This window comes from Mytilus edulis, chromosome 12 (genome assembly GCF_963676685.1).
Source record: "Mytilus edulis chromosome 12, xbMytEdul2.2, whole genome shotgun sequence".
Classification (NCBI taxonomy): Eukaryota; Metazoa; Mollusca; class Bivalvia; order Mytilida; family Mytilidae; genus Mytilus; species Mytilus edulis.
This window is the reverse complement of record NC_092355.1, coordinates 27290595-27347870: the sequence shown is the minus strand read 5'-3', so window position 1 is coordinate 27347870 and position 57276 is coordinate 27290595. Positions and strand designations below refer to the sequence as shown.

At 33.1% G+C, this 57276-nt stretch overlaps 3 protein-coding genes and 1 long non-coding RNA gene across 4 annotated transcripts; 1 reads left to right on the top strand and 3 right to left on the bottom strand.

Moving 5' to 3' along the window:
• Positions 1-10564: 10564 nt before the first annotated feature.
• On the bottom strand, positions 10565-13603 carry LOC139498163 (uncharacterized). Its single transcript, XM_071286498.1, has 2 exons — positions 13501-13603; positions 10565-11911 (listed from the first exon to the last, which is right to left on the bottom strand). Exon 2 carries the CDS (start codon positions 11902-11904, stop codon positions 10597-10599), a length of 1308 nt encoding a protein of 435 aa, XP_071142599.1. The 5' UTR covers positions 11905-11911; positions 13501-13603; the 3' UTR covers positions 10565-10596.
• Positions 13604-31193: 17590 nt separating this feature from the next.
• On the bottom strand, positions 31194-38462 carry LOC139499443 (uncharacterized). Its single transcript, XR_011658191.1, has 5 exons — positions 38142-38462; positions 37097-37245; positions 35373-35469; positions 32754-32918; positions 31194-31514 (listed from the first exon to the last, which is right to left on the bottom strand). It is a non-coding gene; the product is annotated as an uncharacterized lncRNA (long non-coding RNA).
• Positions 38463-43552: 5090 nt separating this feature from the next.
• On the bottom strand, positions 43553-48778 carry LOC139499440 (uncharacterized). Its single transcript, XM_071288119.1, has 2 exons — positions 48714-48778; positions 43553-44881 (listed from the first exon to the last, which is right to left on the bottom strand). Exon 2 carries the CDS (start codon positions 44872-44874, stop codon positions 43585-43587), a length of 1290 nt encoding a protein of 429 aa, XP_071144220.1. The 5' UTR covers positions 44875-44881; positions 48714-48778; the 3' UTR covers positions 43553-43584.
• Positions 48779-49647: 869 nt separating this feature from the next.
• On the top strand, positions 49648-51417 carry LOC139497547 (uncharacterized protein DDB_G0283357-like). Its single transcript, XM_071285775.1, has one exon. It carries the CDS (start codon positions 49648-49650, stop codon positions 51415-51417), a length of 1770 nt encoding a protein of 589 aa, XP_071141876.1.
• The last annotated feature ends 5859 nt before the right edge of the window (positions 51418-57276 follow it).

Below are 57276 nucleotides of genomic sequence, written 5' to 3'. Positions count from 1 at the left end.
ACAATACTGACGGAATTAACTCTATTTAGGAAGAGAGAAACAAAATTAATTAAAAGAAGAAAAATAAAAAAATAAAACCTGTTAATGCTATTATAACTAACTCTACAACCTATGAAATGAAAAACACTGGTTAAAATCAAACATGAAAACACGGACGCAATGACAAATCACAGAAAATAAAACATTACACAGAATTTAAAAAATGAACAAGGAAAAAACAGCTTTGCTCAGTTGGTAGAGAAGTGCAAGCAGTTTATCTTTACCTCTTCTTGTGAAAACCGTCAACATAGAATCTCTATTTTTATTTTATGCTATTACATATGTTCTTATCAGAAAAAGGAAATGGCGTGTTCCGGTTAAACCATACTCACTTTTGAAGAACAATCTGATTACTATGCAAAGAATATTACTTTAATTATTTTATCATGTATGTGATATCTCAATATAAAGTTTCTAGATGAATTATGTTTCAAAGTCTAGTCGTTTGCGTTGCGTATAAAATATTCAGCTAATAATTTTTTACCTATAACTACGACATTTGGACTTTGTTTTGAATTGGATATAGAAAGGGGGATATTACTTCATCTCTATATCTTATATAACGAATTATATGTGTTTAATAAAAAATAATTCAATTTTCACTGAGTCATTTGAATTATTCTAGAGCCAGAAATAATTTCAATAAAATGAAAGCATGAGGATAACCCTTTATTAAACTTTATCAACTAAGTAAGTTATAACTTGGACATATGCTAGTATTTCTAATCTGATTGATTTCCCCTTATGCTATCTCAGCGGAAATGGATTTTTTTAGAACAACAGGTTATATGACTAGTTTTACAAAAATGTCATGTATTTGTTTATGAATCATTTATTTTCAATATCTAAACAAACCTTTGAAAGCTTTAATATTCCAAAACGGACATAAACACAAAGCTGATATGTATCTAGGTCAGCTTTGCCATGTTTGCTTATTTCTAACCTCAGTTTCTTTATAATTACTTAGTTCATTGTAGTTTATCAACAGGAAAGCATGGTGAATCGTTTACATTTAATCGATGGACTACGTTGTGCTTACATTTTATTGGTTAAACCGTATGTGTGTAATATTGTCAAATAAATTGCAGCACATGTAAAGATAATACACTGATCCTGAATGTAAATTGTAAATTGAATTATTATTAGGTATGTCAAAAGATCTGAAATTTAATTCTCGGATACTCGGTCATGATACTCGAGTACTCGCGACTACTCGGATGAATCTTTAATGTCTATTAGAAAGTTTAGATTTTAGGTTGAATGCAGTGTTTTTGTATTACTTTTCATTAACATAAGACAAATATACTACAAACATAGCTTGCTCTTCTGTGTTTGTGTGTCAATTAAAAAACAATGAATTACCAACCGCCGTTTCAACAAATAACCTATCATAATAGCAATTATTGTTTGTGTACGTGTTCATGAACCCAGAGACATATAATACAGTTATATGCCTGTGATGAACCAAATTTTAATAAAATCAAAACGTTTGCATATAAAGTCCGACAAAGAAGACTACATTTGTATCATTTGTCCCAGAGGAGTTGGTATTTTTTATAATACGACTTGTCCATTAATTTGTCAACTTCAAATTACTTGAGCTTTTTCGTGTTGCTCAGTCTTACTTTTTCTGTGTCTTGTTTTTCTTTTTGCAATATCATTTGTGTTATTTTCCCTTTTGTTTTAGCCATGACCTTGTCAGAGTATTATCGACTTTTGGGTTTGTCGCTCTCATACTTTCGCCTATCTTTAAACTGTAAATTAAAGTGTTATAGTGAAGTTTCAAACACAGAGTAATTAAATTAAATTAGATATGCATCTCATACCAATCACGTTTTTTGGATTCGAGCGTCACTGATGAGTCTTTTTTAGACGAAACGCGCGTCTGGCGTATATATAAAATTTAGTCCTGGTATCTAGTTTATTTACATAGAAGTCTTGATAAACGAACAAAGGTAAGTTTTACAGTTTGTGATGAGTTCACCGCAGGTCACTTTGTTCTTGTTAAGAAAACTTATCTGGTCAACAGTTTCAGACGAAAAACTGTTTGACTTTCTATTTTTTGCTTCAAGTAGTGCACAAAAAAAAAATCCCTCGGAAGGAAAGGGCGTTGCTTGTACTACTATAACATATAGTAATCTAAGGATAAATATATTCATTTTGTTAATTATGCTGTTAATTGATTTTATTTAGTTTTACGAAGGAGATATTTCAAAGGAACTGAATGAGTGGAAATGTGAAGAGAAAAATATCTCAAAATGTATAACAGCAAACGAGTATCCGAGTACTAAAACAGTACTCGATGCACGCCTCCGGTGCGGCATTTTTTGCTACATTGGCGACCCATTGGTGGCTTTCGGCTGTTATCTGCTCTTTGGTCAAGTTGTTGTCTCTCTGGCACATTCCATATTACCATTCTCAATTTTATTGAAGTATTCAAAGTTTTACATTAGCTTAGTTTAATTTTGTTGTTATAATTTCATCACTATTATAGCTTCCTTACACTAATAACTTATATAATAGGAAGTTTCGGGTCAAACTTTTTGGAATCATCATGAGGCGAAATTGTTTTTATAGTTATTAGTAGTTAGTAATTAGTAATCTATAAATCTTTATCAATGCTGCAGTCTGTCACCTTTACAATGTTGAACATTACTGTAACGTTACAAGAAATGTAAAGTAAAGCTTGCGAGGCTCCATTGGGCCTTTAACGTTGAGTCAGAGCCTTGGTATAAAATTCCTTGATTTTTGTTCTCGATAGATCTAATTATAATAATATCGTACTTACCTTCATTCTTGACAGAATGAAATAGTTTCTTCTGTCCTTGCTCCTCCAGAATGTCATTCATTTTCTGCAGTGTTATATTTCTGATGAAGTATTTTGTCAAGTTCTCTTTCAATGATGACTTTAAAACACATTGCATTTCTTCTTGCACAGCATTTCGGATTATACTCCTCATAAGCGTTTTGATGTAATCTTTTAATTTCCTGTTTATAGTTTTGGTATCTAGCATGGCAACCTGTGGAACTCCTTTGTCGCGTATCAACGGTATAGATAATGGATCTTCACTACCTATATATTTAGTTTCTGATAATAATACTGTTGCATATGTATCTCCATACCAGAACAAACAAAAGACAACTATAACCATTGAGTTCAATTTCTAATAGCACTGCATTGTGCCAAGTGAGTTTTGAAATATATTTCTCGCTTTGTGTTACTGTCAACGTGTAATGAAAAATCTGACGACTGCAATCCCTCAACTTGATATGTTTCATATTTAAATAATTACATTAGATGTATGTTTCATTTTAATACGTTAGTCATACAAAATGTACTTCGGTCAACGCTTTTACACCCCAATAAAGTTACAAAAATAAGCATTCAATTCTTAAATAAAACACAAGAAACTGTTGAAGTATCTACACACTGGTTAATATCGTTACATTATAAACAAATAAGACATATTTCTCTTCACAGTTTATTTCGTTACATAAGGATAAACAAAGCATGATGGTTTATAATGTAAATATTGAGAGTTGATTGAATGTTTTTGATCTTGTAGTATTTTTGTTTTGATAAAATGATCTGAGTGAAAGAAGTAAATTTATTCCTAATATCGTAGCCGGCGAAAGCAAATTAAGTTATGAAAATATCGTAAAGATTTATTTTCATTGTGTGAGCTGATAATGAGTCCAATGTCATGTATATTCAGTGTTAATTCAGATAACATCAAACATAAATTTTCTATTTTCATTTTGAATATAAGAGGCAACAATTATAAAAAGTCGGTAATAGCATTAAAAAAAGTGTTTGATTGTAAATGATATACTTCGCGAGTATTTCAATGGTATCTAAAGTTATTACGACATAATTTGTAATTGCATGATAAAATTTGTTTCAATACTTTCAATTGCATGTAATTAAAACTGCAAAAATTTCATATAACTTTTCATTTTGTGAAGAATACAGGTAATTACAGTAAAATGTTAGCATAAGACTGATCTGGTTGATTAAAATACACTTCTCAATTGGTTCGTTAATTATGGTATGACGCTATTTCAATTTTATTTTGTTTAAATTTATCTGTGACGTCACTTTTTCGGCGTCAATTCAGTCGTGTGACAGACAATGCGTGGTTCTGTTGTGTTGTTTTTTGTGCTGTCCTAGGTTATTTTAAGTGTTTGTTTTCATTATGTCGTTAGCATGTAGAAATGTACTATTGTATTGTTTATTTGTGTATTTCTCCATCCCGGACGGACGTTCTTGAATTTATTTGTACTGTATTACTGACATGTAATGTTGTAATTTTAGTGTTGTATATAACATGCCATTAATGAGTGCGGTTTGGATAGCCACAAAACCAGGTTCAATCCACCATTTTATTTCTTTCTTAAAATGACCTGTACCATGTAAGGAACATGGCAATTGTTATCTTGTTATTCATTTCTGTGTGTGCTTCATTGTCGTTTGGTTTGGGTTTGTTTTTTTTGTACTTCAGTGTTTCTGCTGTTTCGTTGTTTTCCTCTAATAGTCGATGTGTTTCTTTCAGTTTTAGTTTGTAGCCCGGATTTGTTTTCTTTTAATCGATTTTTGACTTTCGAACATCGATATACTACTGTTACCTTAATTAAGAAAATTTAAGGAATCCCTATAGTGAGACATCAATTGTTCATCGAATCATCAAAGGACTCTAAGATGCTTCTGATAGGATCCTTTTAGATTATTGTTACAAAAATATTGATTGATGATTTTACTTACTTTCAAGGTGTATCAAATGAAGAAAAAAAATGATAAAGCGTCAGGGATATTTTTCTAAACAAAAGTTCTGTGGAAGATACCCAGTCCTTGTTAATGAATATTTTGTATCAACTTCAAAAGAAATGCCTGGTTTTGGAGTTCAGATTCTAAGTACTGACTTGTTTTATTATGTTAATTACGTGTTATATTTGTCTTTAGATATAGGAAGATGTGGTATACGTGCCAATGAGACAACTCTCCATCCAAATAACAATTAATAAAAGTAAACCATTATAGGTTTGTGTTATATTTGACTTTGTATATCTATAACCTTTACTGTTTGGTCCATTATTTGGCAATATCATTTTGGCAAGGCTCGGTTTTTATACATCCCGCCATTGTGTTAGTGTGCTATGGTCATAGTTTTGGTATCTAGCATGGCAACCTGTGGAACTCCTTTGTCGCGTATCAACGGTATAGATAATGGATCTTCACTACCTATATATTTAGTTTCTGATAATAATACTGTTGCATATGTATCTCCATACCAGAGCAAACAAAAGACAACTATAACCATTGAGTTCAATTTCTAATAGCACTGCATTGTGCCAAGTGAGTTTTGAAATATATTTCTCGCTTTGTGTTACTGTCAACGTTTAATGGAAAATCTGACGACTGCAATCCCTCAACTTGATATGTTTCATATTTAAATATTTACATTAGATGTCTGTTTCATTTTAATACGTTAGTCATACAAAATGTACTTCGGTCAACGCTTTTACACCCCAATAAAGTTACAAAAATAAGCATTCAATTCTTAAATAAAACACAAGAAACTGTTGAAGTATCTACACACTGGTTAATATCGTTACATTATAAACAAATAAGACATATTTCTCTTCACAGTTTATTTCGTTACATAAGGATAAACAAAGCATGATGGTTTATAATGTAAATATTGAGAGTTGATTGAATGTTTTTGATCTTGTAGTATTATTGTTTTGATAAAATGATCTGAGTAAAAGAAGTAAATTTATTCCTAAGATCGTAGCCGGCGAAAGCAAATTAAGTTATGAAAATATCGTAAAGATTTATTTTCATTGTGTGAGCTGATAATGAGTCCAATGTCATGTATATTCAGTGTTAATTCAGATAACATTAAACATAAATTTTCTATTTTCATTTTGAATATAAGAGGCAACAATTATAAAAAGTCGGTAATTGCATTAAAAAAAAGTGTTTGATTGTAAATGATATACTTCGCGAGTATTTCAATGGTATCTAAAGTTATTGCGACATAATTTGTAATTGCATGATAAAATTGGTTTCAATACTTTCAATTGCATGTAATTAAAACTGCAAAAATTTCATATAACTTTTCATTTTGTGAAGAATACAGGTAATTACAGTAAAATGTTAGCATAAGACTGATCTGGTTGATTAAAATACATTTCTCAATTGGTTCGTTAATTATGGTATGACGCTATTTCAATTTTATTTTGTTTAAATTTATCTGTGACGTCACTTTTTCGGTGTCAATTCAGTCGTGTGACAGACAATGCGTGGTTCTGTTGTGTTGTTTTTTGTGCTGTCCTAGGTTATTTTAAGTGTTTGTTTTCATTATGTGGTTAGCATGTAGAAATGTACTATTGTATTGTTCATTTGTGTATTTCTCCATCCCGGACGGACGTTCTTGAATTTATTTGTACTGTATTACTGACATGTAATGTTGTAATTTTAGTGTTGTATATAACATGCCATTAATGAGCGCGGTTTGGATAGCCACAAAACCAGGTTCAATCCACCATTTTATTTCTTTCTTAAAATGACCTGTACCATGTAAGGAACATGACAATTGTTATCTTGTTATTCATTTCTGTGTGTGCTTCATTGTCGTTTGGTTTGGGTTTGTTTTTTTTGTACTTCAGTGTTTCTGCTGTTTCGTTGTTTTCCTCTAATAGTCGATGTGTTTCTTTCAGTTTTAGTTTGTAGCCCGGATTTGTTTTCTTTTAATCGATTTTTGACTTTCGAACATCGATATACTACTGTTACCTTAATTAAGAAAATTTAAGGAATCCCTATAGTGAGACATCAATTGTTCATCGAATCATCAAAGGACTCTAAGATGCTTCTGATAGGATCCTTTTAGATTATTGTTACAAAAATATTGATTGATGATTTTACTTACTTTCAAGGTGTATCAAATGAAGAAAAAAAATGAGAAAGCGTCAGGGATATTTTTCTAAACAAAAGTTCTGTGGAAGATACCCAGTCCTTGTTAATGAATATTTTGTATCAACTTCAAAAGAAATGCCTGGTTTTGGAGTTCAGATTCTAAGTACTGACTTGTTTTATTATGTTAATTACGTGTTATATTTGTTTTTAGATATAGGAAGATGTGGTATACGTGCCAATGAGACAACTCTCCATCCAAATAACAATTAATAAAAGTAAACCATTATAGGTTTGTGTTATATTTGACTTTGTATATCTATAACCTTTACTGTTTGGTCCATTATTTGGCAATATCATTTTGGCAAGGCTCGGTTTTTATACATCCCGCCATTGTGTTAGTGTGCTATGGTCATTCTTTGTATTCACGTCTCTCATTTTTGCTTATGTGCTTTTGTCTTTAGAATCTCTGTTTGTTTCTATAGTGATTAATATTATACCACAATGTTGACTGATGTACCATAACTTTTGATATTTTTACCTATGTCGGTTTGTTTTGCTTACACACTGTTGATTATAATGGAATTTTAAACGATTGTCATACAATTGAGAGGTTTATTTAACTATAAAACCAAGTTTAATCCACCCCGTTTCACAAAATATGAAGTTAATGGTCTATGTCTGAATGTTACAAAAGTGATACATAGAAATTTTTAATTCATTCATTCATTCAATGTTATGAAATTCCCTTACCAAATGGCAAAATCAAAATTTCAAACACATTATACGAACGAAAAACAATTGTCAAATTGCTTGCTAGCTGAACCGTGAAGTCATTATTAGGTAAGGTATACTACCCTCCTTTCGAAGTAGCCTAGTCCTACAGACAGATAGATTGGTTACCTGTCGGATAAGTCCACTCTTAAATGAGGATAGTTTACCTTACATGTACCTAATAATGGTTTTACGGATAAGCTAACAAGCAAGCAATCAAACATATTACCTTTAACCACACACTGAATGCAATTGGCTGTAAATATTATTATTTAAGAAGAAAATTCCCAAATGAACTTATGTTAGGAGGAAAATATTTATATTGATAATCTGCTCTGAATACTGGTGAATGATAGTTCTTTACTCTGCTGCTGCATGTAGAAAATTAGTGATTTACTTTGAATGCTGATTAAAATTCGTGATTTACTCGGAATTATGAAGAATGTTGGTGATTTACTCTAAAAAAAAAACGAGAAGATGATATTGAGTTACTCTTCATTCTGTTAAATCTTAGTGGTCTATTCTAAATGCTAGTGAATGTTGTTAAAACTGCTCTTAGTTCTTGAAAAAGGCAGTGATTTACTTTGGACGCTGGGGAAAAAATGTGATTTTCCCTGAATGCTGATGAGAATTAGTGAATGTTTATCATTTACGCTGAACATTGGTGAATATTAATGATTTACCACAAATGTTGGTGAATGAGGGTCGATGAAAACAAACCTTTACGACAAAGGAGATGATTTCAGCTTTCCAATTGCTGCTCACAAGGAATCTATTAAACCAAGAGTTTCAAATAGTGAAGTTGAAATCATTCCTTCGTAAATTATACGGACGCCATCACGAGTTGGTTGACCGTTATGGAATGACCGTTTTACAGATGATATCGGATATGTTCTTTACGTCGTAACTACAATCCCCTTCCTTTTCATAAATGTGACATACCGAATTATTTTATTAGCCGAATTTGTCATAACATGAGCAACAAGACGGGTGCCACAGGATCTGTTTACCCTTCCGGAGCACTTGAAATCACTCCCAGTTTTTGGTGGGGTTCTTGTGCTAATACTTTAGTTTTTTATGTTGTGCCATGTGTACTAATGTTTGTCTGTTTGTCTTTTTCATTTTTAGCCATGGCATTTTATTTTCGATTCATGTGTTTGACTGACCCTCTTGTATCTTTCGTCCCTCTTTTAATGATTTACCCTAAATGCAGCAGAATGTGCATGCCAGAGAAGTTAATGATTCTCTCTGAATGCTAGTAAATGATAGTAATTAATTCTGAATTCTTGTGAACAATAATGACTTACTCATAATTCTGGTCAATATCGGTGATCCACTCTGAATGCCGGAGAAAGTTATTTCATTTACTCGTCACGCTTGTGAAAATTAGTGATCTCTGAATTCTTGTGGATGTTAATCATGTAAATGATAAACTCAGTGTTCTGGTAAAGGTCAATGATTCACTCTGAATGTCGGAGAAAGTTGATTTATTTACACGTGATGCTTGTGAACATTAGTGATCTACACTGCTTTCTCGTGAATTACTCAGAATGCTAATATGTCATAGTTATTCACTCTAAATACAAGTGAAAATGGGTGATTTACTAGGATTGCTGATGAAAAATAGGTGATTTACCCAGAACGCTGGAGAATGTAACCCCAAATACGTGTGAATGTTCGTGTTTCCCTCTGAAAGCTTGTGAATGTCCCCAATTTACTCTTAAGGATGTTCGCTACTCTGTTAAAAAATAACAAGCTTTTTAAAAGACTTTTATAGATTGATAGTATACAAATAAAAAACTAAAAAAGTAGAAAAAATTGAGGGTCAGTGAGCTCGTTTTCGAGATATAAGCCATTGAAAATTTGGCGGGAAATTATTCTCTCTAGATTTTTCATATATTTAACATTGGCACCTAATTTGTTTCAAACACTATGAAAAATAACGAGAATTTTGTAAAATTTTGAAATATGGCTTTTTTAACTTTATGTAATACAATTATAAAAAGAAAAGTAGGGGTTAGAGGGCAAACATTTTTAATGACAATACATGGATAAAACCAGAGGATTCTGAAAATCTGGCACAAAGTCAAAAAGTGGAGGAGCAAACATCCTTAATATTGGTGTATATGAATAATAAAATATCAATAACAAACTCTTCCAGTGTATTTTAATCCTAAAATCGTTTCTGATTTTATTTAGACCGTGCATCACATTATATTGGGATTTATTGCGACTGTCATACAAAGTGAAAGGTTCAGCTAGCTTTAAAACCATGTTCAATCCACCATTTTCAACATAGGAAAATGCTTGTACCAAGTCATGAATTTGACAGTAACTGTTGCTGTTCACTCGTTTGATCTGTTTGAACATTTGATTTTGCCTTTTAATTAGGGATTTCCGTTTTGAATTTTCCTCGAAGTTCAGTGTTTTTTTTATTTATTATTCTTTACATATCTTGATTTTTTTTATACTTAAAAGATAAAATAAGTATTGGTCTAATTTCAAAAGTAAAGTTCCAGCCTGTAAAAATAATTCAAAAACCTTGGAAAAAATATAACAGTGAAATTGTTCATGTTATCATAGAATTTGACGTGATTTAAATAAACAAGCTACACGTATAAAACATAAAATGAATAGATTTGATCGTGGACTTTGTTAGAATGCGTTTCAAACAGACAAAAAGCCAATAAAAATCTCAAGATAACAAGTACTCTTTTGTATTTACGAAAAACAAACAGTACGAACGGAATACTTTTCCACTGTTGTTGTCTATGTAAATTTGTAAAGCTTTTAACTTTTTTTAATTTCAAAGAAAATGGCCCAGATTCTAACAATACGTCAATTGCATAACTTTATTGTAGAACACCCGTTCATCCAAAAACGTGAATGTGGTTATATTTATCATTCCTTAGAACGAGGCGGCTTGATGGTGCCTTATACGTTGGTGCCGCGCCATTGTCGATTACACCAATTGCCACATAGGGCGAGCAGTGATCTTTCGCCTCGGTAGGGAACGTTTCATAGGCTGAATGAGAATCTATTCTGTGGTAAATCGTTCCGCAGTGTGGTCGGCAGTGGCCTTTACTTGTGGTATGATCATGTACCGCATTAACAACAGCTTTAGCTTTAGTCATGTCTAAATGACGTGTCTTCTTATCAACACTCGCTACTACAAAGTTCCGGCCATGGTTCCTAAATTTAGAATAACCGCCACATGCTTTATTCCAATGGACATCACCTCCAGTAACGTCTTTGTAAGAGATGACCATCCAGTCCCTCCAATAGTATTTTTGGGTAAGGAAGTTATACATGTTATTAGCCCAGTCATGATTGTTCATTTTATTCCCTGGATGATCTAGTGCATATCTGTCAATATCAATGGTTGATTGATCGTGATATTTTGCAGCTATTGTTGCATCAGCATGACTCATTGCAGATCGAACATGGTCAAAACGAGATTTCCATTGCTTTGTGTGATAGTCTACGTTTGCACTTAGACCTTTTAGTTGCAAATATGCAACTTCAAGTTCAGCTGCCCTTAGTAACAATTTAAGTATCCCTGAACTGAATGCTCCACATCGTCTGCGATCATACTGGGTATATTTCATACAAGGAACTAACAATCCTTCTCCAAAGACGTTTCCTGCATTCATTACTCCGTCGTACAGTTTGATGCCACTATTCTGGAAATCACTATCATAATTGCTGATAAATAACTTTTTCTCTCCGTTAAGAGCATTGCTTGGTGCTTGGTACATTTCTTTATATATGCGGTAAACGGCGTTAATTTTTTGCTCAATATCAGAAAACTGTACCTTTACAGTACTCCAGTTTATCAGCCTTTTCACATCAGCAAATTTAGCGTCTACTTGATCGAACCTAGTATCAATATCTTTATGGAGTTTCCGAATAGCAAGTAATTCCGGCGACGGTCCTTTATGAATAAATCCAAAAATAAAGGATAAAAACGGAGCAATTACTCCTAGAAAAGGTACAACACTTGCTGCAACTGCTGTTAGTGCAGTAGGAAGTGCAGTCGAAACTGCAACGGCTGCAGCAATGCCCTTGCCAGCATTTAGACCGCTGGTTATATGATCGGTGGTAGTCGATTTTTTTTGTTTTGCATCTTCAGCTTGTAAACATGTTAAGCATATCATGAAAACCAACAGCAGCCTCATCTTTGAACTATAAAAGACAAAACAAATGCCCAGTTTTATAACATGCATTGTTTTAGATAATTAAAAAATAATTCATTGGGTTATTGTAACTCGGGGTTGGTCCTATATGCTTAATATTTCACCACAAGCAATATACAAGATCCATTGATAGTATAGTACTATGAAGTCTATATCATATCAATCAATGTACATGCCGGTTGCAAAATGAATACCATTGATCCTAGAGGAATGTTAGTTGTCTGTCGAAAACATATTTGATGTCCACAACAAGCACCATGTTAGTTACACTGTTCTGACATCTTGTTAATAGGTCAGTTTCTTCCATCATATGCTCCACATATGACATCCGTCGTTTCACTCATATCAAATATGTTACACGTTTTTAGTATATTGAGTGATTAGGGTCAAATTTGTCAGATTAAATAGGTAGTTTCATCAATCACTCTATTTGAATGAGGCATTGAAAGTAGTTGACCTACATGATCTTCATATAGACCGAGAAAATAATCGAAATTTGTATTTTACACTTCGTTTTATTTATGCTAATAGCAACCATGTGTGTTTTGTTGTTGCATTATCAGACGCAGCTTTAAAGATGACATCAAAACGATTATCTGCTTGTGCTTAAAAATGATCAGAGGGTATTATCAGACCGAAGAAGGTAAATATTGACTACGACGATTGCAATATTACTCGGACAAAAAGAGAGAGCTTTCAGAATATCTTCTCGGTCAGATCATAAATAGATTGTCTTTGCATGACTGAACATGCCTGAAATTTAAATCACTCAAAACAATGTTTTAAAAGCAAAGTAAACATTCACCGTCACAAAACATCTAAACACGGGACATGTGTAACAACGTTATATAAGCAGAGTTAACATTCGCTTTCAAAAACGTATTTTGATTAAGGTAGCAATACACAGTGAGGAGTGTGGTTACGCATTTTGGCCCCGGTTGAATTTTCAAATATGTAAGTTATTGCGAAATCAAATTTATTTGTAGACAGCTGATGACTATTTAAGTCTTCAAGGTGGGCTTATATGAACATCTGGGTTGTTTTTTACATATTTTATGTGCTATTTTCTGTTTCACAGTCCATATTTTCATATTCACACCAGAAATGATTGTAATGTTTACAAACACTTTTTTTTTTCAAACGAACTTTTTGACGTAATATTATAAAAAAAAACAAATGAGACGAAAGACATATGATTTTATTTGATAGCTACATGTAAACAGTTTTAGAAAAGGTAAACTCCAGGGAAATGAAATTTTACTTTTAGTCAATTATTTTGAAAATACGTTACATCTTCATACACTTTTTTGCAATACGATATAGCAAATAAATACAGAGTGTTGTCATGGATACAGCAACTAAAAATATATTTAACTATTACAACTACTAGAAATGAAGTTTATTGAAGATACTGAGTACATACATATGGACATAAATGACACAAACAGTAAGCTTAATATGTAACAAAGCAAGGACAAAGGAATGATATAATCAATGAGGATAACTTTTAATTTCTTTATCCTAACTGTATATTGCTACCTAATGTTCGAGCATTGAATGAATATTACAACAACTTACCTTCCACTTATTGGACGTACAACAATATAACTGTGATCTGTCAGGTAAATCTAATAATATAAAGGTATAGAAAATAGGCCATGGCCATTCATGTTAAAATTGAGTGGGATTTACAGATATAAAATAGGAAGATCTAGTATGATTGCCAATGAGACAAACTTTCAATAGAGTCCAGATTACAAAGATAAAATCAATTATAGGTCACTGTACTGCCATAATATAAACAATGATAAAACCAATACCGTCGAGACCCCGACGTACACAATGTTATCAATTTTATGTAAGCTAAAGTACAAAGAGCCAAACGTTTGGGTGAACCTTTGACTAAGTTAGAAGTAATTGGCAATATGTGATGCAAATCAGAACAATTACTGACAAATCAGGCTGTTTAAGCTGATCAAATATCCCGACTTCTAATTTGGTACTACTCGTGTGCGCTGTAAGACAGAACTACTTTCACATTTTTACTTTCTCTATTTCTGTAATATTTTTTATTTAAAAAAGAATACATTTTAAGTTTCTAAAATTATTATTTTCATATTTGTATCAAATATAATGTGATTCAGAAAAATGTGACTTGTTTTCCTTTGGACCTATTACCTTGTAAACTAGCAATTTAAAAACCGGATCATCTTCAAGAGAAGTCCGAGTCTGATGTCAGAAGATGTAAACAAAGAAAATAAACAAAATGACAATAATACATAAATAACAACAGACTACTAGCAGTTAACTGACATGCCAGCTCCAGACTTCAATTAAACTGACTGAAAGATTATGATTTCCTCATATGAACATCAGGCACAATCCTTCCCGTTAGGGGTTTAGTATCAAACCATCATAACATATATGAGAAGAACATAATACTATCTTTGTTTTGTTGGTTTTTTTTTACCTGGTCAAACCTAATTTTAACCATGTATTCACAATAATTTATATCGAAAGTTCTCGTAACAATGGTGTGCTCGGAACAAAATCAATAAAAGTACAATGTTGAGGAAAAGTTGAGACACTTTGCAGATAAGAGTATGGATGATCCTTCAGTTTTTATATATGCATGTACATCCTTGATTTTCATTCAAATTTTTGTCAACATGCAGCAAAGATGAACATTTTCAAAAATATCAGTTTAACAAGCTTTTAATGCATTTTTTTTCTCGTTTCGACCAAAAAAGGAAATAAAACATGATTAATTTCAATGTATTTAACAAATATCATAGTAACATATGTATTTTTGTATGATTATTTTGGTTTCGAAATTTCTTTACATTCAGTATGGTTACTAATAGTGCGGTGACTGAAGGCAGATTTTTTGGAGTTTAATCTCCCCACCGAACACACACCTACATAATATATCATTGGAAAGAGGAAATCGTGTACTATAATAATATGCCTGTCGTCAGGACTTGATATGGTCAAATTTTTTTAAAGTTGAGGTCAAAGGTCATATGTAAAAATTTGTGAAAATTTGGGTGGGTTTCAATTTTGACATTTTTTTCTATTTCTAAACTCTACCTAAATACAAATGATACTGTTTTGGCTTTAGTAATGTTTGTTATTATACATAAACCTTAATCATTGAGATTTTTTTATCAAAAAAAATCCTAAAACGACGTTATATAAACAAAACTTCAAAAATCAAGTTTTCAACCTATAAAATGTTAAAAGCACCCTAACCTTATGAAAAATATCAATTTCAGGTAAAAATCAAGTGTCATGCAGGACAATACTTTAAAATTATTTTTTAAACTATCATATTGGGTGAGGTATCAAACCAAAGCCATAGAACACTACAGTCAAATATGAACTCAAATTGAATTTGCGGATACTTCAGGTTTTTTATAGACTACTCGTTGCTTTTTGTTTTTTTTCACAATTATTACTGCTACCACAGTATTATCTTTTGTTGTGTATTTAACACTGGTTAATATCTATTACATTATAGGTTTTGTAACTATACCCCCCCCCTTTTTTTCCCTTGCAACGTACCACAGACTTCAAAAGTATTCCATATATAAAAAAAGAAGATGTGATATGATTGCAAATGAGACAACTCTCCAAATGAGACCAAATGAGACATAAAACAGTTATAGGTCCCGTACGGGTTTCAACAATGAGTAAAATTCATACTGCAAAGTCTTCAATACCCGAAACGAATAATGTAAAACAAACAAAAAATCTAACGGCCTGATTAATGTACAAAATAAATAATAAAGAAACAAATATAGTATATAGAAACAAACGACAAACACTTCATTATCGTCTCGTAACTTGAAACTGACACATACAGATAGTGGCGGGTTTAACTTTTTTAAGGGCACGCCAACACTCCCCTAACCTCGGGACTGGAACCGTGTGTACCAGTGCAACAAGCTTTATACCAAATCAACCCAATCTCCATCATGTTCATTTTTATCAACCGTCACAATATTAATAACGGTCACATTTTGTCTGCACCAGATGCGCATTTCGACAATGCATGTCTCTTCAGTGATGCTCGTGGCCAAAATATGTGAAATCCAAAGCTTATATGAAAGATGAAGAGCTATAGTGCAAAAGTTCCAAAAGTATAGCCAAATCCATGAATGGAATCAGAGCTTTGCATGAGGGAGATACATTCCTTAATTTATAATAATTTCTAACATTTTGTAACAGCAAATTTTAATGAAACAAAAAATCCGTATTTTCATGCCAGTACCGGAGGACTGGCTACTGGGCTGGTGATACCCTCGGGGACTAACAGTCCACCAGCAGAGGCATCGACCCAGTGGTAGTAATAACAATAACGGTACCTTTTTTTCTGCACAAGATGCGCATTTCAACAATACATGTCTCTTCAGTGATGCTCGTGACCAAAATATGTGAAATCCAAAGCTTATTTTAAAGATGAAGAGCTATAATCCAAAAGTTCCAAAAAGTATTGCCAAATCCGTGAAAGGAATCAGAGCTTTGCATGAGGGAGATACATTCCTTAATTTATAATAATTTCTAACATTTTGACATGTTTTAATATTTCTACACATTTCACTCATGGCCACAGGTCTGCACATGAAAGGTTCTGCTCAAAGCAAACACGTTATATTGAGTTTTTCTTTACAAGTACAGACAAGGTATTGTAGGAAGTCCGAAGATATTTGTTCCTAAAAAATACCAGCTTCAAACCATCCCTATCAGTTCATCCAAGATTTAACAGAGATCTATAAGGGGGTTTAGGAAGGTGTGATGACATCCATATGCTTGTATGCAAAGATGCTGGGGAAACATCATACGAGAAGTACACATTATCTTGAATTCGCTCAATTTCATGGTTAGCAACACATTAGATAGCGTCCCACTTTATTTTAAGAAGTATAAAATCAATTGGCATTCAATTTTTCAACAAGGTGTTTTGAACCAAACTCACGGTACATTTGTAAAGCCAATAAAATAAAAAGGAGTAAAACAAAAATGATTGCCTCAACAATCGCTTAGCATTTCCACAATTTCTCTGGTGCCATTTCCTGAGAATAGTCTTGGCTGTATGCAGTTTCATTGAGTAACCATAGAATGAATTGCAATAAATACGAAGGCATTGACTGAATTAAGAAGGAAGAAACAATTCATCCGAAGTTGGGTAGTCTTCTTTAGAGTTTCGATGCCTTTTCTAAGTAAACTTGCAGCGGAATTAAATATCTGTCCGTTATTTGTGTCTATTACAGTTGACATTGAGGTCAGTTTTCAATTGACTAGAAGCTTATATGGCATCTTAAATAGTTATTTTGCTACTAAATAATATGTTATATTTGCCTTGAACTTGTTGAAGTTGTTTGACAACTGAATTTCTATAGAAATAAATGAGTTTAGACTGCATTTTACATGTAGAATATTTTAAATTAGAATCAGCCTGAAGAAATGATCTATATTTATCAAGTAACGGTGTCATGAGGAATGACCATTAAATCGTTGTCAATAGCCAAAATAAAATTAGTAAAAGCAGTATCGTGTTCTGAAATATCTGCTTCCACGGGTTTGGATTTTTTTTTTTTCGTTTTTAGCAAATATTTTGTAATGCAACCAAAATGACAGAGTGCTTGAAGTTTAAAAGATGGACGGGAAACTATTTCAACTTTAACTTTATCTGACACGGATAAAACATTTTTAAAACGCTCATCTGATTCAAACTTGAGTATTTTTTTATCTTTCTAAAATGTTTTGTTGCAACAAAATAAACAAGTGCTCCAGATGAACGACTGCGTTCTAGAACGTGTACACTGGATACCCGAAACTGAGGGACAACAGTCAGATAATTGTATGCCGTCAAACTTCCTGCACGGAGTTCTTCAAATTAACAGCTATCGCATTAAACATCTTGATGTCCCCCTCATCCGATCTTTTATGCAATGCAGATACAAAAGTCGACTTCCCTAAACTGGTAAATTGACTCAAAATTTCAATCGAGGTTTTTTTTAGCATATTTTTTATTCACTGCATAAAATTTAACGACTTTTGTCTGTTCCTTGGACTTAATCGAGCAAGTTGCAAAGGACTTGACATATCACGGAATATTTACTGAAACTATCCGTCAATTATTTTAATTTTACAATAAGACTTTTCTGACAAAGTATATTTGATGTTTTATAACGAAAAAACATAGAATATAAACATATATAAACAAAGTATGTGGCATATATCAGTGCACTTTAATTGAAAATATGTGTATATAATAGCGAAAAAGGTAGTAATTTCATATATCATTTGAGAGCAAATTATTGACTAATACACAAAATGGGACGGAAGGCAAGTGATTGAGTTCCGTGTTGAAATTGAAGATTTTTACTCCGTTCTTTTCCCATTGATTTCTTAAGGTTTTTTTCATATTTTGGTTCCGAAATTTTTATCACTTATTAGTTTTATTAAATACTATATGCTAAAAATATTATGGGATAATTGTTATTACTACTATGAAGAAGAAACTAAAGTTTGAGTCTGAATTTGCAATTAAAATTACCTCAATTTTAAATAGTCTAAACTTCACAAATTTTATAGATTAGAAGAAAATAAAATACTGAATAGCATATTTTGACATGTCAAAATAGCTTCAGGAAAAACTATTTCAATTAAATGTAAGCAAACATACCCATTTTTTCATTTTGTAAAAGGGGGTTGAAACTCTCAAATATACTACCAGTCATTAAAACGACTTTTTAGAAAAAAGTGACCGTACGAAATACTGACGACAGGGCAAAAACTAAAGAAGACATATTTGTCTTTAAGTTAAGACTATTTTTAGCCGTGTGTTATTTGGGGAGATTAAACTCGCGATCTAGACGACTTTTTACACTTCTGTCACCGCACTATGACGTTATCAAACTATTGATCTTTTCTATTTTCATAAAAATTAAAAATAAACGACTGCTGTGAAGTCAGCATATTCATCTACCGAGTTTTGTTTCCTAGAATCAAAGCTTTTTTTATCCTTCACTTAAACTCATCTGAGCTCATGATTTCTTTTTAGCGAACTCATGTGTATCCATTATATCCCAAACACTTAGTATTCTATTGTTATCTCTTCCTCAGTTCATATGTACTTCACGGAAAAGATTTATAAACCAACAACTTGGTAAATGTATTCTAAAATGTCGGCCATGACTGAGATAAACGTTCAAAGCTAGATAATGGACTCAATTTCATGTTAATTTCACTTTGAGACTAATAAATTACTTTGTTATGTTTATTTATTTCCTTCCAATGTTAAATGGATAATGGATATTTGGGGCTAGAATAAATCAGCAATATATAAATCTAATTAGAAATTACGGCAAATGAGATGACCGGAATTAATTAAGGGCAGGAAAATTAGAATTTCATCGTAAAAACAAAGTATGTTTGTTACCCATTATAAAATGTTAGTTATCTGGTATGTTATGCAGTGATCTAATATAGGTAAAAGAGAGGCAAAAGATGGCAGAGGGACATTCAAACTCACAAATCGAAAATAAACTGACAACGCCATGGCTAAAAAAGATAAAGACAAACAGACAAACAATAGTACACAAAACACAACATAGAAAACTAAAGACTAAGCAACACGAACTCAACAAAAAAACTGGGGATGATCTCAGGTGCTCCGGAAAGGTAAGTGATCCTGCTCCACATGTGGCACCCGTCGTATTGCTCATGTTAGTACAAACCCGGTAAATAGTCTAATTCGGTAGGTCACATTCGTGAAAAGGGAACGGGGTTGTAGTTACGACATAAGGAACATATCCGCTATCGTCTGTGAAACGGATATTCCATAACGGTCAACCAACTCCTTATGGCGTCCGTATTTTACGAAAGGATGATTTCAACTTCACAATTTGAAACTCTTGGTTTGATAGCTCCCTTGTGAGCATTAACCCTCTAACAAAGAAATAATGATATGAAATACAAGCCCGGGAATATCGTATCAGTTGGGAGATATATTATCCGTATGTTGTCGCTGCTTGAATGTTGCTACATAGAAATGGAAAGTTCACAATTAGGAAGCTGAAATCAACTCTTTTGTCGTAAAGTGTTGAAATCAAACGACCCACATTGTCAATTTATAGATGCAAGTCAAGATATGAGGCAGACTTAACTTTATCCGTTGTATACCTTATCTCTATTTCGGTGGGATAGATATGTTCAACATAGTCACCAAATTTTGAATTATTTAGTGAGAGAACATCATCTAGTATTTAGCTGAAAGTAAAGTTAAAGGATACTGCTAACTTCTTTTCTTTCTTCCTAAGAAGTTCCGGTATAAAGTAAACCTCATAAGAATAAAAGAACAAGTCGGCAAGCAGTGGGGCACAGTTGGTTCCCATGGAAATGCCGATAGTTTGTTGACAAACACGTTCTCCAAACGTAACAAATATGTTATCAATAAAGAAAACAAGCATCTTGATAATGTCACTTTCAGAGAATTTTTTATTTGAATCAGACTGATTTTTTACAAAGTATGATTTATCCCTCCATAACACAAGATACTTGTATCTATGTTGGCCATTCTTTTTTATGAAACAAAGCAATACCAACTCTTTCAATTTGTCTTTTAGTTTTGAATGGGGAATACTTGTAAATAGTGTAGAAAAGTCAAATGTTTTAATACTATTGCAAGATGAAAAAGTCTTAGATTGTATGTACTCTTAAAGATCTTTGGAAATTTTTTGTATCCACATCTGTTTCACGCCACCTTTAGAATAGGCAGTTTCACAATAACTTTGAAGCCCGGCTTTGACTGCTGATAAAACTGATGTTTATCATTTAGAAAGAGGTTTCGTGGAGCACCTCGAAGACCCAGCGATGTACCGTTGTTTGTAAGGACACTTATTCAGTTTAGGTATCCAATACAGTGATGGAAGATCCAGTTCTTCATCTTTTTGGTTGAAATTTCAAAGGAACAAAGAATAGACCTATGATTATCCAGGATTTCCTCTTTACTAAGTGTCGTGGGGGTATATGTTGAGTTTCCAAGTGAACTGTCAATACCTAATTCATTTATCAAGCAGTTTATGTAATGTGATTTACACACAAAAACTATGTTGTTTTGGGCTTTATCTGCGGGGCCAACAACAGATTTGTCATGGAGGTAGCACAAGTGTCTTGCAACATTTGCGTCTTTAAAGATGGACGTAGAATGGGTATTGATAGACCCATTCAGTTTCTTAATTCTAATTTGTATCAAGAACCTCACAGCCTTAATCCATTTGGAAAGAGTATCTACGTCTTCTTTCTCGCGTTTAACCCATTGCCTAGCATAATCCTCGACTGAAGTTATGTTTCCAATTGATGGATTTAGGCTCAAGATATTTCGGACCTTTGCATAACATTTCGCAGGGGAGTGGTGTTGGTAATGTTGTGGTCACCGGTAATAACGGTGCCAGCCGGATAAAATATGAATGGGGATACAGCACAGGTGCAATCAGGAGGTTTAAACTTGAAGTCGTCAATATTGAGATCCTGCAACACGTGTTTGTAATTGTTAAATTAGTTGCAGTTGGTGTAGTATAGGTATAAGAAATGATTGGTACAAACTGATCTTTTAATTAGGAAGAATTTTCGATTGAACTAATATATGATGAAGAATATTACCCAAGTTGACGGCATCGAGAACTTTGTTGGAAAAGGAAAGTTTAAGATAGGATCTTTTCTCTTTTTCATCTTTTCCAATGCGAATTGGTTTGAAAAGTTTGTGACTTGCAATATCCGAAATGATAGTTGTAAGTTTGTATTGGTTTGAATGAGAGTTTGTAACAGTGGTTTCCAAACATAAATTGAACAGAGAATGAAGTTTTGAAAGGGGTAATAAATAAGGCTTCGTGCAAATGTGATGAATATTTAACGGCTTTTGTAGAAATGGCAGCAAGTCCTTAATAGTGACATCATGGAGAGTTTGTGATGTATAATGACGATGACCATGACTGCGTCTACGTCGAGGAGTTGAATTGAAAATATTCCTCACATTCACTGAGCTACAGGAAGGACTAGATAGAATACCTATACCATCAATTTTGTCATTGCAACCATATTGTGTCGCAGTTCCCAATTGTCGAATCCAGTAGTCTTCTTTTTTTCTACGGAAAGGAGTTGCAAGATAAAGATTGTTAGTCCTAAGGTCTAAGGCATTTTTGTATTCTCTATTATAACATTAAATGTGTGACCCCTTACTATTGGATCAAATTGGAAATTTAGATAGGAGTTTTTCTTTGACAATTTTACATCATCTTGTGTAACTGCATCACATATTTTTATTTTACCAGCCTTCTAGTTGGTTGACCAAAGGTATTGATCTGAAATGCGAACGAAATGCTGATAAATTAAAACTAATCCATACATTGTTAGTTCATTTCGTTTTGGACTTTTTGAAATTTGGATATCTTTTAAGTATGATGTCTATTAAATTCACCAATTGAGTTTTGTCATATGAAATAGCGGCAGAGAAATAAAAACAAAAAGAAGCATAAATTAAACAAAAACAGAATGCGATTTTATGCCGCCAAAAAAATGTATATAGAGAATTAAATGAGGAAAACGTACAACTGTACAATTTAAATAAGCTTTGCGTATTTTAAACAGTTTCCATAGGAACGTTTGCAAACTAGTTTTCATTTAGCTCCGTCATAAGACCATTAAGATAGAACTATACCACTTATTCAACTCGGAAAGGGGGTGGGGGGATTCAGCCTAACTATTTTGAATCTTCGGAAGGATGAATTTTCTGAAGAAATCATAATCAATGCAGCAGTCCTTCATTGAGGTAAGCTTGAACTTAATCAGTATGAATATATTACATGTTATCTATTGTCCGTTTTATGTGACAGCTTTATTTTTAAATATCTTCTGCTTTCTCTTCCTGATAAAGATAAATATAATAATACTATTGTTTCATTCATACCTAATAGAATTTAACAGTTTCACTTGTCCTTGCTCTTTCAGAATGTCATTTATTCCCTGCATGGTCATATTTCTGATAAAGTCTACGGTCGAGTTTTCGTCAAATGATGTTTTAAAAATATCCTGAATTTGTTTTTGCACAGAATTTTTTACCACTATTACAAGTGATTTTTGACGTATATTTTCTTTATATCCTACTCTTTAAGTTACAGCTAATGGTAGATATATAGATAAATAGTTTATTCTCATAAAACCATGCAAGTACAAAGGTTACAGAGAAGTAAAATAATAATATACATAAAAATAAAAATGCATTAAAAATGCATAAAACAATTGTAGTATGAAATAAGTAACAACGGAACTATCTCCCCTTTATAAATCTTACAACAACAACAAATCAGAAACAGTTGCACTGTCTGCACTGGATATATCTATAGTTTAAAATCAGAAACAGTTGCACTCTCTGCACTGGATATATCTATAGTTTAAAATCAGAAACAGTTGCACTGTCTGCACTGGATATATCTATAGTTTAAAATCAGAAACAGTTGCACTGTCTGCACTGAATATATCTATAGTTTAAAATCAGAAACAGTTGCACTGTCTGCACTGGATATATCTATAGTTTAAAATCAGAAACAGTTGCACTCTCTGCACTGGATATATCTATAGTTTAAAATCAGAAACAGTTGCACTGTCTGCACTGGATATATCTATAGTTTAAAATCAGAAACAGTTACAGTCTCTCTCTAATGAATATGTTGGACATATCTGTAGTTTAATCAAACCAGAAACAGTTGAAGACGCTATATCGAAATATTTCTTGAACTGATAAGCGAGAACACAAACATCTCTGAACTGTTTATCACTTTAAATGCCGATAAACAAATTAAAGCGATGTATAAAGTAAAATCACAAAAATACTGAACAATTGGGAAAGTCCATAATCACATGGCAAAATCAAATAACAAAACGCATCAAAAACAAATGGACAAAAACTGTCATATTCCTGACTTGGTATAGGCATTTTCAAATGTAGAAAATGGTGGATTAAACCTGGTTTTTCTTGTAGAAAAAAAAATCATTAGAATTTGTTAAACTTTGAGTATTTCTGTCTTTAAAAGTGATTCGCTAAGAAAGAAGGCCTTATCTCAAAGCCATGATAGCTGTACATAATTTAAATCTATAGATAACGTAATGTTTGATTGTAGTTTTCCTTTTCGTCAAATGGTAAAGATTCTCTGTATATGCAGGATATGCAAGATCAGAATAACTTAAACAATAAATACATGTTGTTTGTTTGAAAACTCGAATGATGAGTTGAACATTGTTCAGGTTTTACCGATGTTTTTTCATGTGTTTTACCACTACTGATTGTAGGCAATAAACCCCAAAACATGCAGTCCGACATGTACATGTAACCAATGTTTCTATATTGGAATGAGTTCAACGGGATAAATGACACAATTTATCGGGTTAGTGTATAAGACTAGTTGTTCTTTTTTAACGCATTGGTACTGATTATAAACTGAACTGTTCCGTTAATGTTGCTTTCTATTAAAGTTGTAACAATAAAGGGTTTTTTAATGGAGACGTCTCATATGCACTATGATCTTGCTTTTTGCAGCTAAAATAATGTTTATGCGCTTATTTTGTTGTGTGTGCAAAATAAAAATACAATGACTTTGGACTGATATATATATAACAAAAGGTAAAACTTATAATATTATATCGTGAAAAAGAACATAAACTTAGATACGTCAAAATAGCAACACAAAAAATCAAAAGAGGTTTCGAGGATTTGTACAGTATATAAACTTTTTAAAATTTCATCAAAATTGCGATTTATTTTTGTACGGGGACTTTAAACAATATTTTATAAAGGATAACAAAACCTTTCATACATTACTACAGAGAACGATTAATGACGTCCCTGACATGGGTTGAAATAATTTATAAAAAAAGCGGAGGGGTTAACTAGCTTTTTGGGATCTAAACACGTCAGCTTTCAAACATGAAATGGAATCACAAAATGAAGAAAAACAAATCGCATTACTTCAATATAGAAATAGATAAATATGCTTCCTTATATTCTATTGAGTATTTTGAGAATGAATCAATGTAACATTGTTTCGAGTAATTGACTTTTATTGTACAAATAACAAGTGTACAAATCAGTTTTTGCTTGACGTGTGTAGCATGCAACTATATATTAGGTATCGCCAACAGCAGCATCGGAACCTTTTTTAATCACCTTAACCTTATATGACCCCTGACAACTATGTAAACAAAACACCGCTATCGTTGACAAGTACGGCACATTTGGTACAATGCGAAACGTTCTAGCTATGGAACCAGCCTAATGATCCCATAAATCAAATCTGTTTTTATATTAGGATTATTTATATAGGGAAAAAAATGTTGAACAGATACAGTTTGTAGAAAAAATGAGAGGGTATCGGACTATCATTACTTGCTTCAAAAAAATGTCGTCTGCAATCATATTCGTCTTCTAAACGCAACGTGAAATCTGATTCTGACGATAAGAATTTCAAAATGCCTCAATTGATTTTGTCACCATTTGCTGTTTTGGCTGAAGGTGACCTCGTAAATGCAGACCTTCAGGACACACTGATCCAGATACATAGGCAAAACAAGATATGAAATAAACCAAAGCCCCACTGCAAATTCATTTGAGGTTCAAATTCATTCTAAAAATCCAGAGATTGCATACGTTAACTGACATTTAGACACCCAATATACATGTTAAGACATGAAAAAGAACATGTGATCGAACAGTTTATTGAAGGCTAACAACATAAAAGCACGTCAATAAAAACTGTACGAAATATAACTATTCTAGATAAATTTCTGAAAGTCAAAAGATTTACCGTCATCATGAATACTCAATCTCAAATATTTAAAAAATAAGTATTTACAAATACTTTAAAACGTAAGGATCAGGATGACCAAATGAAACCTAAAATATTCTTCAATTAACTTTCCCCACGGGAAATTTAGTTTCTTAGTCATTTTTTCATTTATGCTCGGGGAACTTTTCGAAAAATAAAGCATTGTTCATGTCAGTACCGAAACTCTGATTAATAATGTAACTTTCCGGGGTTTTCTTGGCAGGATATATACCCGTTGTTACTTTTGTGGGCCTCCGGTGAAGAAAGTAATAATAAAAATCATAATGGAAGTTCATAAATTGTATTATTTCTATTTAAACAATACATCAAACATTTTGTCAAATACAGTGGTTCATGAAACAAAATACGTTAATAATTATATACAATAAGCAATACGGCAAGATGCATTACTTGAACCAAGTTTAATAAAACATTTCTTTTCACGCTCGGTGCAAGAAAATCTACTTGGAACACGGCATTCTAATACTTTGCATACTTGGTGCAGGATAATCTACTTGGGACACTGCCTTATAAATTTCTGCATACTTGGTGCAGGAAAATCTTCTTGGCGCACTGCATTCAAATAATTAGCATACTCGGTGCATCGTTAGCGATTTACCCGAGCAAACAGTACGTCAGCATTTTTATATGATGATTTGGTTAATAATCAAGTCTATCAAATATTGTCACCAAGCAATTTTACTTGGTGCAGCAAATTATAGTTTAAGAGAAACTGTTAACTGCGTGGAGGTTTTTGGAGAGAATCGAAGCTCTCTATGGGAACATGCGTTCCGTATTTTATACATAATCGCCGTTACGTCGTTAAGTTATTCATAAACGAGAACAGGAACACGTAACGTTACATTTTGCGCGTTAATACTGAAACTAAGTATAAAAAAATACAAATGAACAATTATACACATAAATAAAGTAGATATGTAGATTTAAAGAAGTCAGTATATAATGTAAGGTTCATGTAAGCTATTTCTTCTGTAAAATACGAATCAGAACACAACAACGGACATCTGCGTGTATCAAGTGTGGAACGGAGAACACAGTAAAAATATCAGCTTTCAAATCACCGGGGCGTAACACTAACCAAACTGTGTAAAATAAATAAAAAGATAAAGAAATGTTTCCTCAATAGTTTAATGATTTTCTTACGTGTTAAAAAGTTAATCATGACGTGCATTGAGTTTTATCTCACACATTTCAAATGTCCAAAATACCACAAAACATTATATATTTTGTTTACAATCTAATATATCGATAATCGTATCGTATTTCAACAGCATGAAACATACATATTCAAACATGGATAATATGATTTTTGTTATCTTAAAAGTAACGTTTGAAAAGCTTGATTTTCATAAAGTGTATGGCATCAAACTGTATTAATTGCTTACGACTAATAATGAACTTAATGTCAAGGTTAACAATCAATTAATATCTTTAAAACTTTTAATACTCTTCTAACAAGACTGATCGTAGATGATTTTTGAGTTTTTATTCACTTTATTGCCACTGAATTAGTAATCCTTTCGATGTAAAGAAATAATACCAAAGCATTAACGTATGATCATATGAAACCTCGGTGATTCATCAATCAGTAGTGATTGCTATCGAATAAAAAAAAATTATATGAATTGTGTGTGTTTAAAACGCTTTTACATGATTTACTATTTAAGGAACGTAAAAATTAATTTTTAAAAAATGGTCTCAACGCTACCAGAGACTGCTTGCAGCAACTAGTATCTGATTGGAAAGTTAATATTTCTTTAGTATATTGATTTCCCATTTCGCCTTAAAACTTGAAATAAAAACAGTTTTACTGACCCCCTTTTCAATATAGATAATTGGGATTTATAATTCAACCGTTCTGTTCTAGATTTTATATGCTATGTCTTATAACAAGTGTTGTTTAAATTCAAAAGAGAAAAGTTCTATCATATGCTACAGATAATAATGCACATTACAGTTTGCAAAATTGGTTTTCAAATTTATCATGCACTTTTTCTGAATATTTGTTAACTCAAAGTTTGATAATAGAAATCATCTCTAGCGGAATGGTTTATCAGCATACAAGCACACATTGGTTAATGTTTCTATCATTGTACATACATGACATATTAATAAAACTCTTCACCTGAAACTTTTTTCGGTGAATTAACTAATGAGAGGACATCAACCTTATAGCTGAGCGCAAAATCAAAAGATCATAATAGCTTCTTTATATTCATCCGAAGAAGCTCCTGTAGGATTTCATCTTCATATCAATAAGGTAGTAATACACAGTTAGAAAAAAAACTAATAAAGGGAAATTTCAATCCACTTGAGTGATACCTTTCCAGAGACCATAGACATTTATCTTTTAAGTGGTCAAAAACACTACAATAATTGCTGGACGTATGGGCGGTACGGATGTGAAAATACGGACTGTTAAACAGAAAAATTGCATATGAAACATGCAAAAAAACAATCTTGATGTTTATATAACTATATTATTGTTCAGCTTTCTAAAAATCTTTTTTAGTGTAAACAGTTTCAAAAGGGAAATACGTGTGTAATGGATAGAAAATTTTAATCTCTTAATATCATTGAAAGACAAATAAGACATAAACTGTATTGCCTCTTACAGATCTATGTGATTTAAAGTATCCCAATAGGATCTACATCCCCCTATAGAAGGTTGTTTCAGAACTACTATGAAGACCTGCTTTGATTGCTGATACAATTGATTTTTATAATTAAGGAAGAGGTTTCGCTGTACAAGCCAAGCAACATACTTTCGTTTGTTTAAACACTTAATATGTAATTAATGTATCCAATACAGTAAAGAAAGATCCAATTCTTTATCTTTGTTTGAATTTCCAAAGGAACATATAACATACCTATGATTATTCTGAATTTCTTGCAAAGAAAGTGTCTTAGTGTTAAATGTCATGTTTCCAAGTGAATTGTCAATGACTAATTCATTAAGCAAGCAGTTTATGTCATGTGATCTACTCACAAACCAGATGTTGTTTGGGGTTTTATCTGCGGGGAACAACAACATATTTATCATTGAGGTAGAACAGGTGCATGCATAGCAACATTTGAATTTTGAAGGATTGATATACAATTTGTCTTCATGGACCCCTTTACTTTTTTAGCACTAATTTGTATCTGACGACCTTACAGACTTAAACCATTTGGTAAGAGTGCCTACGTTTTTTTCACGTTTAGCTCATTGTCTTGCATAATCCTCGACTGAATACATCCGTATTTTGAAATGTGCTTCCAACTGCTGGATTTAGACGCACGATATTATGGGCCTTAAAAGATAACACAATGGTATTAACAATGTTCAGCTCACCAGTAATAATGTGACCAGCCAGTAATGTTTCAGGGTTAACAAATTTCATGACCGAAGAAAAGTGGTGATGTCTAAATATTGAATACAAGTGTTTTTAAACCGTAATATCAAACGTTTTTTCTTTTTTTACAAGTTATCTATATACTGTTTTGTTATACGTTGTTTGTATATACGAATCAACATATAACATCTGAAAATAACAATTGCTCGAATTTCAGATGTTGTTGTTGTGAATAATAGCATGAGTAATTTCGTAATCAATGCATTTTTAGTGTAAAATTGAGAATGGAAACGGAGAACGTGCCAAAGAGACAACAACCCGACCAAAGAACAAAAAACATACTTTTCTTCAGCGTTTGATGTATTCTTAGTCCATAGTTTATAAAGGACATCATCTATTTTGCATTTTGCTCGTTGTCAAAATAATACATTATTAAGATATTAAGGTTGTGAATTGGACCTAGATAGAATCTAATATTTCTTTAAGGTTCGTGTTTGGATCCTTTTTTTAAAGACATGTATAACTCCTTACAAAATCAATTAGTTTTGTTTTCATACAGCTGATGTGTCTTTTAATTTTATCTTTTTTTTCATTTAAAAGCAAGTTATCAATGAGTCAAGACCAAAATAATTGAAAGTATTCATCATCTTTTCATACATCATCAGACCAAATTTAAAAATAATATTAATCATTGTTAATACCATGTTGATGTTTTGCAAACCTCCAGTGTATTTTTAACGAGAACATATAAATGGCAAATCTAATTGGTGGTTTTGCTGTTTATATTGCCACTTGTAACTTGTAACTACAATCCCCTTCCCTTTCATGAATGTGACCTACCGAATTAGACTATTTACCGGATTTGTAAGCACATAAGCAACACGACGGGTGCCACATGTGGAGCAGGATCTGCTTACCCTTCCGGAGCACCTGAGATCACCCCTAGTTTTTGGTGGGGTTCGTGTTGTTTATTCTTTAGTTTTCTATGTTGTGTCATGTGTACTATTGTTTTTCTGTTTGTCTTTTTCATTTTTAACCATGGCGTTGTCAGTTTGTTTTAGATTTATGAGTTTGACTGTCCCTTTGGTATCTTTCGTCCCTCTTTTGAAAGAGGTTGCTTTGCTGTTTTGCCTTGAACGTGTTAGAACAGATCATTACGGATACATATTGTTGTTTTGTTTTTTGTATTATTCAGTGTACGTGTGACCTTCTTCTTACACGAGACTTGACATATATTACCTATGTTGACAAGTCGTTATGGCGGATTCATGCATTCCACTTAACCAAGTGGACCCACACAATTGAACGGAAAATCTGTTAATCCAGTGTAAGAGGAGGTATGCATCTCTAACTATATAATTGACAAGAGGTTTATATTGCGTTGTTGATCACATACGATAAAATATCATTAGCAGAAGCTTGATTTATGGATTGATATCTCTTGAAGAAACTGAGACAACTATTTGATAAGGACTTATATCATTTATTACTGTTTTGGATTTTACTTGTGTTTTTTTCTTACATCTTTAACGTAATAATACAGTGAAGTGCTGTTTTTCACAGCATCAGTTTTTAATATGTGATTTAATATAGAATTGGTAAGTCCATTTATTGTAATCTAAGTGTGGTTGGTTATGATCAAGGTAGGTCAATCTCATCAATGTTACTGATCTCAGGAAACAAACTTTGTCAGAGGTACATTTTTGTAGTTATATGTCACGTCTGAATGCTTTATTGTTTTATTGTTGTTGTTTATTTTGTTTGTTTTGATTTTTTAGCATAAAGATAATTTGTTTCTGTAAGACGTTTCTTTATCGTATTTAATTTAATTATAGACTCAAGGTTATTTTGAGCATACCATATGGTATTGATACCTTCCTATTGTTTTGCCTCCTAAGTTGTTAGATTCATTTTGTCGTGATATTGCTACATCATTTACGTTCACCTATCTTATTGTATTGCTATGAAGTTATATTTTATTTCATACATGTTGTAACTCGAATTAAGTGTTCTTCACAAAAATAAATATAAATTTGCATTAATCTTTATTTAGAAAGTAAACTCTAAAGACTACATAATACAGATTTGTTTAAGCTTTGAATTCAGCTTGTTGTGTTTTACATGTAATTCCATTATTTCAATTTTCGTAACATCATTACTGACGTTTGGGCTGAGTGTACGCTCAAAGAACGCCAATGCAGTTTGCTGAGGAATATCCTGTTAAGACAACTAGCGCCGAAATGGTTATGCCACCATGCTCCATACGGTCTCGCATTATCAGCACCACTATCTAGATCATTATCCTTGTCTATCGTAGAAAACTTCATTCCATTATGGATACCCATACTATCACCTATATCAAGGATAAACATATTATGATTTCTCATCAATTCTGATATATCCGTATTATAGCCATACTATCACCTATAGCAAGGATAAACAACATACTACGAATCAATTCTGATAAAAACTTAATTGCCGTTCAGGTGAAGCAATAACGAATAGTATTAACATCGTCGTGAAGTTTATATCCCCTATCTGTACATTTTGTTTATTTTTAACTCTCATTTAATCAACCTGCGTACTATTGTTTGTCAAATATTTCTTTAGAGAGACGTATTGGAGGGGGGAACAAATTGATAACGTTATTCACCTCGAGCTTATAATTTTTTTTGTTATTCCTCAAAACAATTATACGGATAAATTTATATCGTTATTTTACAGTCATCAGTTGTAGCATTTAAACATCTACGCTAACAATGCGTGTCTATAATTTACACTAAAATTATTGTATATGTGTCAAATTTTAGTTATGTCAAGAATTCGAACATTATCGAAACATGATTTTCGAAAAAACGTAAAATAACAAAAATTCTGAACACCAAGGGACGTTCAAGTCCTTCATAAAATTGCAAAATCAAAAGCGCAAATACATCTTATGAATAGAAAACAACTGTCATATTTCTGACTTGATACAGGCATTACATTATGAAAAAAATGATGGATCAAATCTGGTTTTATTGCTAGCTAAACCTCTCAATTGTATGAAATCCATTGTATTGACAAAGATGTGTGAGCAAAACAAAACATACATATAAAGGTAACGTAAAAAAACGTAGAGAAGTGGGTACAGCAGTCAACATTTTAATACTTTCTAACTTACTAACAAATAATATTTTCAACAAAGAAACACAAATAACTAAAAATTGAGGAATAGCAGTCAACGTTGTAATATTATCTTTACCAAAATAAAAATAAATAACTGTTTTAACAAAGAAACACAAATTGCAATTAAAATAACCTGTTAATCATTTCTAATCAATGTAATGTGTTATTCCATCATTTTTTGTTTTTGTACTTTTGAATATGGTTGGTGTTATTAGGTGTAAAGGATGCTCTTAAACTTTAATATAGAAACATCATCGTCTAAACATTTAACAAAAGTTACCTTTTATCTTGTACCAGATCAGAAAAAGTGGGTTTGTTTGAAAGTTCTGACGATTTCAAGGTCTGGTGATTTATAGATTTATTCAAAAATTCTATAATACATTTTACTGCGTAGGTAGTAAGTACTTTGAGAGCATTTTATTACCTGCAGTTCCACTAAAATCCCCAACAGTAAGTTTGTACTTAGACGCTGCATCTCCAACAACAAATGTTTTATACACAGCATACTTCTTTTTGTTCGACGGGTTCCTCAGATCTTTTATCAGTTCATATTTACCACTTGATGTCAGACTGTGAATGTGTTTGTTTCCTTTCAATATATATGGGGAAGAAGCGTGACAACAAAACATATATAACAAAATAAAAGGCATGGAAAGACTAGAATGTTTACAGCGGTACATTCTACAATGCAGAGCAAAATTTTAACCGAAAATATTAATTGACATCACTTTTATTTTTGAGAATTTCGTGTGAACTTGTAGATCTGCCTAGGCCTGAAAGATGTACTCAGGTCAGATTTGGGGATTTTTGTCAGAATGTTCAGACTCCTTGTGTTTTTGCCTACGATATTTTCAATATTTCGCCTCATATCACCCACTTTTCTTTTCACATTAGACATCAATAACTTGGTCAAGATTCTTAATTCATTTCCCATAGGCGGTAATGATAACATTTCCCTCTGTTGCTGAGTCAATATCGTTTTCTTGAATATGTATGATGGCTCATATCGCAGCTGAGACATTTATACATGTGTGGTCACACTCGGACTGTTCTTGAACTGAATTTTAAATGTACGTATTGTTATGGGTTTACTTTTCTACATTGGCTAGAGGTATAGGGGGAGGGTTGAGATCTCATAAACATGTTTAACCCGCCGCATGTTTGCGCCTGTCCCACGTCAGGAGCCTCTGGCCTTTGTTAATCTTGTATTATTTTAATTTTAGTTTCTTGTGTACAATTTGGAAACTAGTACGGCGTTCATTATCACTGAACTAGTATATATTTGTTTAGGGGCCAGCTGAGGGACGCCTCCGGGTGCGGGAATTTCTCGCTACATTGAAGACCTTTTGGTGACCTTCTGCTGTTGTTTTTTTTCTATGGTCGGGTTATTGTCTCTTTGACACATTCCCCATTTCCATTCTCAAATTTATTAAATGTTCTGGGTGGCAAGTGAGATTATTTTTTTTTTCACAAATTGCCGGACACCGAAGGATGGTAAAAATGCCACTCTACTCATGAAATAATCCCAAAACTTTGATAAAAAAATTCAATAAAATCTACATATTTCTTTTCTCATCACATCAGCTCTATAAAACAGTTTTTATAGTTTAATTGTGTTCATTTTTATGAAACAAAAGACCATATTTTGTGCTCGACCAGTAAAGTCGAGCACTTATTTTTCCTAACTACGACGCCACGTAACCTCGACAGCACTTAACTTTACTCGACTTTGGTCTCGACCTTACAAATAAGTCTGATTCAGTACTTGATAATCTTGGTATAGTCTGAAATGGCTGAGATAGCTGTAAAGTTTCATGAAAATCCAAGTTGATTTGAAAAAGTTATAGAAATAGTTAAAGGAGACTATCTAAATTTAATCAAAACTGAAAATTCTAGCTTTTTTTTTACCTATTTATTAACTCTTTATTCAACAATGAATCAAAATACTAAATAACTTCAAATTTTGTAAGATCAATATATAATTCAGTTAGATGGCCTGACTCAGACCATTCCAGACTAAATTTAAAGGTCAAGACTGGTCGAGACAGGTCAAGACTAGTCAAGACAGGTCAAGACTGGTCGAGACAGGTTGAGACTGGTAGAGACTGATCGAGGTTTAATCGAGACTGGTCGAGACAGGTTGAGCATTTAGCAAGACCATTACAGAATCTACCAAGATTATCTACCAAGATTATCAAGTACTGAATCAGACTTCTAGGTAAAGACCAAAGTCGAGTACAGTTAAGTACAGTTAATACTGTCGAGATTACGTCGAGTCTTATTAAGTAAAATATGTGCTCGACTTTACTGGTCAAGCACAAAATATGGTCTTTTCAGACTCTGAGCTGTTTGTAGTGTTATGGATAATAACCCAACTTATAAAAGGGTCATTACCAATATTTAAACAAATTTTAGATTCTTTTTTGCGATGTGTTTCCTACAAATGTAAATAATGCAAATGCTTAATAAAAGATAAAAGTCCGAGCAAGCCTTTTCCAGCCATTTTTTTCAAATCAAATATCTCAAAAAGAAGTTCAATACCTATCAATATTTTTGCTTATTTGTATCCTTATCTAATGCTCCTTTGACTTATAGTATCAGATAAATAAACTCATCATAGATACCGGGACTAAATTTTGTTATACGCCAGACGCGCGTTTCGTCTACAAAAAACTCATCAGTGACGCTCGAATCCAAAAACGTTATAAAGGCCAAAAAAAAGTACGAAGTTGAAGAGCATTGAGGACCAAAATTCCTAAAAGTTTTACCAAATACAGCTAAGGTAATCTATGCCTGAGGTAGAAAAGCCTTAGTATTTCAAAAATTCAAAATTTTGCGAACAGTAAATTTATTAATATAACCATATCAATGATAATTCATGTCAGCACACAAAAGTGCTGACTACTGGACTGGTGATACCCTCGGGGACATAAATCTCCACCAGAAGTTGCATCGACCCAGTTTTGAACTCTAGATTTTTTTTTCAGATCACCTTTTTATTCCTTAATTAAGAAAGCATGCGAGTTTGACATCTTTTACTTACCAAACCAGTATTCATCATCAACAATTCCAAATCCGTTTTCATAATCTATCCATGGTCTCTGGAATTGAAACCATCCATCTATTCATCTCTGGATAATCTAGAAATTTTTTTACCAAAATGGTTAACCAATTTAAAAGAAAAAAATCATATATTCTGACAGAAGTGTTATTCAATTTATCAATTTTGTGAGATGCTTTTCTTCGGAGGGATATATATTCAATTGACAATCAAGAGTAAGCAGAGGGTGCAAATTCATTTGTGCGTAATGTGCGTTATCTTAAAGTGTTTATTTTATCGTTTACTTGTTTTTGATATTATATAGACTAACAACTTTTGATATCAAAATTACTTTTTTTTAATTGGTTTAAGCATTTATATATATATACATGCATCACTTTAAGAACATCCTGCTTTTCACAGGCAACAGTTCATTTTGTCCGATATTAAATCAATTTACAATTGGCAAAGGGAATCAACTTTGTTAAAGTGTGTATTACCAAAATTGAAATGGTAATTGACAAATAGACTAATGCATTAAAAATAATTTAAAACACTGTGATTAATTACGCTCTGGACAATACATTTGGAATTGTACATGCATGAAATGTTTTACAGGATTCAAACTAAAAAAAAAGTCTATATAGATAATACGAAATGAGTATGGTCAGCTTTGTTTTGATATATTTGAATGACTCTCGCGATGTGCATTGGAATAAAGTATCAAATGATTATTAATCAAAATAACAGCTGAACAGTATATTTATATATTAATTACACCTTATGTAAGAATCCTAGATTTTTGATTGGTTGATGGCCAGTGTATTTTTCACCAATTTACTATTATAAAATGAATGTCGTTCATTTGTTAACGCCGCCGGGGTATTTGCGAAAAGGATATGTCTATTTTACCCTCTCTGCCGTGGTATTTGCAAAAAAATACTCTTTCCGACTGGACGCTTGTAACGTATTAACGATCATCAATGCGTTTTTGAACATTAACATTCGGTGTAATTAAACAGATATAGCATGTTCTTCAGGGGTATTTGCAAAAAATACCAGTTTTGAGAATGAATTTCCCTCGCCTTACGGCTCGTGAAATTTAACATTCTCTCGACTGGTATTTTTCGCAAATACCCCTCCTTAACATGATATATCTGTTTAGTATATTATGTAAAACATTTTTAGACGATTTAAATTAAAGTGTATATCTGAGCTCATTTACACTTACTTGTTTAATGATTGTGCACGATTTCATAATGCATTTCTACATAAGAAAATTCCTGTCCAAGTCAGGAATATGACAGTTGTTATCCATTCATTTAATGTGTTTGAGCTTTTGATTTTGCAATTTGATTGGGGATTTTCTTTTTTTTTTTTTTTTTCCTCGGAGTTCAGTATTTTTGTTATTTTACTTTTTGATAACTCAGATTGTACAATACACTCTTTCTGTTTCTGGAAAAAGGTTCGTTCTTCATCCTAGAGACCAGAATGGGCATTCAAATTATATCTTAAACATTTTGAAGCATTACACCAAAAGGAGAATTAGAAAATATCCAAAATAGTCTTCGGTTAGCCTGTTCTCCTGGAGTGAACAACGTTAACTAGTACGAGTATGTTTAGTATAGTATTTTATTACAGAAAATAAAATCAATGTTAGTACGATAAACGCAATATTAATATCATGTTTATAAATTACTAAAAATTTATAGTTATATTCAACTTACTGTCCATCCGAATCCATCTGTTTCCATCACACAATAGACTCTCTCTGCCTTTTCGTCTGCGGGAAATAGTATGTGCACACTAGAGGTCGCTTCAAGGTTCTGATTGTTTACCGTAGTGCAGTCATTAGCATATTGCAGGTTTCTTTTTTCTAAAAAAAAAAAGATAGTTCATAATACAAAAACTTAACATGTTTAATTAAAATATTTGACGGTTTGTACCAACTTGCAAAACAACGAATATTTACGGACTTGCTGAATTAGCTCTATATAGGAATTGAGAAACAAAATTGAGTAAAGAAAGAAAATATAAACTTAAACATGTTAAAGCTTTATATACTATAATACCGAACGAACTCTTCAACATATGTATATTTAACGATTGTGAGATGTCCAAGCTGTTTTAGTTTTGGCAATTTCAATAATGATTTGATGAAAGTAGGCATTTCATATGCCAATATAAAAAGTACCACAATACCAAGGAGGCATTTAGATCTATACTTAATAAGAAAATGCAACACCCTGGTTAAAAGAAAACAAACAAACAGACGCAGTGACAGACAACAGACAACAAAACATTACCCAAAATATTAAAGATGAACGGGGAAAAACAGCTTTGCTCGGGTTGTAGAAAAATGTGAGCAGTTTTGTATCTTTACCTCTTCTAGTGACACCCGTCAAAATATAATCTCTAGTTTTTTATTGGTACTAACCTGATATGTATGATATTAAATCTCTTCTTATCAGCAACTGATAATGACGTATACTAGTTTAAGCACACTCATTCCATCTCTGATCAATCTGAATACTTTGCCAAGAATATTACTTTATTTGTATTTTTCATTCCTGTGATAATCCAAATAGGGAAAAAGCAATAACAGCGGATTTTGTTATCTCAAAAGAATTTTTTTATATTAATAATATTTCAACAGTCTAGGCTTTTACGGTGAGTATAAAAACCTCAATTAATTTTGCCAACACCAGATTCAAGTATGTGTGGGTTTTGCTTATTACTGAATAAATCTAAATATGATAATTTCGTATTTACCTTCATAACCATGATTACTGAGAGGATGGAACAGCTTCTCCTATCCTTGCTCCTTCAAAATATCATTCATTTCCTGCAGAGTTATGTTTCTGATCAAGTCTATTGTCGAGTCCTCTTTTAACGATATCTTAAGAACACCTTGCATTTTTTCCTGCACAGAATTTCGAATCAGGTTCCTCATAAGCGTTTTTATGTAAACTTTTAATTTCCGGTTAATAGTATTGATATCTAGCATAGCAACCCGTGGTGCTCCTTTGTCACTTATCAAAAGTAAATACAATGGATCTTCACTACCTATATCTTTAGTGTTTGATGATAATGCTGTTATGCATTATGCCAAGTGAGTTTCGAAATATTTTTCTTTCTATGCGTTAATGTTAACGTTTAATGGAATATCTAACGACTGCACTACCTCCACTTGATATATTTTATATTCAAACAGAATCTGCACAAGATTATATCTTAACACTATGAACAAACAAAAAAACATCTATCTTCGAATTCACAGTTTATTTCGTTACCTAAGAATAAACAAATCATGGCTGTTTATCATGTAAATATAGAACTGTTTTCAATCTTGCCTTGTTTTTGTTTTGTAATATCAATCTTTATGAAAGAGGTGAATTGTTGCATCATATCGTTACTGTCAAAAGCAAATTAAATTGCGCGTGTGTTAAATACTTAATGATTTAATTGCAATGTGTCAGCTGCTAATGCGTCCAGGGTCAAATATTTCATGAACATTCAGAATACATCAAATATAAATTTTCAATTTGTTTGTAAGGTATGTGAATCGACAAGTATATAAAGTTGGTAATTGTGTGGTTCGCACAGAAAGTATTATTTTTTTTTTAATCATATACTTTGTTAGTACTTCAATGAAATTTAAAGTAATTGCAACATAATTTATTATTGCATGGCAAAACGTGTTTGAATACTTTCCATTGCATGTAATTAAAAATCTACCAAACTACACATTATTTTAAATAACTTTCAAATTTGTAAACAATTACAGGTAATTACAGTAATATGTTTACATAAGACAGGTCTGAATCATTCGTCTCAACTCGGCCGATTCCGGATAGAAGGAGAGTAGCGGATTCTACCGGGGATTGCCGAGTAAGGTCTGAATGAGTTAAAGATACATGCGTTTTCGCAATTTTGGTTCAAAGATCATGGTATTGCACTAAAACTCAGTCAGTCTAGAGACAGGTGGTCTCCAAAAGTACTATAGAGTATACCAATATAATAGCAAGCTCTAAATTTCCCAAGACGGAATAACTTATGAACAACAAGTTATGCAGACAATATGAAGAAAAAAATGATATAACTCACCATGTTATAACTTAAACCAACCATTGACGATTTTCTTCAATTTGGACAAGCTATGAACTAGGAAAATAGAAACACTCTCCCTATTTATCAGGATCCGTGAAATGACAGGTGTTAGAAATAAAAACTTCAGTACTACAATCAAAATGATTTGAATATAAAACTAAGAAGATGTGGTAGGATTTCCAATGAGACAACTCTCCACAAGTGACAAAATGACACAGAAATTAACTACTATAGGTCACCGTACGGCCTTCAACAATTACCAAAGCCCATACTGCATAGTTAAAGTTGACTTAATGCTTTCAAAAATTAGTTTGCATATTTTGCATTTTTTTTTAATATTTTTGTACGAAAACGTTTATCTTTGAGGAGTTTTATGAAAAATATTATTCAGGTCTTATACATATCCTGCGATTGACTTTTCTAATTAAAAGGATATCTATCATCCACGGCCAGATTTCGGATTTTTATATTATCTGCGATTGTATAATACAACTATTTCTAAGGTATGACAATATCTCTGATTTTTGGTGAAACAAATCTAGATATGTGTAGACATTGAAAGAGAGGCTGATAATTTACAATCTGAAAATGAACCATTCAGTCAATAATTTTAATTTATAGTAAACACTTTAAATACACGAGTAACATATTAATAAAAACATGCAGTCTTAAAAAATGTGGTTTCATCATTCGAACAAAATAAAAAAATCCCATGCTAAAATATAAATAAACGTCAAACAAAAACGAATACCCCTTAAGTGTCCATACCTTTGTTGAAGCAATGAATCTGCTCTTTCGTTATTTGTTTATTAGCAGAACGCCATTTAAGGTTTGAAAAGCTTCATCATGTAACAGAGACTTGTGTAATTGAGTCTATACATGCTACTTAGTGTTCGGTTTGTATGCACGGCTGCTTCCAAAAGGACAGTCATTGTAGAATATCATCATCTAAAATTGGAAGATTGAGTTTAGAAAGCTTATTGTACCTTCTAGCAATTGAAGAATATGAGCGACAATCTGAACGTGAATGTGTGTTGTGCTGATTTTCAGTGCTTGAAATATTATTAGGATCCAACGCCGGAACATCGCTTGTAAACCTTGCGGCATTTTTACATAGCGCTGATATGTGTACTGTAACATGTGTAATAAATTTAACTATTTGACATACTTTCAAATTTTCAAATTAAATAAATACTCATCTGAGACCCCGATTTTTGCCTCTATGCCCTCTTAATCCAAATAACAGAATAGGTACTTACACATTAACATCTTTTGCACATATTAAAAGCAAAACAGGCCAGCAAGTATGTTTTTGTATGTAGAAATAGATGAATTTCAGAATAGAAAGTGTTTTCCATATCAAATTTAATACATTGGGTAAATAAGGTAGCACACATAACCTTGGGGAATTGCATGAACCAACAAAATGAGTGATACATAAAACACATATTCTGACAAGTATGCATCCCCAGCCATGCGAATCCATTTTAAGTCAAAATCGCATGCTCGCGGATAGGATACAATCGGTGAAATTGCAGATAAGATAATTATGCTGGTAATTTTTAACATATAAGACCACGAAAACATACCGCCTGTGAATTGAGACACAAACCCATCGTAACGGTCAACCAATTCGGGACGGTGACCGTTTAAATTATGCAGTGTCGATTGCAGACGTTCTATCTCATAACTCTATTGGGACATTTCTTGTGCAAGGGGCAAAAACCTGTTAATGTAGTCCGTTAATTGTGAACGTGACAGTAACATATTAATTGAATATTAATGCACAAGCTTGAAGACCTTCTATGTCAATATCGAGAAAAAATATGAAGATATGATGCAGTCCTTTAAGTTTCTATATTGTCTATAATGTCAAACTCTTTGGAATATAGGGGATGTTAGCACTTACTAACATATAGGTAATTGAGTGGCAAAATATCGTCAATATAACTGAAAGTTTCATTACAGACTCTTTCAAGATACTTTTCCTTCTTATCTTTGAAAAGGATCTGTGTGAATTATGCCTCATGTCGGCAAAAAGGGGTGCACTATTATAAGTTATATGGTTCGCTACTGATCCCCTACAGATCCATAGAGGGTTAGTAAAATTCATAGGGGGTGAGGCCGTAGGGGGCAGTAGTTAACCGTATAACGAATTTATCGCACGCTGGAATTTTTCTGATGTATTTTCTAGAAAAAATAAACAATGAAACACAAGAGCATTAATAGATGACGTCATCATTAACAATAGACGTGACGTCATGAACCCCTATGAAATTTACTAACCCAACCCCCTATGGATACATAGGGGGTCACCACGTGACGGGGTTAAACCAACGTGATAATTTATCCGTGGTGCGATGAAAGTATATATACCAATGGCGACAGCTTGTTGAAATATCAATTCATTAATTCAACAAATATGCTGTAGATCAAAACGTCCAGCATTTGATATCAGTATCGTGGTTTGCTGTTACTAGCACTGGGTCGATGTACAATGTATTTATAAAAATATCCTTGGTGATAAGAAAGTTTTAGAAGGAACAAAAATATGTTGACCATCTGCTCTTAATACTGGTGAATGATAGTTTTTTTTAACTCTGCTGTTGACAAAATTAGCTATTTACTTTGAGAGCTGATGAAAATCCGTGATTTACTCTTAATTATGGAGTTTGTTGGTGATTTACTCTGAATGCTGGAGAATGGTATTGAGTTATTCTTCATTCTGATTAATCTAAATGCTAGTGAATGCTGGTAAACTTACTCTAAATTCTGGAAAATGTCAGTGATTTACTTTGGACGCTGGTTAAAATTTGTGATTTAATAGGAATGCTGATGAAAATTAGTGATGTACCCTGAATTCAGATAAATGTGAATGATTTACCCTTAATGCAGCAGAATTCCAATGATTCACTCTGAATGCCAGAGACAGTTAGTGATTCTCTCTGAATGCCAGTAAATATGTGGATGTTAATGATCTACTCTGAATTCTCAGGATTTTTATGAATGTCAGTGACTCATTCTGAATTCTTGTGAATGTCAGTGATTCACTCTGAATGCTTGTGAATGTCAATGATTCACTCTGAATGCAAGTGAACAAAATGTGACTTCTGGATGCTTCGTGAATGTAAGTAAGTTACTCATAATGCTGGAGAATTAAGTGATTCACCCAGAATGGTGGTAAAAATTGGAAATTTACTCTAAATGATTGAGATTAGTGATCTACCATGAATGTTGGTGAATAATAATGATTCACTCTACATACTAGCGGAAACTAGTGATTTACTAGGAATGCTGATGGAAATTAGTGTTTTAGTCTGAATGCTGGTGAACGTGAACTATACATACTAGCGAAAACTAGTGATTTACTAGGAATGCTGATGGAAATTAGTGTTTTAGTCTGAATGCTGGTGAACGTGAACTATTTACTATAAATACTGATGACTGTGAATTATAGAATATCAATAACAAACACTTACAGCTTATGTCAATGCAAAAATTGTTTCTGACTTCATTAAGTTTGATACATAAGATGACATTAGTAGATTTCAAAATGGTCTGATTTTAACATGTTCAATATATATTTTTTAAAGTTTTTAAAGGTACAAATAATTTTAAAAACGTGAAGAGTATAAAGGTGAAATCGTTCATGTTTTTATAGAATTTCACGTGATTTGAATAAAACATTAACTACACGTATAAAATATGAAATTAATCAATTAATAATTCATTGCTTTGATCGTGGACTTTGTTAGATTGCGTTTCAAACAGACAACAAGCCAATAATAATCCTAAGACAACTACTTCCCTTTTATTATCATAAAAAAAAAACAGAAAGAAATGAGTATATACTTTTTGATACCGTTAATGTTCACGCTCTATTATGCCAACTTGTATTATTTGACTGATTAAGGTAGTGACAGCGTTTTTACAGAAACGTCTTGTATTTCTGTCATCGTTTCGTTTCCCAATCTGATAGTTGACTTTGTTTGTTTATGTAATGGTGTAAAACTTTTAACTTTTTTAATAAAACGTCTTTTGAGAGAGGAAATGGCCAACAATCTAACAATATATCAATTGCATAACTTTATTGTAGAACACACGTCTATCCAAAAACGTGGATGTGATTAAATTTTTCATTTCTAAGAACGAGTCGGCTTGGTGATGCCTTATACGTTGGTGCCGCGCCATTGGCGATTACACCCCTTGCCACATAAGGCGAGCAATGATCTTTCACCTCGGCAGGGAATGTTTCAAAGGCTGAATGAGAATCTATTGGGAATAACAAGTTGTTGAAGCCTGCTGGAATATGATCCTGTACCGCGTTAACAACCGCTTTAGCTTTACTCATGTCTAAATGACGTTTCATCTTATCAACGCTTGCTATAAGAATGTTTCGGCCATGGTTCCTAAATTTTCCATATCCACCGCATATCTTATTCCAATGTTTGTCACCTCCAGTAACGTCTTTGTAGGAGATGACCATCCAGTCCCTCCAATAGTATTTGTTGGTAAGGATGTTATACATGTTATTAGCCCAGTCATGATTGTTCATTTTATTCCCTGGATGATCTAGTGCATATCTGTCAATATCAATGGTTGACTGGTCGTGATATTTTGCAGCTATTGTATAATCAGCATGACTCATTGCAGATCGAACATGGTCAAAACGAGATTTCCATTGTTGTGTGTGATAGACTACGTTTGCACTTAGACCTTTTAATTGCAAATATGCAAGTTCAAGTTCGACTGCCCTCACTAACAATTTAAGTATTCCTGAACTAAATGTTCCACATTTTCCCCGATCATACTCGGTAAATTTCATACAAGGAACTAACAACCCTTCACCGAAGACATTTCCTGCGTTCATAACTCCGTCGTAAAGTTTAATGCCACTATTCTGAAAATCACTTTCATAGTTGCTTATGAATAATGTTTTTTCTCCGTTTAGAGCATTACTTGGTGCTTGGTACATTTCTATATATTTTCGATAAACGGCGTTAATTTTTTGCTCAATATCGGAAAACTGGACCTTTACGGTACTCCAATTTATCAGCCTTTTCACATCATCAAATTTGACGTCTACTTGATCGAACCGAGTATCAATATCTTTATGGAGTTTTCGAATAGCAAGTAATTCTGGCGACGGTCCGGTGGGAATAAATGTAAAAACAAATGATAAAAATGGAGCAACTGCTCCTAGAAAAGGTACAACACTCTTTGCAACTTCTGTTAAAACATTTGGAAGTGCTTTAGAAGTTGCAATGACTTCAGCGATGCTCTTGCCAGCATTAAGACCGTTAATTATATTATCGGTGGTGGTCGATTTTTTTTCTTTTGCATCTTTAGCATGTAAACATGTTACACATAACACGAGAACCAATAGCAGCTTCATCTACACACTACAAAAGACAAAACAAATGTCCAGTTTTATAACACTATTTTTAGATAGTTAAGAAATAGTTCATTGAGGTTATTGATTTTAACACGGGTTTGGACCTTTATGCTTAATATTTTACATCGAACGATATACAAGATGCATGGATATAGATATGAATATCAAAATAAGAAGATGTGGTATATTTGCAAATGAGACAACTCTCAACCAGATACCAAATGACATAGAAGTTAACAGCTATATGACACGTTACGATCTTCAACAATGAGCAAAACCCATACCGCATAGTCACCGAACAAAGAGCCCCGAAAAGACAGATTTGACAGATTTGACAGTACTCGTAGTTACTGACAGTTAGTTCAAAGCCAATAACAACTTATAAAAAAGACATGCATATAAGACATGAAGTCTAGCTCATATAAATCAATGTACATGCCGGTTGGAAGAGGAATAAGTTGATCCCAAAGGAATGCCAAGTATCTGTTGAAAACCATGTCCAACCAAACGTAACATATGTGTTGTGCATCAAAAAAACCAAGCAACTTGTTAGTTACACAGTTCTGACCTCTTGTTTAGGTTTGGGGTTTTTTCAAAGTATAACATGTCCGTTCATAATACAAGACAGACCTTGTTAATTTTTATAAACAAAGTTTTTAATTTTATAAGGAGGAGTAAGCGAGTGAAGGGTAGAAAAACAGATCCCACCACTGCAACAAGTGTGTTACGATATTTATATTTAACTGTCTCGAGTGTAAAATGTCGTAATACACGAGTTATAGTGGTGGAATCTGTTGCTCTTATAAGATTTGCAGAAAGTTGTGTTCTTTATATGTTACATCATCATGCATGGTCACCTTTTTTATGACGTCACAATAGAAGATTCAGAAGAAACCAAGAAAATTTGCCGTCATAATTAAATTTCGACCAATCATTTGCTGAGAACAGATATTTCATTAGTGAAGAGAAATATAGATTCCATCAATTCAACCAGTGTATTACAATATTTCTCCCCTCGAGACAGTCAAATTTTAATCTTTAAAGCGCGAGGCTTGCGAGCTTTTCAAATAATTAAAATTCAGCTGTTGAGAGTGGAGAAATATCGTAATACACGAGTTGTAGTGGTGGAATCTGTTTTTCTAATGATTGTTATAAGGGATGTCAAAAGATCTCAAATTTAATACTCGAGTACTCGGTCATGATACTCGCGAGTACTCGAGTACTCGGGTAAAAACTTCAAACTTCATCTATTTCATAAACCACAAAGGTTCACTACATATATACATCAAACATTGTGTCACTGGTTTGTGGTCATATTACACATTATCATCATTGATCTCTGAATTGTTTTGACTTCAATTAAATAAAGGTTTATAAAGAATTTGCTGTTTTTCTTCTGACCTCTTCCAGACTTTATATGTATTTCAAGGTGCAGTTTATGGAAGTTAAAATATGTGTGAAATAAAAATACATACCAAAATTTGTTTATTTTAAACAATATATTTGTCCAACTTTTAATTTAGTTTGATTTATCTTTTATCATATATTATTGCAGAACTCAAACTATAATGCCTACAAATTATAACTTGATCATTAGTTATGTGTATCGCTAGTCCTATTTGTGTCAATTGAACAATGAATAACTGACCACTGTTTCAAAAATAACCTAGCTATTATCATAGCAATTATTGTTTGTGTATTCATGACCAAACCAGACCAGGCATGGTGGCCTATTTTCGTGACGTAACAATGGGAAATTCAGCAGAAACCAAGAAAATTTGTCGTCATATTTAAATTTCGACCAATCATTTGCCGAGAACAGATATTTCACTTGTGAGGAGAAATATTTTTCTCACACCGATCAAGAAATGTGAAAATAGCACAAAAATTAGAGAAATCTTTTTCTCGTCAAAATCTAGAAAGATTTTTTTCTATACATACGTGCTGCAAGGCTTTAAAACTTTTCCAGTTGCACAGGTTTGTGTCTATTGAGAGTAAAAATAGTGAAAAGAATAGTTTTTGTCAAAGTTATGAACCTTAATCTTTGCTAGGCGTCAACCAATTTTGTTGTTTTTTTCAAACCTCTCTGTGGTAGAAGTCTATATATTCGGGGTATTGGTGTGTTTTGGTGACTGAAAATAAAACATGATTATCAAGGGAGGAAGTCATTCGTATAGCTACTTTCAAATCAATTTTACACAAAACTTCTATTAATTGGTGTTCATCGCTTTTTAAGTAAGAGATGATAATAATATAGTTTAACAATGTTAAAGGTCAGCTACAAATACAGGTTCTGCAAGAATAAAACTTTAAGTAGCCAAGACAAAATTTAAACTTCTGATTATATGATAGTTTTGCAGAGCTATCTGAGAAGGGAGTGCACTGTCACATATACATGTTTCACAAGGTGCCTTTTTCAGATCTTGAAAAGCCAGGACAAGAAGAATGCTTACACTTTGTTATGTACAAAAGCGTACTTTATATCTTTCGGATGTATAAGAGAGGCGGAATATATCAAAGGGATATTTAAACTCATAAGTCGAAAATGACCTCACTATATCATGCCAAAAAAAAACTAACGGGAGAAAAACAATATTCTACCAAACACAACAAAGTAATCTAAAGACTGAGAAACACGAACTCAACACAAAAAAAAACGTTGGTGATCTCAGTTGCTCCAAGAGAGTTAGGAAATTATGCTCCACATATGAAACCCGTCGTGTTACTCATATAAAATATGTTACACGTTTTTAATATATATTAAGTAATTAGGCATCACGCAGTATCAGATTGGTAATTGACTCTATTCTAACCCTAAGACATCACTAAGTACATAAACAATATGACATAGAGTTAAATGTGTCAGATTATATAGGTTGTTTAATCAAACACTTAATTGGAATGAGGCCTTGAAAGAAGTTGACCTACATGATCTTCTAATCTACCGAGAAAATAATCGAAACTTGTATTTACCATTTTGTTTTATTTATATAAATGGCGACCATGTTGGTTTGTTTGTTATATCATAGGATGCAGCTTTAAAAATGACATCAAAAAGATTATATGATTGTGCTTCAAAGTGGTCAGAGGATATTTTTCAGTCCGAAAAAGATAAATGTAATATTTCTCGGACATAGGGCGAGTACTTTTGGAATATCTTCTGAAGACGATCACGAATAGATTGTCATTGGTTGACTGAACATGCCTGAAATTTAGATCACTCAAAACAAAGCCGAATAAAAGAGACGAAACTATAGTGGCCGGTTAAAAGCATTTCGCATTTTCGCCCTTCACATTCTATAGGGCGAAAATGAGAAATCGTGAAGTTGAAAACGCGAAAACGCAAAATCGGAAAGAAAAAATATTTCGCGTTTTCGACTTCGCTTTTTTTCCCTATAGAATATGAAGGACGAAAACGCGAAAACGCGAAATTGCCTTAACCGGCCACCATACGAAAGACATATGAATTTTATTTGATCTCCTGATAACAACATGAAAATAGTTTCAGAAAAGGTATAACTCCATGGTAATAAGATTTTACTTTTTGCCTAATTTTGGGGGAAATATGTTACATCTTCGCACCCCTTTTTACAATATTTAAAATCAAATAAATGCAGAGTGTTGCCATGGATACACCAACAAGAAAACAAATGTTTTAACTACTAGAAATCAAATATACTGATTACATACATATGCTCTTATTTGACACAAACAGTAAGCTTAATTTGTAAGAAAGCAAGGAAAAGAGGAAGGTATATTTATGATGGTATTTTTTGTTCTTACTGTATATTGCTACCTGATGTTTAACTTTCGGGCAATAGATGTAGATTTCAACTTACCTTCCACTTATTGGACGTACAACAATGTAACTGCTATCTTTTAGATAGATCTAAGGATGTAAAGGTATTGAATGTAGGCCAAAGCCATTTCATGATCAAATTGAGTTGGCATTACATAATAATTTTAAGATAAGGAGATGTAGTATGATCGCCGATGACACAAATATCCACTCTACTTCAAATGACGGAGATAAAAGCAAGTATATAGGTCACCGTACGGCTTGGAATGTCCATGAAGTAAAATTAGTGCAAGAGATCGATATCTGAATTCAAAAACTTATTTGTTTTATGTACGTATACAGAAGGCATGGAATGTCCAAGCCACGCTGTTGCTGCATAATTACGCATTAGGAATTCGAACCGCTGTACTATTATTTCTGAATTATATTATAAACAATAACAATGGAAATAGCTAGAAGAAAAAGCGATAGACTACGCACAAAAAAGGTCCTTTTTACACCCAAAAGATCATTGGCAAACAAAAGTATAAAAGCTCAAGACCATCATGTCACTTATACTATAAACAAACCAAAGGCAATTGCCAAGAAAATGGAAGCGGCCGAAAAAACATATACTCTGTAACTCCGCAATTCACAAAAGGAAATCTAGTACTAGTTTGTTCTGCTGCGGCGTATGAAGAATTTAAATATATAACTATAAACACTCTACAGACACAGGATACAAACATCAAATCCGTTGAAACAAAAGATACTAATGGGTCTGTAATCTCTGAGTCGTACACTATCTATGTAAACAATGAAAAACTTTTCGTATTGAATTTTTACAACTCAAAAGTCTGTTGAATGGCAAGCAGGAACATGTACTATCATTCACAAAATCCTATTTGATGAACATACTAGAATTACTAGATAGAAATGCAAATTTTACCTCAATTAATTCCATGATACGACAAAGCTGTAAACAATATCTTGACATGGAAAATATGAAATCACAAAAGGCTGTATCTAAAAACAAAACAAGCATAGACAGTTCTTCAATACAATCAAAAGAAGGCCGACTAACTCCGCAACAGGAAGAATTAGGCAATAAGGAACAGATATATTCTAACATGGCAATAAACCCATGTATCACAAACTCTACTCTGCCAACCTGTCCAATATGCAATAAAAGGTGTACTAACAATTGTAAATCTGTGGGTTGTGACTCTTGCGACCAATGGTTTCATTACGAATGTGAGAATTTAAGTGCGGTAGATATTAAGATCATTGAAGAAAATAGGGATGACAATTATATCTGTAGGACTTGTAAAATTCAGTTAAATGCCTTGAACGATAAGTCAGACATTCACAATGAGTCTCAAAGCAATCTTGATTCACCAACCAATGTGAGGCCAGCAAACTATAATGTACCAAGCCCACAAAACACACCGTTGCAAATTATATCAGCAACAACAACAGAAAATTGTAAAAGAAACAATGACAATGGCAGCTCTGCTATGCAGCATCCCAAAATCATGGTGCCCGGCATGAGTAAAACTCCAACAATTCAAAACTCTGGAAATAATGTTAATTACGCCAAACCTAAAAGATTACAACTACAGGCAACCAAAAAACATGGCACAAATACAACAAATACAGACAACGTTGGCACAACCAATGGGCAACACATAGGGAATGATAGACCTATTCACCAAAATAATTCCAATAGTTCGCCAACTATAAACAATGCTCTGTACCAAACCGAAATTAATCAATTGAAATGTAAATTGGAGGCCAAAGACAAAATTATTAAATCTAAAGAAAACAAAATCTGCAAACTGGACTCTGAAAATACAACGCTCAAAAAGCAAATAGCCACAAACAGGTCATTTACCATCAATTTAGAACAAGAAAAAAAGGACATAGAACACTCTTTGGTAATAGCAAGAAAGAGAATTGAACAACTTGAAGGTATCAACGGAAAATCACATGAATCAAGTCACACAAGTCCAACAAACGTTACATCTGACTCAAACTCCACAATGAATGAAATGAAAACATGGTTTCTGGAACAAAAAGTGCGTCAAATAGAGCTAGACATGCATAAGCATGACACGAAAATAATGTACATGAATGAAAAAATACACAACACAAATAACACCAGAAAGGAAGAAAATCATCACGCTCCAAAAGAAGCCAGAAAACGTACTTTTCAATCAAACAGTAGCCAAAACCACACTAACAATTTCCCAGATGATGCAACAGATCTATGTACCAGACTGGACGACCTGATAGTCAACATGCGAGGAGACGAAACTAACTTTATTAATGATGATAGGGCCAATAGCTTCAATGAAAATGAAATAAATCAGGACCATTTTTTAAAAACTCCCATTCCAAGGAAGGTACGGCTAAAGGAAGCAGAACAAATCCAACCCCAAGTCAGAAACTTCAAAAACAAACACATTCGATCACAGACTTGCAATTGGAAGAGATCAAACAAGCAGAGATATCAGAATCATAGAAAACCGGCGAAGGAAACAACATCATCCAACAAACAAACGTGCAGCCAGCAACCGAACAGATATCAGCAAATAATACCACAGCATCAGATCCAGCCCCACCCGCATGCCCAACCAATACCACAACAACACTGGATACATCATCCAACAGCAATCCAGTCACATCCTCATCACCAGATGCAACATCAATTCCAACTGCAAAATCCGTACGTCAATCCAACAAATGCACCATATCACTTCTAATTTTTAACGTAGAAGGATATAGATCCAACAAACTATATCTTGAAAAAATAAGCAATAGAGCAGATATAATCTTTGTGCAAGAACATTGGCTTTATAAGCATGAAAAGTATATAATTGGCACAGAATTTTCGGACTTTCAATGTCATGTTAAGTCTTTTGACGAGGATAAGATGATTGAACCAAGGGAACGGACAAGAGGCCATGGGGGGTGGCTATATGCGTGCGCAAGAAATTTGACCAGTTCTCTGAATTACTTCCAGATGGTGGAAACAGAATCATCGCTATAAAATTAAAGTACGAAAAGCCATTAATACTTATCTGCGCTTACATGCCAACTAGAGGCAGCAATACACAGGATGACTATCAAGCCATCCTGGATGAAATAGCAGAAATTATGGAAAAATATAGTGCTACCGCTGACATTATTCTGGGTGGAGATATGAATGCTTCACTTCACAGAAAGGATGGGATTTCCAGAGATAAAACATTCAAAAATTTTCTAGAGGAGCAAAAACTATTCATTCCAAATCAATGTCGTAGGCAAAATACATTTTATCATTATAATGGGAGGGATGAATCTCAAATGGATTATATCATACAGAGTAAAGAAATTATCTCTATGTACACAACATTTATGAGAGAACCAGAAAACACCTCAACTCATGACCTAGTATTGGTGTTACTCCAGGGTGCAATACCAATACAGGATACTCAAAATTTAAGAAAACAGACTAAACGAATCATCTCGAAGAAAATAGATAAACAAAAATATGCAAAGGACGTAGAAGATGACTTAAAATTATTTAGCTCAGATATCACCTGTGAAAACGCTGCAGAGAAAATACAACAACTCTGTACCATACTAAATAAAAACGCAGAAAAGCAATGTAAACAACCCGTCAAAAGCGTAAAAAGAGAAAAATATGTTGGGGCCCGGACATAGACGCAGCAGCAAAAACAAGCAAAGAGTGCTATGGAAAATGGAAGTCATTGGGAAAGCAAAAAGATCCTACTCAGAGTGCATATATTGAACTAAGAATTAGTAGGAAGGTACTCAGAAGTACACAGCGTAAATCGGCTGCACAAAAGCGAAATGAAAAATACGAACGAATTATGGAACTAAACGAAAATGATAGTGAAGGTTTTTACCAGCTTATCCGTAAACAAAGAGACCCTGGGAATACCTGTGCATCAGCATTCATCTTTAAGGAAGAAATAATCAACACAGATCCTGAAATAAGAGAAGCCTGGGCGGACTACTTTTACGATCTAGCTACACCATCTGAAAATCCAAACTTTGACCCAATCTTTAAAAACCATGTAGAACAAGATGTACAAAACCTACATAAATACTTTTTAAAAGAAAATCAAAACAATATAGAACATGTATCAACTGACATTGTGGAAAAAACAATTTTATCCTTTAAAAATGGGAAATCACCAGATGAACTAAATATATCCGCTGAACATCTTAAATATGGTGGATCTTCGTTAATATCTATTTTAGCTTTTATTATAAACTTCTTGTTTAAACATGTACATATACCAATCTAATTAAAAACCGATTTCTCATCGCTCCTGTTTCTGATATGTCGCGTGGGAGATCTAACGAAACCGGCTTTGAGGTCACATGTGAGTGAACTAAAAGTCATGAATTTATAAAGATATGCAAATGAGTTGACGACCTATTAATAAGCCAATCAAAAAAGTTTATGAATTATTATGACTGACGATTTCGTCGTAAATAAAATGAGTTACATCCCTTTGCCTTACATTAAACTTCCAAGATCGTGGAAGACTCAATTTCATTGGTCGAAAAAGACACACCTACGAGGTCACTCACATGTGACCTCAAAGCGGGTTTCGTTAGATCTCCCACGCGACATATCAGAAACAGGAGCGATGAGAGATCGGTTTTTAATTAGATTGTACATATACCAGCACTTATCAAAAGTGGAATAGTGTGCCTGGTTTTTAAGAGTGGTGGTAAGCCAAAGGATGACCCAAACTCATATAGAAAAATAACAATTACAAGTTCAGTGGGCAAAGTTCTTGAGAAGATACACTTATCTAAAAATGAAGATAAAATATTAGAAAGACAAAGTAATCTCCAAAAAGGATTCACAAAGGGTGAGAGTCCATGTATTGCGGCACTTATCATTACGGAACTAATAATGGAGGCAAAGAAAAGGGAATCAAGCCTATGCATTGCTCTGATGGATACCAGAAAAGCCTTCGATATACTATGGCATTTAGGACTCCTAAGAGAAATGCACAAAACAGGACTTGAGGGAAACAACTCGCTATTTTTTGAAAATTGGTATACAGAATTGACATCAAAAGTAAAATGGAAAGGAGAACTATCCCATCAAATCATAGAACAACAAGAGTAACACAAGGAGGAATATGGTCCCCGTCAGCATATAAACTATTCGTCAACTCCCTACTAACAACATTTGAAGAAAACCAAATCGGAGCCACCATTGGCTCAATCTACTGTGGTATTCCAACTGTTGCTGATGATGTCACATTAATTACAACCGACCCATATGAACTTCAGACAATGCTGGATATCCAATCGAGTTTTGCAAACAAGAACATATACGAAATTAGTGAACAAAAGTCTGTGGTACTTACCTTTAACGATTCTTCAGAATGTAATTGGAATTTAAATGGCAAACGTATGGCTACCCCAACGTCATCAACACATCTAGGAATTGTGAGGGACAATACCTCAAATACAGGCACAAAACTAGTCGTAAAAAACGGATCATTACAGCAAGGAGAACAGTATATGCACTGATGGGTGCAGGTCTTCACGGACTTAACGGAGTAAACCCAAAAGCTGCAATTCATCTGATTCAAACATACGTTCTACGTCGATTGTTATATGGTCTCGATGTCATCACACTCACTACAGAAGACATGAAAAACCTCTCCACTTATTTTCGGAAACTCTTGCGACAAATTCGACACTTGCCAGACAGAACTGCAAACGTAGCTTCACATCTTCTTCTTTGACGGATTACCATTGAATCAGAAATACATAAACGAATTCTGAAAACTTTTGGAAATATCATAAGAAATGAAAACTCAATTGAAAGAAAATAAGCCATCAGGCAGCTAGCAACAAAATCTCTACAATCTGGTAGCTGGTTTACAAAAACTGTTGAAATTGCCAATATATATGACCTACCATCACCATATGACACCCGGGAAACAACTTTGGAAAAACCTGGTAAATAAAACAGTCGGTGATCACTGTATAAAACAAATGATAAATGAAGCAAAATCAAAATCTACTCTGGCTCGCCTAAATTACGAAAATGTCAAAGAAGGGAAAATACATAACATATGGAAAAGCTGTGGCACAAATCCATATGCCATCACATCTGCCTCCTTAAAGGCAAAGTTAGCAACGGGGACAATATACCTGCAATATTATCGAGCTAAATTTAGCAATGGACATGTGTCGCCTATTTGCCAGTTATGTGCAGAGGAAGAAGAAGATATACTTCACTTCATATTAAAGTGCTCTAAGCTACAGTATATTAGAGATGATTTTCTACATATGATAAGCGAGGTATTGACAGAAAACCTAGAGGATCAGGATCTTATCCAAGAATTAATAACCAATGACGAACATTTGTGTTAGCTAGTTATTGACTGCTCAAAATTTAGATTTTTAAATGAGAATGCACAGAATAGAATTGAAACATTATCGAGAGGTCTGTGTCATAAACTATTCCAGCAACGGGCAATATTAATTGAACAGTGATTAAAAGCGTGAAATACCGAGCTGAAAAGAAGGGACATACCAAAAGATAGAACATTTTGTTGTATATAGTGTATTTACATTTTACCGTTTTTAATATGAAAGAAGCAACTTTTATATTTGAATGATGGATGACTTTTAACGCATACCAGAATAGTGTAAATATTGGTGATAGGGTCACATCCCCCAGAGGAGATAATTAATATCTCTTCTATAGTTTTAAAGGGTTTATCTTTTAAACATAATCTTGAGGATTTTAACCGTGAGTGATATTACACCGATTCTAGGATTGGTGGTTCTCCTGACATAGGAGGGAGTTGCAGTACAGGTAAACAGGTAAACAGGTATTCCTAGTATTTGATTCCGTAGAACCATTTGGACCACTTTCTGTTGAATTTGCAACGTCCTTTTGATTGACAAAATACAGTTGTCGAGTCATGTCTTATCTCCAAGTAGATTTTACTGCAATTCCCATACTTTTTAAATGTGTAACATACTGTTCTTTGGTCCAATGCATTGGATCATTTGGATCGTGTCGCGCTTTCGACTACTCATTGTGGAATGATATTGATAGTCCAGTTAATATGAATATTGTGTATAAAGTTAATCATGAATGAATATGAAATGATATTGAGTTTAGTCTATATAGAATCGACCACACTACTCCATTGCAAATTAATAATGGCATAGGTCACGTGCTATATGACTTCATTCTTCATGCATGAGGCACCATAAGGTGCACGTGAAAAATAGTTTTGTGTGTATAAAACCAATTTATTTAGGTGAACCTATATAAATAACCCAATAAGGTATGCGGTGGATATAGAAGATATAATAACCATGGCCGAAACATTCTTATAACAAGCGAAGATAAGAGAACACATCATTTATACCTCATTAAAGCTAATTCTGTTGTTAACGCTGTTCTTGATCATACATCACACAAAGGCCATTGCCGACCAATTTGCGGAACGATTTACACCAGAGAAAATTATCATGCAGCCTATGAAACGTTTCCTACTGTAGCAAAAGATCATTGCTCGCCCTATGTGGCAATTGGTGTAATCGACAATAGCGCGGCACCAACGTATATATAAGGCATCATCAAGTCGACTCGTTCTTAGGAATGAAAGATTTAACGACAATTACGTTTTTGAATAGACGTATGTTCTCCAATAACGCTATATATGCAACTGATAAATTGTTAGATTGTTGGCTATTTTCTAAAAATTTGAATAAAAAAAAGGTTGACACCCATATATTAACAAGCAAAGTCGAGTCTTCGGATTGGAGCAAAACAGATTTTTATTTAGAATTATATGCCTTGACATGACACAGCGCATATTTCCAGTAGAGAAGCTAGGGTACCAGAGGGACATTAAAAAAAGACAACGCCATGGCTAAAAAAGAAAAAGACAAAACAGACAAACAACAGTACACAAAACACAACACCAAAACTAAAGACTGAGTAACAAGGCCACAACAAAAATAGGGATGATCTCGTGTGCTCCGGAAGGGTAGGCAGATCCTGCTCCACATGTGACACCCGTCGTGTTGCTCAAATATCAAAAGTGTTCCCTCGTTTTGTTTACGTGATAATACAAGTGAGCTGGCTGTCGTGAGAATGTTTATAGGCGTTTGTTCTGATCAAAACTCTTATTATCAACTATTAATAATTAATATTTTATTTATATATTGAAATCAAACCATTTTGAAATGTTCATCTTATGCATCAAACAGATCGAGATATGTTAATTTGTTGAACAGACTTGTGATGTCAAAGACGCTTTTTGGTTTTAAATATGGGAGTGTTTGTTTCTTATTGATATTCTATAAATCACAGGCACCAGTCTCAGGAGTAAATAATTCACGTTCACCAGCATTCAGTATTTAGAGTGAATTCCTAATATGTAACAATATTCGGAGTAACTCACGTTTTCCTGTGGATTATGTATAACCTTGTTAACTAGTAAATTAAAACAAGAATCGTGTGTTTATTTTATGGATCCGAGAGCCTAAAATTACTAATTAAACTCTCGTTGCTCAAAACATTGATTTTAAAAAGGGTAAAAATATTTTTTTAT

Bases quoted from the DNA above. Each gene is read 5' to 3' on its own strand.
- LOC139498163 (XM_071286498.1), bottom strand. From the start codon at position 11,904: ATGAGGCTGCTGTTGGTTTTCATGATATGCTTAACATGTTTACAAGCT.
- LOC139499440 (XM_071288119.1), bottom strand. From the start codon at position 44,874: ATGAAGCTGCTATTGGTTCTCGTGTTATGTGTAACATGTTTACATGCT.
- LOC139497547 (XM_071285775.1), top strand. From the start codon at position 49,648: ATGGAAAATATGAAATCACAAAAGGCTGTATCTAAAAACAAAACAAGC.